This window comes from Emydura macquarii, unplaced genomic scaffold, assembly GCF_026122565.2.
Source record: "Emydura macquarii macquarii isolate MOO-44397 ecotype Brisbane River unplaced genomic scaffold, CSIRO-AGI_Emac_v2 contig_2365, whole genome shotgun sequence".
Lineage (NCBI taxonomy): Eukaryota > Metazoa > Chordata > Testudines > Chelidae > Emydura > Emydura macquarii.
In genome coordinates, this window is record NW_027132502.1 from 1049589 (window position 1) to 1121101 (window position 71513).

Below are 71513 nucleotides of genomic sequence, written 5' to 3' on the forward strand. Positions count from 1 at the left end.
CGAGGCATGTAATGATGCTCACTCGGAAGGAAACCTAACTCAGGCCGTGTCTATACGCACAGCACTGCAGAAGCGTGTCTGGTGAAGACGCTCTCTCCCATCGGCATAAAAAACCCCGCCTCTGCGAGTGGCATAAGCAGGATAACCTCTCCTTCCGACAGCGCTGTGCATACGACACTTACGTTGGTGTAACTTATGTCACTCGGGGGTGGAATATTCACACCCCTGGGCAATGTAAGTTTTGCTGAAATAGCATAGACAGAGCCTCAGGCTCAAACGACCAGCCCTGAACGAAAGGGGGTCAGGGATTCTTACTGAAAACACAGCTCCTCTCTCTGCAAACCAAAAGATGATTGTCATTGTTCCCAGCTGAAACCGGGAGTAATGTCAATCCAGGAGCACCCAGGCAATTGATCATTTACCTGTATGCCCATATTTGGAAAGGAAATGAGCTCATTAGGGGAATTAAGAGGCTCATTCTATCAGGTATTAATGCTAGGGGCACTTTGCTTGATGGTTTGGTATTCACACTCAGGGCAGGTGCGTGAGAAGAGCGGCTACCATTAACCCAACTCCGTGTTAATGGAGCATTTCAGTGAGACCCACTCAGAGGGTGAAGACAAGGTTAAAAAGCCATTCGTTACTTAGAATGAATCCAACTCTGTGAAAAAATGAACAGCGAGTCACAATATGATCATGATTCAGTCCGTAGATTTAGGTGCTTTCCTGTGAACAGCTAGATTCTCAGCTGGTCTCCTCAGTGTCTTTAACTTTTCCAGCTCCTGTCAAATTCAAACCATCTCCCACTAGAGGAAGGGGAAAAAAAAGCTGCCAATGACTTCAGATCTCTCACATCTGCCTGCAGTCATTTGAAAAAGGGCTAAAATAATAGACTGGAAATCCCGAGCCAAATCTCGAGTTGGTGAAAGTGGATTACATCAGTTTACACCCACTCGGGATCTGTCCTTAAATGTATATGAGCTTAATACTTAGACACGCTGAACGCAATCATTGTGCTTCTTTCTACAGCATATATATCTATGAGCACCAATCACCAGAGTATCTAGGCCTTCAGACTATTGGGATTTGTCTTGTTGGGGGGAAACCATCTTTCCCCTGTTGTTATTGTGACCCTTTCACTGTTCTGTGTGTGCCCTAACATCATGCTTATTGCTGTGGCATCTGAATGCCAGGTTCTGATCTCTGCGTCAGCAATGCCAATCCAGGGTAACCCCTCTGATTCCATACCTTAGTAAGGAGGTGGTAACTAGAAAAACTCAGGCCTGGGAGTGAATTTCACCCTGATGTAGAAAGCACAGACTTTTCTAGAGAACCCCCTTTTTTTTTAACTGCAGCTCTTCTACCTTTAAATATACAGAAGGGTTTGCCCATTCTGTGGGTTTCAAAGGCAGCAATAATACAGACTTGAGGCGCCATGTACTTGTGAAAGTGATGACTGTTTGGGGGCTAGGGAACTGTTTGAGGACGCTATGGTGGGGAGGGTTGGAGGGGGTCAGTCTGCTGCGACGTACTTTTGTTGCTGTTTTTCTAGAATGCTAATCTATGTAAATGTCAAAGGGGAGATTTCTGTCTCAGAACTAAAAGCCAATCTCTAGATTCCCCCTGAAGTTCTGCTCACCCCATAGATGCATCTCATCAGGAAGCCGTGCATATCAGAGGTACACACTCTGGAATCTTTATTCTAGAGTGTGATTGTAGAATTCACAAAGCGAGCAGAAAACAACCAATCCAGGGTATCCATGTAAACTGGAAATGTAGGGCCGAATTGTGCTCTCAGCTGTGTTGATGCAAATCTAGAGTAATGTTGTTAAACCAATGGCACCATTCTGAATTTACACCACGGACACTGAAAGCAGGATCTGGGCTGCAAACTTTGTCCCAGGAAGCGATTAGCTAGAGCAAATCCATGCTCAAAAGTCATTAGCTGCTGTTCACCCAAGATAATAGGGGAGAAGCATAATCCAACAGAACAATGACGCTAGCAGTAGCTATCAGGGAGCTAATGCCTGGGCTCTCTCCATTTTCTTGGCAGGCCCAGTCTATAGGATCCCTGAGCAACCTGGCCGCTTGTTTTCGCACAGATGGGGAAAAGGAAAAATCAGACTACAGTGGCTTTACGCTGAGCTGAGCTTACAGCTGGAGCACTGAACTAATTCCAGACTTTCCCTATGGATGGAGTTTCCCTATAGCAGCATTGTTTCTGAGCGGGTTGTGCTGTATCCCCATTACCCCGGTGGGTGTTTTAGCCTCCTAAAGGCCGATATGCTGGGCTCTCATGACATGGCATTTAGTTGCTTGTTCCCCAGAAGCACGAACGTCCCCTTTCGTTTCCAAAGGAACATTCACGTTGGCTGCCCTCATCTTGACCTTACCTCTAGTGAGTCGTCGGCGTTCACCATCCAGCAGTCTGTCCAGGTGGCTACTATCAAAAACCCAGCAGAAAAGAAGGCGAAGAAACACGCGACATATTGGAGAAGATACCTCATCCCCACAAGTCTTCAGCACATCCAGGGGGGGCATAAAGGACGGGACCTCCCGGGGAGCCTCCAGGCCTCCGCTCACTGCCCCTGTCTTTCAATGGCCATTAAGTGAGCGAAGTTCCCTTTCCTTTTGCAAACGCTAATGATCAACTGTACAAATCTTAATGTTGCTGCAAGAACAATACACACCAGCTGCAACCGAAGGAGGAGGGTCTGAGTGGTCATCCAAAGCAACCGAGCTCTTGCAGCCAATCAGATTTGATCAGTTAAAGCTCTCCGTGGCTGGGCGAAAGCAACTCAAGTTATGCAGAAAGTGCATACAGGCAATGAAAGAGTCCGAAACTTCCTTTGAATGGCCAGGGTTGGCACAATTTGCAGCTTCTCCGTGAGCGAGGGAAGTGGTAGAAGAGGAATCAGAACTCAAGCTACAGGATAGAAGATTTTGAATTGCTAGAGATCAGGAAAGAATTCTCTCTTCTCTGTCCATGTCAGAGCACTAGGTAGGTGCCCTTACAAAACAGATTATTTTACCTTCCCTTGAATTATCAGCTAAGCCCTGGTTCTCTGCTGGAGGCAGAATGCTAGACTAGAAGCATTGGTGATCTGATTCAGTATGGAAATCTCTATTACCTTTAGAAGGAAGGAAATGTTTAGGAGATAAAGGCCCAGGCAACCCAACACACACCCTCTCTGTGAACAGACACCCCTGCATGGTGGTGTTTGAAATCTCAGATCTGGAGCGGACATTGCAAATGAGCCAAATCAAAGCATGGGATCCAAGTACCATGAGCTCTAGGCTGGTCACAATCTGAATTCAGATCCATATGATGGAAGGGCTAAATTCTTCTAAAAGCATTTTTGTCTGCTCAGTCTCTGCATTTGAAATTCAGGTCCTATCCACCTTGTTTTACCCAAAGGACTCTACATATGAGTAGACAAGCTGGTATGATCTGGATAGGAGAGAGAGCATGTAATTAAACCTGATTCTTTGCGAAAGGAAGCGATTTGTAGTCAGGCTGTTTAAAGCTCTTTGTCTTCTTTTTAAGGGTTGTCTACATGGTGGCGCAGTCCGGACAATGGACTGTGAACTGCAGCGGACACTAATTCTAACTGCCCCATGTACACCATGCTGGTGTGAACTCATAGGTACTGAGCTCATGTTTATGTAATTCAGTTTCAAACGAGACTCTGTTATGCTCAGGAGGTACCTTTTAGTTCACGTCAGCCGGGCGTGTTAGAGTGCTTCACATTAGCCCATTGTACAATTCACACCCCTGTAGTCCACACTGTGCTGCGGTGTAGACAATCACTTTTTAAACTCACACGCTTGAAATTGAGAGAAGAGATCTGCTTGTTCGAGCTCCATCACTCGCCACCACATAACGCAAGGGCTGAGAACACTCAGAATAAGGAAATGCTTTTCTCATCCTGTGAGGAATTATTGAGGTTCCAAAATTTTCCCATCCTGAATCGGGACAAAAGATCAAAATCTTGATAATTTGCACGATCTGGGGAAAAAAATCAGTTTGGGTCAATTGAAAAGTTTTGTTTCAATAATTTCAAAATGCTTCTTTTTGATTTCTGACCTATTTTTGGTAGAAATTAAACACCACTTCAAAAGAATCAAAAACCTGAAATGTTTCATTTTGAACATGTCGAAATGGGAGGTTTCAGCACTTTTCAGAACTTTTGTTTCCAACATTTTTTCAAGTCAGAAAATTCTTCAGAAGTGACCCTTCTCAGTAGTTTCTGTTTCGATGAAACGGCATTTTTCAGCTAAAAGGTTTTGTCAAAAATTTCTCAACCAGCTCCACCCACAATCCTCATCAGAGACTTCCAATGAGTCCTCCAGCAAAAGCAAGGAAGTTCAAGATAAGAATTCCTGATATTTCAAAGGTCCGAACAAGCAGAAAACACCACTTCTCTGTCATTTTTATTTTGGGGGGGTGAGGAGATATAAGCGGGAGGGAAATCCTTGACTCTTTGAAGATTTGCCCATCACTACAGAGTTTCCTGTTAGATTAAACACATGACTGGGAGCCTGGAACTCCTTAACTCTAATTCCAGCTCTGATACTGACTCTCTGTGTGTGACTTGGGCAAGTCACTTAACCTGTCCGTGCCCCAATTCTCTCATATATCAGAAGGCGATAATGATTCTTTCCTGTCTCACAGGATGGTTGCAAAGGCTATTAGCCAATGTTAATGAACCACCCTGGAAATAGAAAGTGCTTTATAGCGCCTAGATCCAGCAGTAATGGGTGTGCTAGTATTGCCACAGACAGATGGCCTGATTTTAAATCAGGCTTCCATTCACTGCATGCACAACCAGTGATGTCATGTAGATGTGTAAGTGCCTGATTGTGCCTACAAATCTGGTAGTTAGATGTGCAAGCGACAATGCAGCCATTAATGATTACAGATGCAAAACGGCAAACACAATTTCTCCAAGCGCTTAGGTGGCCTTCATCATTGTAGTCCCCCAGTGTACTCACTAGGCATAAAAATGGAGACCAGCTTTTAAAAATTAGGCCCATCGGGCTTAAGCAGAACCATTATTACAAAGTAACACTTGCTTATCTATGGAAAGTGAGACTTGCGTTACCAGTACCACTGGCTCTCCTAGGAACTCTGTGGCTTCCAGCTGGTACTTTAAATGTCGTCTCTTTAGGTCAGCACGGTGCTCCCCAGACCCAGTCGCTGTGGAACCCTGGGCAGCCAGGACTGCAGAAGCAGCACGAATAGCCCAAAAGCTGAGTATAAAGGAGTGGGATGCATTGTGGCACCCAAAGTGCAATATTAATGGGTTCTTGTCTTGTCCAGGCATCCATAGCTTGATGGCTGTGACTCCTTGCTTGAGGGGGGAAGTGTGTGTGTGTGTGTGTGTGTGTGTGTGTGTGTATGCACAGCTGGGGAAATGTGAACATCACCTGGTCTTTAACAGGCGATGGGACGTAGAGAACTCTGGGGATACACAGAAAAACCAGTGATCTGCGGTATTGCTAACCCTAAACATTCAAAGATCACGAACCAGGCTGCCCAAAATCATGAGACTGGCTCACAAATCATGAGATTCAAAAATTTACTGATGGTGGTGGGGGGGGAGGTCTTTATATTTACTTTCAGGTGCTGCAGCATTTTGGGATCATGTTTTCAAGCTCTTCTCCACAACCAGGAGGACTAGAAAGTTACTTTTTCTTTTAAAGGAAAGCTGAGATTCTCCTGGAATTGTCTGGTTCCAGCAGCTCAGGCTTCAGGGGAAAATACCAGCTCTCACGGCAAAATCACAGGAGCTGGCGATGCTGGATCTGCAGCTCTTTTAAACATCAGCGACCCTCATGCACTAAACCAACGGGTTTCGTTAGAAATCACAGGGCACGAGAATCGACCTCCTAAAGGACCCCCCACCAGCCACACCCTTAGCATCATAACACGCTGCCACCACAATCCACAGCCTTGCCGGCCGCTCACAGGGGATAGGATTTAAACCCAGCATATAGTTTAAATACCTGAGTGAGGGAAAAGACCCAGGAGGCCAACCCGATTATTCCCCTTAGTACGGTCTTCAGCGACTTTCTCCAGTGTTTTAAATCTCCCAGGACGTGGGCTTTGTACCACTCCCCTTCTGAGCCTGTTCCCGCCTGTCATCTAAAACTCTAACCGGAAGGTGGCAGCAGTTCTGTACTATTTACAAGAGAAAAGGCTACGCCATGACACAGAAAAGCCCCTCTGGCAAATGTGGTTGATTTTTCCCTGCAAACACCTTTCATTCCATTCACCGTCCCCCAGGAAGAAACTGCCTCCCCAAAGCAGAGCCAGCAGAGAGAACTGACGGGCGCTAGGTCTGGGACATCCGAGGGTCTCACCCAACCTCCAGAGCAGATGATTCTGCTGGTGGGAGTCGTGTCTGAGCTGTGATCGTGGAGACGTGCTTAGGTGGCAGCGCCAGGAAGGCCCCGGTGTGTCAGAGGCTATCGTGTGTCTCACCGTGTCTGACCCTGGCTCTCAGGATGCTCCTGACTGGGGCCCAGTTTATCTTGTCCCGTGCCCTACATTGCGGGCTTACGTGTGTCAGAGTCCCTGCTCCCCCTGCTCGCTCTGCTGGGACTTGCAGGCAAGCGACCTTCCCTAGAGGCAAATGTCCGTGCTTCCCCAGCCTTGAGTCACTGCCAGGAAGTGGCCACAGCTGGCCCGCTGCCCTAGGGCTCCGAGACATCCTGGAGCTGGCAACGCGACTGGTCCCTCCGGAGCCTGCAGCTGCCGGCCGATTGCGGCGTCTGGGGGCACTCAGACCGATGCCCCAGGCAGGCTGGTGTGCCGTCTGCTGCTGCCCTTAGCCCAGCCGTCGGAAGATGATATGAAGAGTTCCTTTCACGTGTACAGGCCGACTGGGCCATAGCCCACAGAGCTGGCAAACGGAGGGGGAAATTAGACCCGCCGTGTCAGCTGGCATCTCCCTGTAGGAGAGAGAGCTGGTTTCTGCTGTCACCTTCCCTGGGATTTGCCACCAGCCCCTTTGGATTGCACCACGGGAATCGTAGCAGCCACTGATGAAAAGGGCTAAATGTGCCCAGCCAGGCCTCTTGCCCTGCCCGCCCCACACCTAGGGCTGCCCATCAGAAGGGGGCCTCCCTCCTCGGGCCAGCTTTCCGCTGCTGAGAATCTGTCAGGAGGACAGTAGCCTCTGAATCGGCAGCATCAAGCTGGTGCGTGCCGGCTTGCAGAGCTGGTGCTTTGGTTTTGGTCCGAGAGCTCATGCCAGTGGGCAGCTGAAGAGCTGCGACGTCTGCTTTTCTGCTCGTCTCTCTTCGTTGTGTGATCTCCTCTGCCCACACCCTCCTGTCGTGTGACGTGTCAAGCCTGACACGCAGCTTGGGAGCTCTGTGGGGCAGGGATTGTCTCCTTTGGTACTTGTCTGTACAGTGCCCAGCACAACGAGGCCCCGATTCCTGACTGCTGTAATACGAATACAAAATAATAACAGTGCATCTCAACCCTTTGCAGGACAGAGACGGTGTCCGACTAAAACCAGCCCAGCCGGCTAAATGCCAGAGACTCAGCGTTCACAGTTACTGGACGCTTGAACAAAGAGGTGTCTTGCAATACATTGTAAACGTGGCCGGGGTCAGGCAGACACACATTTTTGGAATGAGTGAATTCTAGAGTGAGAAAACCCTGCCCTGGAGACAGACATCTGAAGCGCTGCAGAAGAGATGAATCCGAGAGAGACCGGGAGTTGCTTGGCCTTTGTTCACTTACGGCTGTGCAGAGAGCAAGCAGCACCTCGGGTATCTCCCAGAAGAGAACCTGGCAGCGTGTGGCAGGGTGGGGAGCCCACGTGGGGTACAATCTTGCTAGCCTACCCTGCTTTAAAGGTGGAGTGATGGTCCTGAACACTAACCAAAGTGAATGGCTTCTGAATGGCTACCAAGATCCAAATAAAGCCCAGCACAGGTAATAACGATGCAGACGGTCATGGTGAGGTCTGATCTGCACACAGTTTTGTTAGCGATTTACCTCCTGCGGTTGGGGAGATGATTTTATAACCATGCTGATATAACTGCATCCACACAAGACTTGTACCTCTAATTGTCCTGCTTTCTAACCCCATATCCTTAAAGTGGCCCAAAAACTGTGTGTAGACAGAGGGAGGGGCCCTGTGCCTTGGCCAGCTGCAGAGAACAGAAGGCATTTTTAGTTACTGATGCAAAGTAAAAGCCCAGGAACAGTGGATCTAGGTTCCTAGGATTGTGGACAAAAGATATTTTTGGAACGTGTAAATTTATTATTATTGTTATTTACTTCTTGTATTGCACCTAGGAGCCTCAGTCACGGACCAGAACACCATTGTGCTAGGTGCTGTACAAACACAGACCAAAAAGATGGCACCTGCCCCAAGGAGCTTACAATCCAAGCAGTGTACGATCTGAATATGCTACTTCATTAGCACGTTCTAAGCCGCACATGCTAAAACTCCAGTGTAGACAAGGCAAGTGGCGCATTGGTACCTGCCAGTTGCTCTAGCTGAATAAGCATATTCGTAAGCATATTGCTAGCACTCTCTCCTGTACTGACTCACAAACTCCCCAGGAGTTTCTCACAGAAGCACATTGCTGGCACGCTCACCTGTATTGACTCACAAGCTTCCCAGGGGTTTCTCACAGAAACTGTACAAGTGGAACAAGAGGACTGAGTTTTGCTGGAGCTCAGACAGTCACAATGGTCCCTTCTGGCTTTGTAATCTATGGATTCCACATCCAGAGAGCCTGGGGAAAGGAGAGAAGCCCCCCAACCATCACCTCCCTCTGAAATGAGCAGACTCCCTCCCCCACTCGAAGTCTGCTTCTCTTCCAAACCTGGCAGCTGCATCAACAGCCCGTCATGGGCAACAGCATGGAAAGCTGCAGTAAGTTCTAATACCATCAGCAACCAGAGATCATCACCCACCTAGATTAACGCCGTGCTACGGCATAGCTAAATTTTACACTTGGCTGGCTAGGATTCAAGGACTCAGGATATCGATGCTGCTGGAGCTGCTTCATCACCCACGTGCTGGAACTGAACATCTGGGTTGTGGACGTGACCGTCACAGCTCAATTGTATTTGTGTTTTCGGTATGGATCCGCCAACAGGGGTCTGTCTGCAGCCTTTCGAATTTCCTAGCTCCGGTGCTTTACCTGGAAAGAAAAATTATCCCCGTAGGAACACACACACACACACACCCAGATGCACATGTCAGCATGCTTATACAGGCATGTAAGCAGGCTCACACATGCATACCGGATAGCCAGGCCTGTTTTGAGCATGTGACCTTCAGGGATAATTTGTTAATGGTAAAGCGAAGCAAACAAAGCACAGAGAGGCCTGCATTTCATTAACAGGGCCCCTGGGACATCTCCAGAGGGGTAAAAGATAACAGAGAGAAGGAGGAAAAGAGGCACATTTTAAACAGAGGATCACTTTAAAAAGGTGGTAAATTGTAAGGATGTCTAGTGTGTGTGTGTAGGAATATATTCCCTGCATTATGTATATTCTTTTAGGGTAGATTTTTTTCAGCTGATGAGAGGAGTAATACTAAATGCAGTAAGAATATGAATTTCTAAATCTAAAGGCTGCAAACTCTTACTGACATGCATTTTTTTAAACTGAATTAAGTCCCACACCTGTGAGGCAGGTAACCCCACAAAAGTCTCTTTATCCTTATATTACAGATGGGGAAACTGAGGCACTGCCTGCACATCAACTATGCACTAAAGCTGGGACTCAAACCCACGGGTCCTGACTTGCAGTCCCCTTGCTGTAACCCCAGGAGAGCACTCCCTGTCTGGGAGTGGTATAAAATCATGACATACAAGGGATGTGTGACATCTCCCTGGAAGAAGTCACCAAGTGTGCACGCTGCCGTCCATACATGTCTGGCTAGTTGTGTGGGAGCCAGTAGCTGAGTTAACCACACCCTGCTATGGCATCTCCTCAGTTAAGTGACGCCTCCCCTTGCACCGAAGACCTGGGAATTGTTGACATACTAACGTGTTCCAACACAGCACCTCCTGCTCCAAGTTTATTTGCTTCTCACCCTGGCCCAGAACCACTCTGAATATGATTGAAAGAAGAGAAAAACGTAAGAGACATTCAGGGAGGTTGTTTCTTTAGCCAGCTGAAATCTGACCTCTTGGATGGCTCTTATTACAAGGAGGGACAGGAAACCAGCTGATGCTGTGATTCATGGGGCAAAAGGGGTGCTAGAAGGGCAAGCTAGCAAGCTAGGCAGTGGACCTAGATTTGGATCCAAATCCCAATCCGGAATAAAACCCAGGAGTGCTGTGTCTCAGTGCCTTGCTGTGGCCACTAGTTCACACAGCTTCCGACCACGTCTGGGTGAAGAAACTGAAATCCACTTGCACCCCAATAGAATCATAGAAGATGAGGGTTGGAAGGGACCTCAGGAGGTATCTAGTCCATCCCCCTGCTCAAAGCAGGACCAACCCCAACTAAATCATCCCAGCCAGGGCTTTGGCAAGCCGCACCTTAAAAACCTAGCCATGGTAAATATCATGCAGCAAAGAGGAGCTGCGCCTCAGGAAGGAGCTTGTGGAGTTAAAGGGAACACAATTGATGTGGGATGTGCAAGGAATGGCCCGCAGGGCATATTGGCAGGGACGGGCCAGTGTGGACTCAGTTGCCTGAGATGATCAGTTTCTTGCAGTTGTAGAGGCAGCAAGAGATGAGTGGAGGCTGGTCTCTGCTCCCCTTCTAATACCCAGCGATCCAAGCACCACCCTCTGATACTCAGTTATTGTGACTCATCTGCAGGCAGGACTTTGGACCCCCTGCAAAAAAACCCCTTATAGGCATGGGCGCTGCTAACCACGGCTCTGCGCCCACCATCTCCAGCGAGAAAACCAAACAAACTGCAGAGTGCTCAGGCAAACGCCCCTCGTGTTGGCTCAGTAAAGGAAGCCCCACGTCTGAGCAATCTGTTAATCATTACAGTCCCATGAGGTCCTCTGTGGAGCTCCCGTTTTGACTCTCCCCTGGAGGAATTATAGCTGGGCTGTGTCTGAGTCAGAACACCTTGTACCTGCCTCAGGTTTCACCCACCCACACCTTTACTTGTTCGGGGGGGGGGGGGAGAATGCATTTGGCCTCACAGTCATGCTGACAAGTTTTGACAGAGGCCAGGTGGCTTGGCTGCTCCCCCATCCTTGCAAAAAAAAAAAAATGTCCTTTGGGGCTTCACGGCTGAATCAACCATCTCCAGAGACAGGAACCGCCCGGGGCGGAGGTGGGAGCTGAAAAGGGGAATGTCCAAAACAAAATGACCCTTGACCGAAGCTCTCTTGCCACAAAACAGGTGCAGCACAGACAACGCAAGCCTCCTGCAATCACGTCAGCACCGAGCTGAAAGACTGAGCTGGGGGGCGGAGGAGAATCCTGACTTCATCACCCAGGCAGTCCAGGGCGTGGCTACCCCAGAGAGCCTATTAATGTTAATTGTGAGGTCAGCACCTATCTTATTTTAGATGGTCCAGGGGCTAGGGTACTAATTTAGGACCGGGGAGACTTGGATTCAGTTCCCTGCTTTGCCACAGATTTCCTGTGATACCTTGGGAAACTCACTTCAGGCCCAGAGTTTTCAAGGCATTTAGACATTCAGCGTACCACGCCTACCTGATTTAGGAGCCTATGTCTCTTTTTCAAAGGAGATTTAGGCCCTTAGGAGACAAAATCCCACTGACTGTCCATGGGATTTTGTCTCTTAAGAGTCTAAATACCTTTTGAAAATGAGACGTAGGCTCTTCAGCCTCTCAGTTCCCCATCTGTGTGATGGGGAGGCTAGCACTGCTCTGCCGCCAGGGGGGCTGGGAGGACAAATACTTATTACAAGACTGTGCCGTGCTTTGAGATCTACTCATGAAAAGTGCTAGAGGAGAGCCAGGTTATTATTAGGGGACTCGCTGCTGGTTCTGATGTCCTCCTCCTCCTCCGTAGCATCTGAGTGCCTCGCATGAAGTGACATGGCAAACCTCTGCCCCGTGTGGATCGATGTCTCCCATCCTCTCGCCTGGGGGAGAACTGTGCGCGCAGTGGAGTGTTGTGTATCTCTAGGGGTATTTTTGTGAATGTCCATGCTGTTCCTTAGCCAAACCATGTACTCTCCCCGCTGGGCCCCTGGAAGGGATTCAGACTGAGCCAGTCGACATTTCTCTGGCGCCGCTGTCGTGGGGAGGCCTTTCCCACCCCGCTCCGTGAATCTGCCTGGGCCCTGGTGCATTAACTGCTCCTCTAGTGACTCTTCTAAGGGCTTTCCTTCTAGTTCAGAAAAGCACCTGTTAGAGCACGCCACCCAGATCCCTCCCCTGTCAGTGGTGGGTGGCTGTGTTTGCACTGAGGAGATAAAATTCTTGTTGATAGGTGAGCAGTGAGCAGCCCGGCCCATGGTCTCCATCTTGCCTTGCAAAACGCAGTCCCTCCTGCAGACAATACGCCACAGAGGAGGGAGCTCCCTGCCTGCACACCGCTGACCCCAGCAATGTCTCTGCTCTGCCTGGCGTTCCCAGTTCATCCAAAGCCCTGCCCTGTCACACACCAGGGGCTGAGACGCGTGCTTCGAGTGAACGGCTGAGTCAAATGAAGATGGGAGGGAAACACCTGTGGGATCCGGGCCCCTGCCCGGATAACTAACAACGTCAGCAGCTGGGCTTTTCAGCGGGCCTCTGAGCAACAAAATACGTGCGACGTTGCCCGTGCACTCTCACAGCCATTGCGATTAAGGGTGTGTAAAGAAGGCCGGGAAAGCACATCTCTGTACTCCCCCCACCGCGCGCACACACACACAGAGCCCCAGCTATGCCTTGTTCTTAGAGCCAGACTTTCCAAAGGCCTCGGCACACTTGGGTCTTGAGGAAATCCAGCCATGAATGGTGCCATGGGAGCTGCTGAGCAATCGGCTCCTCTACTGATTGTGGGCGCTGAGCACTTGGAAATCTGGCCCTGGGCTCTGTTGAAAATCGATTTTTAGAGCGCCTCTCATCTCTTTGATCCAGCACTTTGCTCGGAGGGTTGGTGCTGCAGATAAGGGCAGCAAGGCAGGTAGGATGCACGTCTTTGCGATGCTTCACTTTCGCGATTATCTAGTCATCTGTCTGGCCTATCGCAGGGTTTCCTGTCGTCCGGTCCCCACGGTATCTAACCACTCCCCAGGAAAATTAGGTTTGATGAGGTCCCGAGCGGGCTTCATGAGTTGTCAGTTCTCTTCCTTTCCCTATCTGCTTGCTGGTTGCTTTCCCTCATCCCATTGTCCCTCCCCCATCCATCCGGCTTGCGGCGGAAAAACTTGCTCAAAGAGGAACGTTGGGTCACATGCCCTTTAGGCGACCAGGCTTTTCACCTGGCATCTCCAGGATGCTCATTCCACAGCTGAACCATCTTGACCAAGCCGGAGCCGTGGTGAACCACATTGTCCCAGGGAGCTGAGTAGGTGAGTCACAGGTGGAGACGTGATCCCTGACGTAACTGAATCCCAGATCACTTATGGCCTTGCAGATCAGGACCAAGGCCGTGCAATGGCAAGAGAAGCTGTTTTAAAGCCAGCAGAGGGGCGGAGGGCCAGCATTTAGGTGTTTGTGGAGGCCATCCCACGGAGTAGGTGGGCAGCTGCTTTCTGCAGGAGGGCGCCTTATAGATTTATATTTGCAACGGATAAATTACATCTGCACAGTACATGGTGATGTGGCTGAAGGACCCAGTGACCTAGCCCCCTGAAGTCAGCCATTGTTCCATGGAGAATTAGACCCAATATAGCTTCTCCCTTTGTCACCTAGCTGTGGCCTAGGGAATTCATTTGTTGGATGGTGCCTGGTGTTGTGTTTTCTACCCGGTCTCCTGTCTGGAAGATTTTATTGTCAGGATAAAATCTCAAGGGTATAAATCATCATTTAAAAAAAAATCAAAGTAAAATAAGGTCTGGCTGTCGGAGTGAAATGCTGTCCCACGGAAGTTCTTCCATTTGCTAAAATGGAACAAGGGTTCTGCCCTACAGAATCGCGTCAGAATTTCTAGTACGTTGAGCATCCGCTTGGAAAAAGTCTCATGACTTGCCAACCCTCCCCACCCCCGCACTTTGTTACTACACGGCACTTTGGTGCTTTGCACAAACAGGCCCCTTAGTCTGCAGATCATAGCAGACATGATGCCGCTCTGCACATGCCAAACCACGTGTGTGTGGACAAGAATGAACGCAGCATTTGGGGGCTTTCTGAGGAAGTCTGTGATATCAGCAGCCTCAAGGTAATGTGTGATCTGCTGGTGCAGAGATCAAGGACAACGTTAGCAGGTGAGAGCTGAGAAGTGGGGATGGAGAAGCAATCATCTCAACGGCATGCAACGGAAAGCACTCGGCAGATGGAGAATCCAGACCAACATCACTCGTAGAGCAACTCCATTAGTTATGGTCATCACTAACCCATGATGAAGAACCCATCTTAAAATCCTAATGAAGATAAGGCAGTTGCAGTTTTAATTAGAGTTGGACAGGAGAAATATCTGAGACACTAAGAAAAATTCAGTTCTAAATTCGGATGAAAAGTGAAAATCTCAGCAACAAAATAATTGTGAATCAAATATTCAAAAAATGACTCAGTTTGGATCTATCAAACTGCTTCCTTCTGATAATTTCAAAACATTTCATTTCGATTCTGACCTTTTCTTTTTTGAACCTTTTTTTAGTCTACTAACATTTACTAATATCTACTAACATTTCTAACCGAAGAGTCAAAAATCAAAACTCTCCTGCTCAAAAATGTTGAAATGGGACATTTTGCCAGTCTCAAAACATGGTTTCCCAAAATCTTTTCAAGTCAGAACATTCACCCCACACAATCCTGTTTCATGGACAGTTACAGTTTTGACAAATGGCGATTTTTTAGTGAATAAAGAAAACATTCAGCAGAAAATTCCCAACCAGCTCTAGTTTTACTCGAAATCACCTGGCCCTATGCTCCCTCTGGGGTTTATTTTGACCCATTAGCATGGGGTACAACTACTACTGCCTTGCCTTGCCTTGCCTAGGAGTTTATTACAAGTTAATTTAACATGGGTCAAAAATTCACCTTTCTCCTTGGGAGTCTAAGTAGAAAGACAGCAAGGATGAATTTGACCCTTAGAAACTAGAGAAGGAATAGTTTTGGTGTAAGGGCAGGGGGCTGGACTAGATACCTCCTGAGGTCCCTTCCAACTCTAATATTCTAGGATTCTAAGTCATCCAGCCCAATGATCCTGGTAGTCCTGGCAGTATATTCCCTATATCCAGTCCAGAATTGAAAGATTCAAACCAAGTCCCTTAACAAAGAGGCCCTGCTTCAAACATAAATTCTTACAGGAATTCTTCTAAATTTTCCTCGGGAAGTAGAGAATTCATTCTCTGTGTGTGCAGGGAAATCCCCCAGCCCTGGCCTCAGAAAGAATCATTTCATGGCCTTCTAAGCAGCAAATAAAGAATCACGCTGCACTCTGAACAGAACTTTCCCAAGATCCCATTTTAAAGAATTGCACAGGGTTGGTGTGCATTGAATGCTCTCCCGTTGGTAAAGAGTTAAATTTTGAGCTGCTGTGCTTTTCAGAAAGAAGGCATGAGAGCTCTGTTCTACAGGGCCCACTTGTCCTAGGACCTAACACAACCTCCGCACTCCGGTCTAGTCCCTTCTCACTCTCATTTAACCCCAGAATGGCTGTATGCTCAGACTAGCCCTTCCTCACCCCCAGAGAAGATTTGCAGGGACTCTGGGCCCTCCCTCCTACATCTCATAACAGCTGGCTAAGGACAAACAGCTGCATCATCCCCAGAATGATACTCAGGTCCTAAAAAAAAACAGAGCAAAGATCTAGGGATGATTTTCCTGAATGAGCAGCAGGGGGAGAATGAAACAGCTGCCTGCAGGGCAGTAGGAATGTTATTCTGAGCACTGACTAGGCAATGTGAACAATGAGCTTAATTATCGTTGCAGAGACCCCGCAATTGCAACATTGAATCCAAACCACCAACAGCGAGCACCTTGGAAGAGTCCAGGTCCCAATTGGGATCTGATTCTTTGCTCTGTTACCACAGGTTAATACTGGTGTAACACCATTGTACACTGGTGTACAGCAGATATAATGAATCGGAGAATCAGACCGCTGGCTCCTCCCAGGAATGCTGATCTCTGTAGCTCCCAACCCTTCCTCTTTCTTTCCACAGCACCTGCTAATAGCTTGGCTCTAACCCAGGGAACTGGTCTGCTCTTCAAAGGTACGTCTACACTGCAGTCAAAGACCCATGGTGTGGCCACAGGTGGTGTGGATCCGCTGACTCGAGTTGGCAGGACTCAGGCTGTAAAATTGCAGTGGAGATGTTCCGGCTCAGCCTGGATCCCGGCCCCTGGGACTCTCCCCCCTTCACAGGGTCCCAGAGCCTGCACCCAAATGTCTACATTGCAAAAAAACCAGCCCCAGCCAGAGGGAGCCCTGTGAGTCCGAGTCCGGGCTCTGAGCGTCAGTGCTGCAGGTCTTTGATCTCAATGTAGACATGCCCAAAGTGTTCAATAAATAGAAAGTATAAGTGAAAAGTCTCTGTAAAAACTACCTTTTCTGGGCTTATTATATACTTTCCCTCATTGATCTGCCAATCTTGCTCAGTGTTTCAAGTTGAAAGATGCAAACAGCCAGGGCCACATATTCAACCTCGGGTCTGGAAATCCAAGTGGTGTGCACGGAATAAAAATACATATAGAGCGATATCAAATCAAATGTCCTTTCTGCCTCTTTTCACCAAAAGTAAAGATCGACTCAGGTAAGTATAGGCAATCAACCTGACATCAATTCAGCGAAAAATAATGGAATGGCTGACATGGGATTTAATAAAGAATTAAGGGAGGGAGGGTAATATAATTAATGCCAATCAGCATGGGTTTGTGGAAAATAGATCCTGCCAAACTACCTTGAGATCTTTTTTTGATGAGATTACAAATGTGGTTGATGAAGGTAATAGTGGTGATGTAATAGACTTCTGTAAGGCATTTAACTTTGTACCACGTCATTTTGATTAAGAAACTAGGATGATATAAAATTAGCATGGCCCACTTTAAAAGCACTAAAAACTGGCTAACTGATAGGTCTCAAAATATAATTGTAAAGGGGGAATCATCATCGATGACTGTGTTTCTTGTGGGGTCCCACAGGGCTTGGTTCTTGGTCCTATGCTATTTAACAGTTTTGTCAATGATCTGGAATAAAACATATAATCATCACTGATTTATTTTGAAGCAGACACAAAGACTGGGAGAGTAGTAAAAAAGGAAGAGGGCAAGTATCTGACTCAGTGATCTGGATTGCTTGGTTAAACTGGGTACAAACAAAATATATGCATTTTAATAAGGCCAAATGTAAATATATGCATCTAGGAACAAAGAATGCAGACCATACTTACAGGATGAGGGACTTTATCCTGGGAAGCAGTGACTCAGAGAACGATTGGATGTGGGGGTGGAAAATTATCTGGATATGAGATCACAGCGTGATGCTGTGGCCAAAGGCGATTCTTGGATGTAGAGAAAGGGGAATTTTGAATAGGAGCAGAGACGTTATTTTACCTCTGTATCTGACAGTGGGGAACTGCCACTGGAATCCTGTGTCCAGGTCTGGTGACCACAGTTAAGGCGGGTGTTGATACACTGGTGCGGTTCAGAGCAGGCCCACAAGAATGACTAAAAGAATTAGAAAACATGCGTCACAACAAAAAACTCAAGGAGCTCAGTCTATTCAGTGTATCAAAGAGGAGGATTAGGGTGACGTGATCCGGTCTATAAGTACCTACATGAGGAACAGAAGTTTGACAACAGATGGCTCTTCAATCTAGCAGACAAAGGTCTAACAGGATCCAGTGGCTGGAAGGTGAAGCTAGACAAACTCAGACTCAAAAGAAGGCCAACATTTAACACTAGGGTTGTTGTCCATTGGAACAGTTTTGCCAAGGTTTGTGGTGGATTCTACTGCAATTTTTAATCACGATTGCAGTTTCTAGAAGATCTGTTCTAATTCAAACAGGAATTAATTCAGGGAAGGTCTCGGGCTCGTGTTAGACAGGAGGGCAGATCAGATGATCACAATGGCCTTATAATCTATCAGTCTGTTAACTCTGCACTGAGACCTTTGTTAACAAATGCACGTGGCAGAAAAGAATCCAGTCTGCTCTCCCACAAGCCCAAACAGGAGAAATATCTTGTGTTTATCAGTACAGTAAGCAGGTATGGCTTAACAACCCGCAGAGAGCAGATCTGTTGAGTCAAAAGTTATCTGAATATAATCACTCCTCTGAACATAACTACACTCGAAGGAGCTACGTGACCATGATATTACACAACTGCTCAGCACAGGCGTACTTAACGGAGATTATGACACATCTGGAAAACCCAGTAGTGTGATACTCGACACTGGAGAGAGAAATAGATGAAACCTTTGAGAGTTCTGGGTTTTGGAAAAGTTGCTGAAGGTGTAGGATTTTTTTTTAAATACTGTGATTCCCTCTTTATCTAGCTCTATTTTGGGGAACAGCCATATTTTCTCTCAGACACACACAGGGCTTTCTCACTGAGAATCTCTTACATTTGTTTACACTGTCCTGGTTTGTTTGTACACAAATCCCAGGGGTTGGGATGGCTCCCATGTCCCTCTGTATTAGATGCTGACTGTTTTAGATGGTGGATTCCTCCATGTTCTAATCCCATATAATCCATCACACAATCAAGAAGAATAAGGACTGAAATAGTCATAAACTAAAACTCAGATTGATGCACTATGCACACCCAGCAACAGGGGGCTAAAACCTGGAGTAGGGACACATCAGTTAACGTGAATCATAGAGTTCAGGGTGACCAAGGACAACCAGACCATCTGGTTTGACCTCTTGTATCGCACAGGCCACCAAAACCACCCACTACCCGCACACTAAACCCAACAACCAAAATTAGACCAGAGTGTTACAGCCCAGGGGAGACTAGAATATTACATGCCACAGACAGAGATTAGGGAGGACGGAGGTGCACCTGCGCCTGAGGCCCTGCAATGGCAGGGAAATGATTAAAGGGGAGACACCCCAGTAATCCCGGCAAGTGACCTACATCCACAACTTGGAGAGACTCGCTCTCTGGATACACACTGCGGTCTTCTCCCAGAGTCGCACACCAGTGACTTCTGCAGGAGTGCACTGCTGGCCTACTCCTTGGGGAGAGGTTCCCTCCTGGCCTGAGCGCTGGGGAGTCCTTGCCTCCTTTCCTTAAGGCTTACTAGGAAGTCCAAGTTCTTCCCACACACAATAGCCCGTTGCCCTGTCAAAGCTCAGAAGCACACCCTCTCTGCTCAGGCAAATATCCAAATGAGCCAAGCCTGTAAAAGACGCCTTCGGAGCTTGCATTCCTCAAACCGAATTCACAGCCAGGGTAACTCTGCTGGAGCCAATGGAGGGGTGCTGGCTTGTGCCAGTGGTGAATTTTGGGGCCTGAGACCAAGGGTGACCCAGCTAAGTGCTTCCAGCCACACAGCTGACATCCAAACTCCACTGCAACCATGGAGTGTAGAATCAGTGCAACTGGTGAACCGTCAAGGGTCAAAATCCCTCCCACTCCACTGCAGCCTGGGTGTTTGCAATGTGCATTGGGGACCTCTGCACCAGGCAGGGAAGACTTCCTCCCACCAGATCAAGGAGCAACAGCAGCATCCCCTATCCATGGAAGGGAGTGGCTGATGGATCTGTATAGTGATGCATCTACTAATCCCACCCTGCTTCCTGGACAATTTGGCCCTGCCCCATCCTCCCAAATCTCCTGTAATCTGGAGCACATGCTTCCCCGGTTAGCACCCCCTCACCACCACCATAGAGCACATTTCCATGGTTGCAGACCATGTGTAGAGTTTCTGGTTCCTTTGCACTTTATTTAAAAAGAAACAAATTTATTCCAGGCCCTGTCTTGATCAGTTTACTATGTCCCTTAAGCCACACCCTAAAGATGTTTTGCTTATTTTTGTAACAGAAACTTCTGGACCAACAGTGGCAGATGTTTTGTCTACCGATCCAGACTTGCTTTATCTTTGCCCACTTGTTTTCCCCCCTTTAAATCTCCCTTGTAATTATGCAATGCTGGCCAGGTAAATCACACGTTTGTTTGAGGGTTTTTTTTTGCAAACATCTCTGAGAAGCCCAGGTGAAATCCTGCCAGTCATCAGAATGTCAGAACAAGGCTACTGGACTCCGGGCTCACACAGCGTCTTTAGCAGCTCTTATCGCTTGTTTATCTCAGAGCTGCAGAATTACACTAGATAGTGTCTGATCACCACCGACCTCGGTCTGGCTGGTGGTGGATTAAGGCAGCTTCAGCCAGAACATTCAAAACACTCCCATGAGTCCGGGAGGACTAAACATTTTTTTTTTCACATTCTCACAGTGATCAGGTGGTTTGACCAAGTCTGATGTTTAGGTTTAACCCATCTTTGAGTCCAAATCAGCAGCAGGGGGCATATTCTGGTCAAGTGGCTAAACAGAGTCAGGTGTCAGGAAACATAGGTTCTGCCCCTGACTTAAGTGACCAATTTGCAAGTCATTTAAACCTCTTTGTCCTATGAGAGGCTAGAAACAACTATTCCTCTTCTCTTTTGTGATGGGTCTGAGATCCACTGGGTGGAAAGTGCTGCTCCTGATAGCTCAAGGCTAGCTGTTTCCTTGAGCGATCCAGCTCCAGGGAGATTTTCCAGGCCACAAGCCCCATATACCCCCATGAGGCCCACAGAATTTCCAGGCAATCCCAGTCACCGCGCGGATTTTAGAGCGCTCAGAACAGCCTGCCGAGCTGACTCTGGCCACTGCACGTTCTTTATTAAAGGCTGAGTTCAAAGCGTAGAATCCACAGACTTGGGTTCTTTGTGTTGTGCTGGCTTGCCTGTTTGGACGACTTTTTTGCAGATGGATCTCTGGTTTTATTCTCATGCCAGACTGTTTCCAAATGTATCTCACATGCAACCCCGCCTCCGGTGCCTCATTACGACATTGCTTGGGGAGTGTGGGGGCTGCGCTGGCGTTGAGGGAGCAGCGCTGCCCTGCCCTGCACGTGCTCTGGCCTTCCCTACGTCCCTGAGATGGTGACTGTCCCGTTGGAGGCCGCCCGGTGTTGGCTGAGGTGGGTGAGGGACACAAAGGGTGGTCTCGGCCTGGAAGGGCTGGATGGGTTGCATGGTGATGAGGCAAAACACCCACAGGAACAGGCGAGACAAGTGAAACCGCCCCTGCTCTGATTGCAGCTTTTCTGCTCATCTTCACTTGCCGCTCTCCCTGTTCCCAGAGGCTGCGCCTTCACTAGGGGAAAAGGTGGGGTCTCACCCTGAGTCAGAAACATGGGACACCAGGTAAACTCCTAGGAAAGGGGGCGCAGTTCTGGTTTAAGCAGAAGTTGGCTGGTCCAGGTACAAACTATGGCGGAGAAATGCTCCGCGGTTCTCAAACTTTTGAAATGGAGCCCCCACCCATGGACTTTTGTCTAACAATTGCACCCCCCCCCCCGAACACCCCTCCCCACTTTCAGGAAAAAAACAGGCCTACATGTCATAGGCAGAGTTTGACGCTGAATCTGGGGGGGCAAAGGAGTAGCAGCAGCAGCTCCCCCGCAGCTCCAATGGCCCGACGTGCCAGGGAAAATGATGGCGGCGGTGGCAGCGAGGAATCGCATTTCGTCATCGGGATTGTCCTCGGGCAGCAGCGCGGACGCAGCCACCACCTCCGGGAGCCTCCCCGGGGTCCCCCAACACCTGCCCGGGGCTGCCCCTGGGAGGCGCCGGGGTCCCCACCACCTCCCGGCCCCGCTCTCAGCAGGGAGAGACGGCTCCATCATCCTAAGTTTGGGGGGGCATTGCCCCCCGTGCCTCCCCAAACTCTGCCCATGGCACCCCCCCTACAATCCGTTTCATGCCCCCTTAGGGGGGCCGGCTCCCCAATTTCAGAACCGCTGCAATGCCCCACGTCCAGCCCCACTCGGCCAGCCGAGAAAGGAAGGAGGCACAACATATGTGGAAGAAACAGGTAAGGAACAGCTTGGTTTGAACAAAAAAGGGATACAAGGGCCGTCAGGGAAAGCAAGAAACTTAGGACCGAGAGCAGAGGTCCCCAGACTGTGGGGCCTGCCCCCGGAGAGGGGCGCAGAGGAACATTCGGGGGGATGCGGCAGGGCCTGGGCCAGCCCCCACTGGGGACAGGGAGGGAGTGCCACCCAGTCCCGCTCTGCTGCCGGCTCAGCCGCAGCCTCGGCGCCCAGCCTCTGCCTTGGTGCCTGGCCCATGGTGCCTAGCTCCCAGCCGCAGCCTCAGCCTCCGGGGCCCAGAGAGGTTCCGTGGGAGCCCTGCATAGCTTCTGATACCTCAATGCCCAGGGCTGACCATAGTCAGCGCTGAGCTTTCCTGCCCGGAAAGCCACAAGTGTGGCTAACCATACCTGCCCCACAGGGGCGTGTGCGTTAACCGATTGCAAAGCGCTTTGAGATCCGCCGATGGAAGGAGCTGTACCGTAGCAGCTCCCGGTATCACCCTGAGATCACGCAGCCGCTCTGTTGCTTTGGGCAGCATTAGTCATCCCCTCAACTGCCGCTGCTGCGGTGTCCTCAAACCCCAGGTGCGAAGCAAACCGGGTGGGGTGCGAAACAGTTGCACCCATCGGCTCGTGAGCGGTATCAATAAATGCATATTAACTGAGCCGATCTACCAAGGGAGCAAGGTGCTGGGAGGGGTGGGGGTAGGAATCACCTATTTTCCCACTGAAATAAGTAATAGAACTAAGTCATGGCGTGTTTACGTGATAGGAAAGGAAGGGACACCACGCCTGAGTTCTGAATCATTTCAGAGGAATCAGTCTCCTGGGACTCGGGGGGGGGGGGGGGGTGCAGGTGAAACCGCTAGGGGGCGCCCCGAGACCTGTCCTTTAAATGGAGACCAGAGGAGCCCTGCCCCCTTCATTCAGGTGCTTTCTCAGCCAGCACCACTGGTGCAGCTGCTCCTGGATTATAAAAGAACGGGAAGGGAAGCGAGCCTGTTTGTAGGTTAACACTGCTGCTACTCTTACTAGCTGAGAGGCAGGCAGGTCAGCTGCAGCATTAAGGGTCCAGGGCAGCTTCATTGAATATCTAGAGACCAGGGAGTCCTCCCCGCAGACTTTGAAGCAGTTTGCAAGCGCCAGTTTTGTAGGGCAGAGATGGCCAGTGGAGGTCTGCAGCTGCTGGGATTCGTGCTGGCTTTCATAGGCTGGATCGGTATCATCATCAGCGCCGCCCTGCCCCAGTGGAAGATGTCCTCTTATGCTGGGGACAACATTGTGACAGCTCAAGCGATCTACGAGGGGCTGTGGATGTCCTGTGTCATGCAGAGCACGGGGCAGATGCAATGCAAGGTGTATGACTCCCTGCTGAAACTGGAGGGTAAGTAGCTGATCCAGGCTGAGACTCTCCCGGTCATTCCTGGGGTGCGTGGGACACCTGCTGGTTCTATGTTTTCAAACTGGCCAGGGGAAGTTTTTATCTTTTGTTTTCATTGAGGTAGTTAAAATTGGGCTGATGCAGCTAAAGGTCTTTCCCTTTCACATAGGTCTTTCCTGACACAATTTTATGTCTCAGTGAGTCTAATTCTCTTCTCACACCATGCTAAACCCAGTCCGCTTCGCAGTGTTACTCCAGGGGGAGGCCTTGTCTACGTGAGAAAGCTTTTTCAGTATAACTACTTGTTTTTTGAGCTGGTTTTTTGGCATAAATTGCCTGGCCTCCAAACATGAATGTTCTTTTTTCAATTTGCCAGACATCTTAGCCTGCTTTAACTAACCCACTTTGGAAGACCGGGGGAAGTGAGGGGAGTTTCAACCTTTCCTTTTCCTATTTGGATTTTAATTTTCATATTTTGGGTTAGTTGCCTGAGGATCGATCCGTGAAAGAAACAAATATTGTTTTTTTCATAGCAGCTATCTAATATTAATCTGTAAGGAGCGCAGAGTTGCTGGTTCCTTACTCTTATGGGTAATCCCAGTTTTGATTCGGTTCTGAGGGGCAAACAAGCCCATTTCTGCAGGTTCTACAGGACACCTGGCTTGCTACTATGACTGTGAGCGACCCTTTTGAAGTCTAAGCATTTGCAGAGCTCAGGAGAGAGTGCTGGTGGGTCTGGGCCTGTCTGTGGCCAGGATTCTGACAAGAAGTCAGAAATTGGAGGTGGAAAAGCAAAAATTAATGAATGAGGTCTGGGAGCCAGCAACAGGGAGATCAGCACTTTTGTGAAACAGCTGCTTCATGGGGAAAGTCCAGAAAAATTCAGCAAGATGGAATTAGTGATGAGCCAAGATGGGGGAGGAAGGAATTTGAAGCTCTGGAGGAATCTGCCCAAGGTTTCCTGCTGTTTATAGTGTTCTTCACACAGGGAGTGTCCTATTTATAGCAGTCTAGGAAAAGGAGCTTTAAAAACTCCATTCAGCTCCGAATACTATCAGTTCCCTAAGCAGCTAAGATAACGTGCTAGGAGACACGCCAAAGGCTGAAGTCTGCAGAGGTGTAAATGGGGAGCAGCCCCCCTCACTCTGGATTTACACCAGTGTAGCTGGAAATCAAAATCTGACCCTGAAGTTAACAGAACGTTCTCTGCCAGTTAAAAATGTCTCGAGGTAATCAGCCTGAGCTCATGTGATGGCAGAGAAGGGTGTGATCTCCTGGGAATGTTCAAATGAAGGCAATCTCTGAATCCTTTCAGATGCAAACACTAGCGGTCACGTCCGTGTGTCTGTCTTTACCATTCCACTGGGGCCTGTCGGTATAGCTAACACCAGCTCCCCAAACAAGGCCAGCTCCACCGATGGAAACATTCCTCTGGTGACATAGCTGTGTCTACACTGGGAGGTAGGTCAGCACAGCTATGTCGGTCGGGGTGTGGTTTTTCACACCCCCTGACTGGCATAGCTAAGTTGACCTAACTTTTAAGTGTAGACAAGCCAGCGAAAACCATAGCAATGGAAAAGGCCTTTCTTTACGGTTGGAACTCTGCCTCCCTGAGCTGCGTCTACACCAGGGCTTAGGTCAACAGAGCTACGGACCTCAAGGGTGTGGATTTTTCATACCCCCGAGTGATCTCAATTTGTAGTGTAAACAAGGTCTTAGGAGTTCCACTTCCCTAAGGCCCGAGAGCCTGCAGAGTGAGATTTGTTTGGAAAAGAAGGTGAAATGCAGCAGTCTCACCCTCCCTCCCCATTTCGGTTCTAACCAGCCTCTTTGATTAGCTGGAGGTGAGTGGGTCTTTGTTTATATAATCAGCTGACAAACGGCCTCATTTTGTTTTGTTAAAAGATGATTCTTTCCAACGTTTCACTCTCTATGCAAAATGTTTCCAGCCTAATCTTTACCAGGGGAGGGAGGCAGGGAGGAACCGCAGTAATTTGAGCACATCTGTAAGATCCCACAACGCCTACAGAACACTCTTCTGTGGGTTGGAGACAAAACGTAGCCAAGTCATTGATCAGGTGTGATTATTTTATGTTCAGAAAACATTCTTTTAGGACCATATCCTGCTCCTTATAAGGTCAAGAGAAAAACTCCAGTTGTGAGCAAGATCAGGTCATTGGATTGTATAAGCAGAGTTTTGTTTGGGTCTTCTACAGCACCAAAGCACACCACTGGTGCTTAAAAAACAACCCATTTACATATCCTCCGTATGAGTGAGTACCTGTTCCTTTTAACACTTAACTACATAAGAACGGCCACACTGGGTCAGACCAATGGTCTGACTAGCCCAGTATCCTGTTTTCCAACAATGGCCAATGCCAGGTGCTTCAGAGGGAATGCTCCACAGGGAATTTCAGAACAGGTAACCATCAAGTGATCCATCCCGTCAGCCGTTCCCAACTACTATGACCTTGATCCTGCAAAACACGTACCTCGGTGTGTAGTTTTACACCCACTGCATGCTTCTTCACTAGCGAGCTCTTAACTCGAGTTAGCTAAAACGAGGCAAAATCCTTGTGAAGACCAGGGTGGCTCGTAGTTTTCACAGGCGGTAGCAGGCCAAGTCAAACACCCAGAGAGCCTAGGATTTACCTTGACCAGCCCACACGGGATAACTACAATCTTCTTCTCTGATGCCCCGCTGGGTCTAGCTGCACTGCAAGAAGAGGAGTGATTGCTGAGAAAGCGTGAATAGAGTCGTTCACTCTGTGAATTGTGGGTGTAAGCGGCTCTCCGTCTGGTCTGCAAAGCCAGGTCTGAAAGCTTCCCTGGGAGCGGGGCTGTAGAGAACCAGGGCGGGGCGGCGCACAAAACCTTCGCCAACATCTGTTTTCAAATCCGTTTAGGTTTGGTTTTGTGCAGAGAGGAGGAGGCCTCAGACCCTTTATCTTTAGCTCCCTGGGGCCAGGAGATGCTGGTAAGGGTTAGGGATTCTACAGACGTCCAGAAAGATTAGATTTCCCTAAAAGAATTGGCCGTGATTTAGCCCATTGATCAATTTAGAATGGACAGGTGTTGCTTGAATAATGACTCCTTAAAAGCTGAGTAAGGACCTCAGGATCTGGCCCCGTTTATTTTTAACTAACCGATGATTACTGCTCTGCAAACGAAGCTTCTTCTGTGACAGGGGCGAGTGCCAAGAAGCGTTGTAGTGTCAGAGACCAGGGCTGAACCCTCAGTGTCCTTTGATCTCAGGGAAACTCCTATTGACATTCCTTCCCCCCCAAAAAAGTCCTTTAAATTATAGGGATTATCTCCTGTATAAGGACAGCAGGCTCATGCCAGGAAGTCCTTTCCAGCTGTTTAGTGCATGCTGTGAGTTCACTCTCTGGTGCAGAACCGCCACTTTGTCCATTTCTGCCCTCTGCCGAGTTAGGCAGGCAAGCCTTTGGCTGAAGATGAGCTTGGCATTGAGGCAGGGTCTCCTGAACGTAGCTGGGCAGCCCCTGAGCTGTTGCAGCCTGTGCCCCAGGTGAGTCGCCAGGCAGCGGTGTCAGAGAGATAGGACGTGCTCATCTGCTGCGAAGATGTCACTGTAGAATTCAAGGGCCTGAGCCTCTTTTGCCTTCAGCGGTTTTATTCTCAAGGAGCTCTGTTGCCTTGAGCAGGGGGTGATGGCTGGGAGAATCAGCCCAGCGTGTCGCTGAAGTGAGACACCTGGCACCATCGCCTGCCAGTTCTCGGCCCCACCTACGCACTTCCCCATTCACTCCAAGCAGGGCTCCTTCTCCTGGCTCTTGTTGGGATTGATTCAGGCCAAGACATTCATCACCCTTTGGGGTGTTGCTGCTGGGAAAGGCGATGCGCTTCAGACAAGTGGAGACTCAGCCGCAGCTTAATCTTCGAAGCCGGGTGGATTCTCCGGTGTGCCTCCCCGCCCCATCCCAGGAAACAAACAAGGGCTCAGATGCTGTCTGGGGCCAACAGTGTTACTCGTGTGCAAAATCCTGCCTTTCCTGCATCCCCGGTGTCCTAGCTGGTGGGAAGGGGGGGAAAGGTTTTCACCATCAGGTCACAAGTGCTGCACCATCCATGATGCTTGACTGAGGGAGCTGTAGGACTAGTAGTTCTAATCCTAACTCTGCCACTCACATACTAGATGGAGATAGACAAGTCCCTCACCTCTCTGATATCCTCAGATCTGGAATAAGCAGGCGCAGCTCAATGGGATTTGTGCCTTCCTGTCACTAGGGCTTAATTTGCTCCTGTGTGTTTCATTTTCCCCCTTTACTCCCCCCTGCCCCCCCAGGTAAAATGAGATAATGTGGTGGTTGTGGGGACTGGTTAATGTTTGCACGGTGCTTTGAGAAGACGAGGAGCCATCCCGAACATCACTGAGACTGCCGATGGCAGGTGCTGCTGCTGCTGCAGGGGGGTCTGAAATCCCCGTCCTGATGCACTGGCTGGACAGCCGTCCCTGCCACAGGAACCGCCTCCTAAGTGACCACAGAGGTTACATGCGCAGCGTTATTAAGCCTGCTAGTGAAGAAGAGTTTCCAGGTGTTATGGAGGAAATGTCTTTTCTGAATGGCCACCAGCCTGGCTTGTGTTTGGCCTCAGAAAAGGGGCACCCTGGATGGGCTGTTTGAGGAGGCAGGCTTTCTTTGATGCTGGCACTGTGTGATGGCAGAAGGATGTCCGACCAAGGAGCACGCGTTGATCACTGTACTGGTCTCTGTCTGTGTTGACGCCCACAATCGCCAGCCAACTGGAATTGCCAGCCGTCATGTTTCAGTTACCAACTAGCCCCCTGCCCGGAAGATCTCCGCACCCTTTTCTAGAGGGCTTTTACTAGCACAATGTCACGTTTAAGAAAGGGCTTTCCAGGGGTTGGAGAGGTGGCTGGCTCCGGGGACGGGTGATGGGCTTGTGTAGCCTTTCATTTCTGGCTCACTTGCTCCGTTCTGGCCCAGGTCGGTCTGAGCAGATGTCACTGTCAGGCATCTCTTCACCTGGCGATCTGCCGTGGTTGCTAGCGGACAGGTGTCTGCATCACATTTCCTCAGGGTCTCTTGGATAAGATAAAGTGTAGCGTCGCAAGGATCACCCTCATGAATCATTCCTTTTGTTGGCTGCTTCAGCAAGGGGAGTGCAGAACTAAATGAACCCTGGCTATTTAAAGACAGTGAGAGTCCTGTAGCACCTTAAAGACTAACACATTTCTGCGGGCATAAGCTTTCGTGGGCTGCAACCCACTTCGTCAGATGCATGAAACATGGCCATTTAAGTTCCTCATCGTTCCTAAAGGTGGTAACCTCCTGACTGGCGTGCACCTGCGTCCTGTGGGGCAGCATGGGCAAGGCACCCACTTCTGCCACCAAAAGTTTGTATGATCTGAGACAGAGAACTTCACCCAGAGTTGCCGGTCTGTCACCTTTATCACAGACCCTTTTGATTGGAGTTCAGCACCCACCGCTTTTACCTGGGTGAATCATTCTTAGTTGTTTGTGGCATGCTAGATGTTTATTCTGCATAAGATAAAATCCCCTCCCCCCCGTTTTTTTTTTTTAAAACCTGCTTGCCTGTGAGGATCCTCACTTTAGAACTGATCTTATCCGCTTTTGTCTAACCTTAAAGCTAGCCTGGGGGCTGGGGGGGGATTTTCCTAAGCACCCCGTGAAAGGCAATAATAAAAGGGAAGAAGAAAGTTCATCAGCAGCGGCACTGGTACAATTGCACAACAGCTCACTGAGTGAATCATTCTTGAAGGTGGGGCACAGGTGGGTAGCTGTGGCTTGCGTAGAACCCCAGTGGGAAGTGAATGCTCCTGACTGAGCTGCTTGGAACAGCTTGAGTCACATGTTCCCCGCACTTTATGGGGTGCTGTGATTCATGGTTCGTTACCGCTCTCACTAGAACAGGGAGTAGCCCAGCACTTGTCAGTTTCACCTGCACACCGCCAGCCCTTGGTGCATAAGCCTGGCATGGCCTTGTGACAGAGACATTTCCAGTTATTGTGAGAAAAATATTCGAGCTAAAAACATGCAGACCTTCATCCTTAGAGGTTTTTAAGGTGCAGCTTGACAAAGCCCTGGCTGGGGTGGTTTAGTTGGGGTTTGGTCCTGCTTTGAGCAGGGGGTGGGACAAGTTGACCTCCTGAGGTCCCTTCCAACCCTCATCTGCTATGATTCTATGCAGACACATCAGGGACTGGATCTGCCTGTATAGGGAGCCAGCACAATGTAAATGCATGTGCTGCTCGCACACAGAGCCGCTAAAGGACATTTGCTTTAGAAGTGCAGTGGTTACAAAAAAAGTGCCAGTAAACTTTTATGAAACTTTTATTTAACACGTGGCATAAACAAAATACAGGCTGAAATGTGAAGATATAAAAGAAATCCCACACTTACTCCAGTAAAACCCTTCTGCTAGCATACAATTTCCTATGATTATTTCTATGCCAGACACTGATCGCCATGGAAAAATCTTGTCTAGGTCTCCGATGAAACTGTGCATCATGTAGGTCATGTGTCCAAATCTACCACTATCGACACAATCCGATTTCACAAAGGAGAGAGTTAGCGTACTTTATAAAGGATGTTGCTTCTCACATTTTAAACCCAGTGAGTGCTCCTCTAGGGTTAGCACACTGTCACAGTATTTTAAAGGTAACCGTTTCCAGCAGCAGTCTTAAGACCTGGTCCTGCCAATTCTTACTACCGCCCATCGCTAGGAAATGTTTGCAGAGCTGGTCCATTGTTACTAAATGACAACAGGAGCCCTTCACTTCTGAGTAAATAGTAGATGATACTCCTGATCAAATACTGGTGTCACCAGGGCTGTTGTTTGGTGTCAATCCACTTCTTGGTGGACAGCGGGGGAAAGCCAACGGTTTCAAACAGGGGTGTCTAAGGTTAGCCTCCTAAATCCTTAGTTAGGCTCTTAAATAAAAGTGGCCTGTTTTTCACAGGTTCTGAGCACTTGCTGCCCTCCTTGACTTTAATGGCACTATTTGCGTGAGCAAGGGATGGAGAAGTAATCCCTTATTTCTCTAGCAAACAGAACGTTTGTCCTAAAAGATCAATCATCATGGCTTGTCCCTGGCCTCCGTTCTCTAACCCTTAGGTGAATGCAGATTTAGATAATCCTGTGTTGAATCATCACCTTGATTACACTGGGCAACTGGCACACTTGTCATTTCAGCATTCAGAATGCTGGAGTGATTCCGAATGACAGAACTGATTCCAAAATAATCTCTTCTCAGCACCTCTGTGTGTGGTAAGTAACCACTATCAGTGTATTCTGCAAAAAGGGAGGGAGGCACGATCACAGAGAGCAAGGTAAACAGACAGGAGCGGACTTTAAGGCGGGTTTGAACAGCAAGTGACTGGCCTCACAATTAGACCAGGTTTCTTGCAGCTGTTACTGCTGCCCAGGTTATTTCCTCCCATCGAGTACCTGTGTTTGAATTCTCTTCCCCCGTGTGGATCATTGAACTTTTTTTCAACTGAAATATCATGTTGTTGTTTTCTTCTCATGCTTCTAACCTAAGTCCCTTGGTGATATTTTTCCATCATCACCAGCATTAGCAACTCCTTCTAGTTTAGTATCATCTGGAAGTTTAATTAATAATATACTACTCCCTCTTCCAGATCATGAAGATGTTAAATAAGGCCAGCACAAACACTGATCCATCTGGTACCCAACTAATTAACTCCCTCCAACATCATATATTGCTGTATATTGTTGTCCTTTGCCATATTCAAGGTGATTTTGGATTTTTTTTTCAAGGTTTGGGGAGTTTCAGTACAATATACTTTATTAAGCTACAAATAAATGCAATCTGTATGAACAGGCTGTGATACCATATCAGCCCATGTGAGTAAGTACTTTGCCAATCTAGAGATGCTAGATAATTGCCTAGGTCACCACTAGGAAGATGGTCCATGAAGAGTCAATTTTGAATCTCAGCTAAGGTTAGCAGATTTTGCAGAGAAGGAGATGGGGAACATATTGTTTAACCATTTCAAGTCAGTTGAGCAAAATGAAACAAACTGAGTGTATACCTGAGAAATTCTCCCTGGAAAGAACTGGAGACAATGGCTTGAATGTCTTTCTCTGTGGTTAAGTTTATGTCCATTTTAGTGGGGGCAGCATTGAAATAGAAGGGAAAACCCTTTCCTGGGCAGATGAGACAGAACACTATGAAATAACCTCAGGACACTTTGGCAGGAGGGATCTAAGGTGAGGAGAATAGATGGAGGAGAACAGATCCCTATAGTATTGATATTCAGAGGCAAACAAATGAACAAAAAAACCCAACCCTCTCTCTCTCTCTCACACACTTCATTAAGATGGATCTAGAATTGTGAATGCTGTTTAGAAAAAAATAATTTAAAGCCAAGAAATAGAAAGATTTTAGTTCACAAACCCTAAATGCTGAAAAGTAAAACACATTAAAGGTTCCAACATGAACCTTAACTCTGACCCCTACCAGCAGCTTTTCCTATGGAGCTCTGTCAGATTCATGGGTAAGTGTCGTTATCAAATGTGATCTTTATTTACAGACCAAGTAAAAGCACCGGGCTCCTTTTTTAATTGATTAGGTAATTGATGAGAGAGAGAAAACTCTTGAGAAAAATGAAAGGGTCCGTTCAGCCAAACAATCCTGAGCTTTGTCCCAGCAGTCGCCAGCATCCTTTTCTTCTGCTAAGCTGTGGGGACTGTGTGGTCTAGAGGAATGAACAGCTGACTAGACAGAGGATGCACCTGTTACTGCCTCCTTGTGTGGCCTTGGAAAATCTTGTGATTTCTCAGTTTTCCCCATCTGTGAAATTTGGATGGTGATCCTTGTTTACCAGTCTGGCAGGGATCTCATGAGGGTGATCAGCTAAGGTTTGCAGAAGTGAATGCTATCTATGTGGTTAGGACTAAAATTACCTTCAGTGTCTTCCGAAGTCATTTAAACTCCTCTCTATCAAATGCCTTCCCCTGTAACTTATTTACTATACTTAATATCCCTCGTGTCCAGTAACTGGGCTTTCACTCCGAGTTGCCTAATGTTTAGATTCTGTCCCGCAGTTCTGAATCTCTTGCAAAACTCTTTCATCACTTTTAAAACGGCTCTCCCTTTGGGGTCATCTCTTTTGCAATCTCTTTCGCAACCAGAATGAGCCTAAATTTTGCACGGTAGACCTGACATATGGTATGTGACATGTGGTCGCAGTACCTTTTCTCCTGTACAAAGCAAACCACAGTATACACTCAGCTACTGGCCATTGCAAAACTGCTGACATGTTGCAAAATTTAGCATGCAGTACATGTGTGGCCTTGGTTATACAGTTGCCGAGTCAGTATCCTAAAGCAAGCTGATTTTTGTGTCAGAAAGTCTTTTCCAAGCTATATTCCACGGACAAAACTAGTTTTAAAAAATCATTCAATGTAACTTGACCAATAGAAAGAAGTGACCAACAGAAACAGCTTTTGCAAAGTATTTTTTTGGTTTGAAATCACCCATGCTTGATCACTGAACCTGATGATGAATTTTTCTGCGTGTTTAGTAGTATAATAATACACATTTAAAGCCTGGTTCTGATCTCATTTGCTCCCATGAAACTCTATTGATGTAATTGAAGTGACCCTGGATTTACACGGCTGTAAACAAGGAGTCTCACATCCTTAGCTTGGAGGCTGTGACCAAGGGTGACACAATGGAAACTCAGTGAAAAACACCTGTGTTGCTTTGATGGGTATTTTCCCTTTTAAGGGAAGTCAGGGAAACAAGCCAGTCAAGCCCCACCACTCTGAAAGTGGAAAGCCCCCAAGAGAGCAGAGATTCTTTTCTTGGGCAGGGCTCGTCAGTTCCCACTGATCTGGATCTCAATTTGTTTTTTCACTGCACAGCACAAGCTACTCCTACATCATTAAGAATTTGAACATTTACATAGAGGCTGGTCCTGACTTGCCTTAAAATATTGGTGCCTTCTTATCCTCAGGCAACAATAATGAGCCCTTGTTTCTGATGGACTACTCAGGGCCAGGCCATCTTACCTTTTAAGAGAGGAGTCTTCCAGAGACTCTGCAAAATGACAAAGGGCAAGAAAGACCCCAAATGTCTGGAAAAGGCTCAGTGTAATGATGATTAAAGGGCAGCTGGAATCAGAAAATAAACTCAGTCAAAATAGCACCTTATTCCTCAGGATATCTGCTCCCTGTGTGTCTTTAACTGCTCCAGCTGCAGACTAAGGGCTTCATGGTGGGAAACTCCATCAGCCAGATTCAGACATTTGCCCTATGGGGGCAATAATGTGCCAGGAAGAATCCTCCTGGTGCGGGAGCTGCATGAAGCTATGGAGTATTTGGATATTACAGTGAAGAGTATGGTTTGAGGACCTATACAGAGTAGATGTGGGTTTGCTGCCATCTTGGCCAATGCCATAGTTTGAGCCAGGGACCTAATAGCATGAACGTCTACAGCTGAGATGAAGAGCCAGGATCTGTAGCTGGGTGTGTAACAGACTCCGAACCTCAGCGGATCTGGCCCAGGAGTGAGTGCATCACACACTGCCCAGTGGGTTATGTAAGCAGCCCTATTCTGTTTCCCCTCATGGGTCTCAGCAGAGCGGGTGGCTTTTATTCAGCTTCTAAACGTTACATCTCATTATGCCTTGAGCCATCCACTCTCAGAAATCTCTTTTCCATGGAACTACTTGTAGACCATGATCAAGTCACTGCTCATCCTTCTCTTGGCTAAACCAAATAGACTGAGCTCCGTACATCTCACAGGTAGGCAGGTTTTCCAGACCTCAAACCGTTCTCGTAGCTCTTTTTGGAATCCTTTCCGATTTTTCAACATCCTTTTCCAAGTGTAGACACCAGAGCTGGACATGGTATTCCAAAACAACCCCACTAATGCTGAACACAGAAGTAATATCACCTCCCTGCACCTACTTGATATCCCCCTGCTTATGCACCCAAGAATCTTGTTTGGGCTCTTAGCTACGGAATAACACTGGGAGCCCTTGTTCATTCTACCCTTAAGTTCTTCTCTGTGTCGTGGTAGCACCCCCCATCTTGTGTGACCTATATTCTTTGTTCCTAAACCTTGCACTTGGCTGTATTAACACGTATGTGGTTCAAATGAGCCCCTTACTGAGTGATCCAGATAGATCTGCACACCTGATCTGTCCCTCTCACTATTTACCACTCCACGAATTTTTGTCATCTTCAGCTTTAATAGAAATGACTTTATATTTTTATAGCCATTTTTCTTACTAAAGCAACTCAGATACCATGGTTGTGAGTGCAGATCAAAACCTAGCTGATTAGCTAGACACACATCTTAGATGTTCTAATGTAGAAGGCCAGGTGCCTTTGCATTTTGAAAGATGTTATCAGAGATTCCTGTAATATTTGCATTATTACATAATATGGGATAACAATGCAGCAGAGCAGCTGTTGCGTACACAGCAACTATAAATGAACAGACTAGATAAGAACATACAATTTCAGAGATCCCCAGACATGCTTTCTCTGGTTCCTGAATCATAGGTGACTTAATTAACAATCTACTATATCCCTCCCTGCAAATAGCTTTTTTTTCTTGTGATGATTTTAATTCTTCTTTTCATTTTAAGAAAATCCAGCTACCAGCGATGTAGACATATGCACAAAGTCAAAATGGCAAAGTCACTAATAGAAAAGGAAATTGCATGAAAAAGATTTGCTCAGTTTTGGTGGATCTGGAACAGAGGAGCAGCAGACTTAGATACAGAGACATAAGATTTGACCCTGCAGCCATCGACTGCAGTGGTGTAGAATCAGGCACAGAGATGGTGTGCGTGTGCATGTATGTAAACGTATGTCTAATCAGATATTATCAAAATGTGCGGTATAACCCAATTGTTAAAAAATAGTTCATCCTGTGTTAGCAAGAACTCAGGCAAGTGTGATTTTTTTCTATAAGGCAGGCATCATCCGATATTTGAATAACAGCATTTTCTTGATTTCTGGAGATCAAAGACATTGCATTATAAATAGAGTTGGTTGGAAAACAGAGCTTCTGTCCTGCGACACATTTTGAGATTTTAATTCTTTTCATTCTGAATTGGCATGAAAAGCCAAAATTTCAAGATTTTTCATAAAGTAAAATTCTGGGGGGGGGAATTGTTTTGGCTCAACCTAGACATTTAATTGAAAAATTCAGTTTTGACCCTTTTATTAAATATAAACTAAAATAAATTTCTAAATGAAATATCTAAACCTTTCATTCCAAAAATGTCAAGATGTCAATTTTTTTCCAAGCAAAGTGTTGTTGAAACCAATACAGTTTTGTGAAAAATTTTGGTTTTGTTGAAACAGCATTTTCCAATGGTATAACTGTTTTGACAAGGCTGAATTTTCAGACCAGCTGTAATTAAAAGGGCATTTTGACATCATTGGAGTCTAAGAAGAGCTACAGTACAGGAATAAGTTACAGAATGGAACTTTTAGCATGTGCCAAGGGCGTCTACATGGGCCAGTCAGTGCCCTGCACACTGGTGCGTATTAGAATTCATACACCCACCGGTCCGTGCACATGGCCACACCACGTAGACAAGTCCTGAGACACCTAAATCAGTGGTCTGATTTTTTCAAAAGTGCTGAACACTAAGGCTATGTCTTCACTGACAGCAGCAAATTCGCCGCCGTCAGATCGACTTCTCTGGATCGGCTGAGCGGTCAGTCAAGACCCGCTCAGTCAATCCAGAAATTGACGTACTAAGACCACCTTCTCAAGTGGCGTAGCGCTGTGTCGATGGGAACGCGGTTCCCGTCGGCACAGTGCAGTGACGGCGGCGCACAGAGCAGAAGCAGAGAAGTTGACGGGAGTTACGCAAGTTTTTTGCATAGCTTGCGTAACTCTGGTCGACTGCCGCGAATTGCTGAGGAAAGTGAAGAGAAGCCCTAAATAGTTTCCACTGATCACAGTGGAACTAATCACATGCTTGAAGTTAAACACGTGTGAAGGCTTTGCCAGATTGGAGTCCCAAACTGAATATACTTCCGTTGATAACTAGCACATTTATTCTGTTTAATCGGAATTAAAATTGGTAAGGAACAAAAGTTGTTGAAGACGAAATCCTGCAAGGAGCTGAGCACTCTTAACTGCCATTGACTTCAGAAGAAGTTGTGTGTGTCCATCATTTTATCTGATGAGCTGATGCATGAGAGCTCTTCATAGAATGTTAAGGCCAGAAAGTACCATTAAATCTTCTGACCTCTTGCATAGCGTAGGCCATAGAACTTCACTCTTACCTCTGTATTAAACCCAGTAACTTGTGTTTCAACTTGTGCCTTGGGTTCTTTTCAACACTCTGATCACCTCATAGTAACTCTAACCCAATACAATGTCCTTGTAGGCAGCCTGCAGGCTACCCGGGCACTGATGGTGGCTGGCATACTCTTGGGACTCATTGCTATATTTGTGGCTGTGACGGGCATGAAATGCATGAAATGCATGGAGGATGACGAGGTGAAGAAGATGAGGATGGCTGTCTTTGGTGGCGTGATCTTCCTGATTGCAGGTTGGTAATATTTCTAAGACCAAACGCACCTATAGATGCCCATTTTTGAATGGGTTTTAGCTTGCAATCAGGTATTTTGGGTGAGAGGAGGGTATAACATGCTTTTACCTGTTAGTTGTCTTGGAACATCTGGAAATAATTGTTACCTTCATTTATTAACCCTTTGGAAACTGCAGACACACATTGCATGTCTGAGGGCCAATCATGCGTTTGGCTGGCCTTCTCCAAAATTGCTGCTGTTCAAAGGATTACACTAACAAGCTGGACTGGCCCTGTTCTCTAACGTCCTGACATGGCTGCATGGGTGAAGTGAGTTTGATTCCTGGCATGCCGTGACACGGGTTGGAAAGTCTCAAGAGAGCTGAGATGCCAGGTTTTTGCCACCAAAGGGACCAGATTGCAGTGGTCCCCAGTGCAAGGATGGGGGAGTCTCCAAAGGGGGCACCACCCCTTCCAGGCTAACCAGTAGAGCTGTGTTCACACAGGAAGGAACACACATTGCCTGTGTAAAAGGCTGTTTGAGCTCCTTCTTTGGCATATGCTCCTTAGGGTCCCCTGAATTAGCCAGAGAACCTCCATGGCACCTGCTCCTCACCCATGTGTCAACCCAGTGCTGGCCTGTGGCTTCAAGCCACAATTTGACCTCAAGTTATGAGTGCTCAGCATCTCTCCGAAATCCAGTTCCTTGACGTACTAACCTTTGCTGGGACCATGTCACCTCTTTGATGTCTTCCCTGCTGACTAACCGGCCATTTTAATTGTCTGAATTCACTGGCAGGTTTTGCTGTCTTGGTGGCCACATCCTGGTACGGACACCGAGTGGCTCGGGACTTCTACAACCCTTTCACCCCGGTCAACACCAGGTAACGTTCAGCCTTGCATAACAATACCGTGCCATCAGGCAAACGAGTCCAAATGCCGGGCCTGACCCGTCTCAGTCAATGGGAATTTTGCTGATTTCAGTGGAAGCATGAGTCAGCCTGCCAGGATTATTTGTGCCCTGACAGGATTTGCTGAAAGGAGTCTCCCAGCCTCCGTAGCGCTTGGACGATTGTCCTATGACTAATCTGCAGAGAGGAAGAGATTTGATAGCAGCCTTCAACTACCTAATAGGGGGGTTTCAAAGAGGATGGAGCCAGGCTGTTCTCAGTGGTGGCAGGTGATAGAACTAGGAGCAATGGTCTCAAGTTGCAGTGGGGGAGGTCAGGGTTGGATATTAGGAAAATCTTTTTCCCTAGGAGGGTGGTGAAGCACTGGAATGGGTTACCTAGGGAGGTGGTGGAATCTCCATCCTTAGAGGTTTTTAAGGCCCGGCTTGACAAAGCCCTGGCTGGGATGATTTAGTTGGGGTTGGTCCTGCTTTGAGCAGGGGGTTGGACTAGACACCTCCTGAGGTCCCTGCCAACCCTCATCTTCTATGATTCTCTGACTAGTGTTAGAAGGGTTAAATTGGGCTAATTTTCCTATCCTGCAACCGGAGCTGCATAACTGGATCCTACCGCCCATGCAACCCTCTGGCAAGACCAGGGCTGAGAGATGCATGTCGGCACTAGCCCTAATTTCTGTGACTCATAGAGTTTTCTCATAAAAGGTCCCGGGGCCCAGCTCCAGCTCCCCACTGCCTTGCACTTTGACACCTGTGCAAAGTGAGGGGAAAATGCTCCCAGACTGGAATGGTAGCGCTGTTCACAGGCTCTGCGCAGCGATCCAGGCCGACACACGGGTCAACGGCAAACCAAGCCCTTGGTCTCTGTCACTCCAACCAGCGTTCTGCTAAGCAAGCCTCCTCCAGGAGTGTGTGTTTGGCTCCGTCTGAAGTACAGCTTTTTAAGTTGTTTGAACCCACTGGTTCTCATCTCTTGCTATCCCACAGCCTCCTTTTTCCGGGCCAGGATTGCCTTAGGACCCTTCTCTCACCTAGCTGGGATCTAGCCAGAAGCCATTTAACAGCATGGGAAAGCCAGTTTGTGAACAAGTAGTGAAATAGCATTAAATGATTAAGGTGCAGCGTGACAAAGCCCGGGCTGGGATGGTTTAGTTGGGGTTGGTCCTGTTTTGAGCAGGAGGTTGGACTAGATGCCGTCCTGTGGTCCCTTCCAACCCAAATCTTCTATGATTCAAAACCATTTGCTTGTGTAAAATTAGCAGTATTGATTTCACTTTTCTCTCAATTTCCCATAACAAACAACTTTAATGGAGATTAAAATGGCGTGTCCCTTGATATTAAGCTAAGATTATGGGGGTTTTTTTGCAATTTTTGCCATGAAAGAAATATATTCAGTGTAGACCTTCATGGGGCTTTTTGGCCGTAGATCATAGCGTGCTTTATGAAGCGGAGTCAGTCTCATTACACCTTTTTACATATGGGGAAACTGAAGCAAAGAACAGTGATGTGCCCACATTTGCACAGCAGGTCCGTGGCACAGCCCGCACTAGCATCTCAGCGTCTAGCACAGAAGCTGTAAACATCAGGACAATGAGTAGCAAGAGCGACTCTTTCAGCGTTCCAACAATGCCACACTGAAGCTTTTCGCCTTTGATGTGCATTTCTGTGATGTTTATAACCTCACTGCTGCCAATTATTTCTAACGAGCGTCCATAGTTTTTGCAAAAGGATGTTTTAAGCTACTTTGCTGTACACAGTATTTTCTGAGCATAAAGGAGGTGATCTGGATTCTGTTTTTCTGTGCCAAACCAATGTCCAGAACTGAGTGATGAACTGGAAGAGGCAAGAGTGGTGATTTGTAGTTAATGTAACTCAGAAATGTAACTCATTCACAAAGTCTTTTGTGATAAATTGCACTTTGAAATCATACTACAGGATTAATATAATGTTTATATTTTTGCCACAAAACCCCCTCTCCATGCTGGCAATTTTACTTTTTTAACTCTACTTTGAGGTGGTTTGCAGTTGAAAAAAAGAGCGTCAGATACAGATTTTCCCATTGGGTCAAATACACTACTGGTGTAAATAGTGCCATGCCAGTTGCACCACTGGGAATGCAGAGGTAAAAGTGAAGGAAGAATTTAAGCCAGTGTCATTACACTGTCTTCTTTACTTTTATCTTTTGGTTGAGCCTTGCAGAATTGGACTGTGTTGCATTCATGTGAGTTCTCTATGACAATTGATTATCATTGTTTATATTATCACAGTGCCTAGAAGCCCTAGTCATGGACAATTAATGCTTGTAATTCAGAGGGATTTCTGGTTTCCTGTGTGATCTGGAGCAAGGCTTTTATCCTTGCTCTGTGCCCCAGTTTGCCCATCTGTAAAATGGGAAAAAATAATCCAGTGTGTAGTTGCGAAGTTTAAAGAATGAATGTTTGGGAAACGCTTTGAGATCCGCAGAAGAAAGGCACTAAGGAAGAGAAACATACTTATTACTCTACCCATGGTGTCAATTATAAGCCATTATATAAAGATACTGCTTTTATATTTGGAGGGTGCCTCTCACCGCTCCCATACCAACGGCATCTTTGTTTCCAGAGGAGTCGGTAGGAGTTCATTGGAAAATTTTCAGCAACAAAAAAATCCATGAAAAACAGAAACAAAATTCCTCATGATTCCTTCCCTCCCCCTCCAATTTTTCAACCAGCTTTAGAATTAATATAACTCAAAGAGGGGAAAATCAGAGGGAGACTAAATAAACAACACTCTCTGACCCCCAAACTAAGTCAATCAAATATTGGGCATAGATAAATTATGGGATGGTTTGGGGTGATATAAAGATTTTTAAGCACTTGTTTGGAAGACCTTAATATATCATCTCTTATTAAAGAAAGTGCTACAGTATAATGGTCCCTGTTGTAAGCAGAACTGTTCTGAGCCAATTCTATGACACACCCTAGTATTCTGTCCGTAAGGCGTGGTTCTGCTACTGGTGGCTCGTTAAGTTTTGTTGCTAACTTACACCTGCTGTGTTCTTTCCTTTATTTTATTCTATTTAAATTCCAATTTAGCACACGCCATCCTATAATCCCTTCTTGCTCTCAACTTTAAATAGAACACAGCCCCATGAATAGTTCTACCTGAATTGCCCTTAGGTAGCAAAAGGGCATCCCTAGAATATCGAGTGTGAATGACGGCTGGAGCCCTGAAGTCTGAAACCACTGCAGTTTGACTTTCACAGACGTTCTAGTCATGGGGGGAAACCCATAAACCCAATAGGGAGCTATGGACTCAGAATTAGTTAATAGAACAGCCAACTCTCATGGTTTCAAGTCTCCTGATAGTTGGTGCTTTTCTTAAAGCCTGAGCTACTGGAGGCATGTGATTAGGTGAGGATCTGAGCTTTCACTTTCTTTTAAAAAAGAGTAAGTTTTTAGTTCTCACGGGAACACAGAAAGGCTTGAAACTGTGACTTGCAGGCTCAGAAACTGTAAGGCAAAGAAAAAGACCCCAACATGTTTTCTGTTTTTAAATGACATGATTTTTCAGCCAGTCTTATGATTCTGGGGGGCCTCACTCCTTATTTTTAAGATTGGCAATGGTGCTCTCATGAACAAGGATTGTGCTGCTTGTTGGTTGGCTCCCTGCTCAGCGTTTGTCCGAGTCTTTTCGCCTCTGCTCCGAGGATTTTTTGACATTTATTACTATTTATTATTTCTCCCCAGATTTGAATTTGGACAGGCGCTCTTCATTGGATGGGCAGCTGCTTCTCTCACCATTCTGGGAGGCGCCTTCCTCTGCTGCTCCTGTCCACGAAGAGAAACCTCCTACCCACCCACCCCAGCCTACCCAAAGAGTGCCCCCTCAGGAGGAAAGGATTATGTATAATCAAGACCGGGAAGGAGCCACCCATGTTGGCGACGAAGCTCAGTAAAGAGAGGACGCAGCGATCAGATCGGAGCAGAGTTCGGACCTCTTGCATGCTGCCTTCCTTTTATTAGAGCAAATGTGTATATATTTTTATAATCCTCTTCATTACTGGACATGAATCCTCCTTTGTCTCCCGTCCCAAAAAGGAAGACTAACCTTGTTCATAGATATTCTCATTGGAAAGGTGCAGCCTCCACGCTTGTGTTAAGCTTGATCCTGCCGCTCACTGGGAGAAAAAGGGAAAGTGATACTTCTTTTTTCAGACAAATATTTGTGTTTATTAAAAAAAAAACAACCCAATGGGAGGGTAACAATTCAGTCCCTTGATCCCATTAAGCTGAAGTCCATAGTGTGGTGTCTATGTTTTTTCTATACAGTCATAGAAGAAGTTGAGCTAGAAGAAATATCCTAATCTAGGGGAAAGACCTGACCTGTTCTAAGACGGTCTAATAAGGTCTTATGGTTTTGCTATGGCTTCCTATTTTATCTCTTTCTTGTATGTACAGAGCAGCAAACCAAAGACTGTAGAACTACAATCACAGCAATTAGAAAACCCCAGAAGTGTACTGCGGATTTTTGCGGATATTATTTACCCTAAATCTGACTTTGCTCAGTTTTACCCTTTACTATTCATTATGCTACACACAAACACAATTGTGCATGCATGTATGTGTGTGTGTGTGTGCACACACAACCATGGACACCACCTTAAACAATTCCGCTACTCCTCGAAGTTTGCTTCTTTCAAATATTAGTTACTAGTTACTATATCCGCCATCCACATCCTTAGTCATCACGTAGCTGAGCTGTACATAGGCCAGTTCTTTCCTCAAAATCCATTAGCTTTTTTGTCATTTTCTTCTGTAAATGTCCCCATCTCCACACTGTCAACTTCTTTCTGGGAGTGAGGTGGCAAGACCTAGTCACTGTATTCCAGGTACATGCTCTACAGTGTTGCATAAAGAGATTAGCACCTCAGCGATTGATGACGTGATTCCTCAGCAGACGCAGCACACTCTGGTGCTGATTTGTATTTCACTACCAGCTTGCAAATGCCAATCCAAGCTGCCGTCTCCTATCACCTGTCGGCTTCTCTCAGCATCACTGCTTTCTAAGTCATCTTCTTTCTGTTTCCTTATCTGCCCACTATTCCCCAGATGGATTAACTTGCAAATTTCTAGGTTGGTTAATTAATATTTAAAGTCTTGTGCTTACCCCTAACTGCTCTGGGTTGCTTTCTGTTACTTCTCTGCCCTCACTGCTGTTTGCAGCTCTTCCTGACTTAGCATCCTCTGTGAATGAATTACATATGCTTTGCCTCTTCTTCCAAGTCATTGATAAATATGTTGAACCAAACTGAGCCCAGGGCCAGTCCCTGAGATGTTCCCCTGGGATACCTCACACAAACACACACTGCCGTATTACCCTGGATTTTTTTCCTCCAGACAGATTCAGCCCACATCCCAACGTTTTCTCTCCAAGCTCACCAAAGAGTTAGAGATCCAGAAGCCTGATGTCAAGGCAGGCAGCACAAGCAGGCAGAGCTGAGGAAAGCAACTCGTGAAAAGTTTCATGCACCTTCTCTGAAGCAGCTGGTGCTGGCCACTGTCAGAGCCGTGATGCTGGACTAGGTGGACCTGTTCTGATCCAGCCTGGCAATTCCCGTGTTCCTAAGAAGATCCAGGCAGTTCAGTCTGAAACACACACTCAGTCTGAAAGGAAGGAAGCTGGTGGCTTGTATATAGGCTGGGAATTTGGCATAGGTTCAGAGGCATTCAAATTGCTTGACATCCTAGTGCGGAGAGGGGCAGCCCCTGGGGTTGAACTAGGTCGTTGTTAAAGAGGTGTTGGTGCATTGTTTGGTCGTTGTGAACGAGGGTTGATCCGACAGCCCCCTGTGCAATGAGACTCGCAGGAACCCGATCTCGGGCCCAATCCTGCAGCTCTCCCCCACCCACCACTTCCATGGGAGTCGTATGTGCGCAATGACTGCCTGAGACGTCTTTGGTTTGAAACAGGGGAACAGACTTTTCCATGGGCAACTTGTATAAAGTGCTAAACAGTGTTTGCAATAAATGGATTTTTTTTTTTAAAGAAAACCAAGTTGCAGCATTCCTTTTTGCCACAGAGCAGTAACCAAGGGGGTGGGTGCATGGAAGAGAGAGGCAGGGATCCGGCCTGCGGGATTTGGGCTGACTGTACAAAGCCTGTTGTACTTCAGTGTGTCACTGAGGCCTGATGAATGAGGCAGGCAGACGGAGAGTGCCAGGGACGCTCACTGCTGGTGCAGTTTCCTTGGGTATGTCTACATTGCATTGCATTGCATTGCATACTGGGTTCTCACTCTGCTTTGAACTCAAGCCCACTTTCCAACCACACCCAGATCAGTCAGACGCAGGTCAGCGAGCACTTAGGTTCTGGGTCCTAGGGCCCTGTTCAGGGGTGGGTCAGCTGAGCCCGAGTCCTGCTCTCACTCCGGTCCAAGGCCTGTCATTCTGCAGCGTGGGTGCGTGTCAACTTGCAGAGCCAAGCCGGATGGTCCGTGTATTGCACTGTGGATGCGTTAGCACAGCTGGGAGACCCAGGCCCAGCACTTGTTAGTCCAGGATTACAATGCAGCTGAAGCACGGGCTTGGAAACACCGAGTCCAGAAGTCCGGGTCCCAGAGGCCGTGGTCTACAACGCAGTGTCGACGCGCCCTGTAAAGGCCAGGTGCAATTGCAGTCAGAAGAGCACAATGGCTGCTCCTCCGTTAGTGGCCTGGAGACACAGTGCGCTGCGGAGGGGGCAGGAAGGGTTGGGAAGGGGGCACTTCAATGGGTCCCAGTCCCCCTGCACACTGGCACATGGGCCGTGACCAGCAGGAAGGGGGTGGCACCGGGCACAGCACTCCTCCCCGGTGGGGAGCTCCAAGAGGCAGCCCATGTTTCCGCTCTGCGCTGCCTTCACCCCAGGGCTGCAAGAGCCGGTCGCAGTGCAAGCGCTCTGCACGAGAGGCACAGCCGAGCTCAGCGGAGCTAGAGCCCGTCCAGCCCGATTCCTCCTTACTAATGGCCCAGCACCCGAGCTCTCAGCACGCACTGAGCGACGGGCGGGCTGGCTTGGACTTCGCCTGAAGCATCTGGCGCTGGCCACGGTTGGGCCAAGCGAGTGGGACAGTTGGTCTCTTCTGTTGTTGTGGCCTTGGATTGCGGGATCCCCTGGAGGCCAGGGCGCCGCTGTGCTAGGAGCTGCACGGCTCCGGGAGTATTTCCCATTCTCTCTAGTTGGAGAGCTTGTTGGCCGGTCGGGCTCTAAACTTTCCGGCGTGGAGCCCGTAGTCAGCAGCCTGGCTGTGTGTGGTTATTGTGTTAATCTGCCTCTCCTGCAAGGGCAGAGCTGCTGGGCTCGGTCTCCGGTGGCACTGTCTCTGGTGCAGGAAAGTCCATCAGCGGCTGAGATCGCAGTGAAGGAAAATGGCTGCAGATTGGTCTCCTGGGAGGGGAGGGCCCCGAACGAAGGACTCAGCAGGCTCCCAGCTCCCCTACTCTGTCAGACACCTCCCCTCCCGCAGAGGCAGCCGCGTGAACCCTTTCTGCTCCTGCTCAAGGCCGGTGCAGGTGCTCTGGCTGCATCATCAACCCTAATGAATCTGTCCTGTTGCTTTTCTAGCCATAATAGGCTGTGAAAACTAAGAGGCTCCAGGAGAAGCTAAACTTATTTAATTTGCTTTGTGGGTTTTTTTTATCCCCTTTCCTTTTCCAGGAATACATAATGGGAGGCAAAACTTTGCGCTCCGTGTTTCATTCCTTGCTGTCAGCAGAGAAGCTGTCTCCCGCACTCCCTTGCTGCTCAATGACTACTCACTGAGCGCAGGAAACAAAGGGCGTAAAGCTAATTAGGGATGTGCAAAGCTGGCAAAGCAAACCAGCCAGGCATGCTGTTGGCTGAACTAGTTTGAGCTGCATGGAGCAGACTGTTTCCTTGGCACCGTTTGGGGGGCTGGGGTTATCCTCATTTCAACCTGTCAATTTTTTGAGAGCGATTCATTTTTTCCCATGTTCTCCCCCTCCTTTTCAAGCTCTGCTGAAGTTTCCTGTGGAGACAAGAGCCTCTCCAGGTTCTCAGCAAATCGGCAAACAAATCTCCCATCTACAAAGCCGGCTGAACTTGCTGATGCTTGCACAAAGGGCCGGGCAGGGATGTGTGCTTCCAGCGAGATGACTGATTGTGTTGCAGGAGCGGAGAGGAGGGAATCCGGCCATGACCTCTTTGCTTGCTATGACTTCACATGATCAAACGGTTCTACCAAACCTGCAGCTCTAAGGTCTCCCAGGTTCCCCAGCTGGGAGAGATTGTAAAGTTTCAGGTGATGTTTGCTGCTCAGGCTGATACCTACCTGGAGTGCAGCATGAGCTTCTTACTCAGGACCACGGTATGGTCTCACAGCAGGGTAAATTGCCGCAAAAACCAGTAGAATTATACTGCTGTGGCAGACCTGGGAGTGAGATCCCTGGGAAATCAGGTTATCTTTTCCTTTCTCATGATCCTAGCGAGGGCATATCTCACATTCCTCCTCTCCTTCGATGTAAAAGGAAACCTCCACCCACTGCTCCCATAATTTCCTCCACGAACACACAAGCACGGTCACATCAAAAGAAGCAATACCCTGTGATTTATATGGCCTGTTGCATAGAACTGAGTGAATTATAAGGGATGCATCCTGGAAACAATGATCCTGAAGAATAGTTAACTAGCTGCCGATAGCCCGAAATTATTTTCTGTAACACATTCATTAACTCATACTGAACCATGAGCACGTCAGTACAAATCACAGGCTGTTCAGAGGCAATTCACCAACAGAAAATGGGGCTACCTTTGTCTCATACACTGTTCACTGGGATACCTTCGCCCAACTCCACTGCAATTTCAGAGTTCAGTGAAAAGAAATGACACATTTTTGTGAACATTTGTGTTATTTCTCCCCATTTTGACCAGCTCCGTTAATTATCTTTCATCAATGTTTGCATGGCACCCATGTCGGATCTTTTTCAATTGGATTCCACAAAGCACTGGCATGCAACTATCTTTTATTTCAGCAGGAGCTGTGCACAGGCAACTGCTGGGGTGGTCAGGCCTGGGTTTTCTGAACTGCCCCTGCACCTAGTTCTGACTGTAGCACAAACCACACTTCCAAAGATCTACCTACAATCCAGTTATTATTTCTTTTATTTCTTAATTCCTCCAGCCTGCGCTTTCAGGCCCTCCAGCTGAACAGAGCTAGAACATGAAAGCTGCTAGCAGCTTCTCTGCCTGCAAAATGTTGCCTTCCACCTTGCCCATAATTCCCGTAGAAGATCTGAGGGTCGTGACTGCACAATGCTACCTTCATTTCTCAGCATCCTCAGATATGTGCCACGAATACCCTCTGCCTTTCCCTATGTCCTCCCTCAGGAACAATTCCTCAGGAATCCTTGGATCATCAGGTTGATCTGCTTGCATCCAATACAGTTCCTTCTGACCCAAATGATTCAATACTTCGCCTGCATTCCAGTGGTGGGTAAACTATTCCAGTATATACATCCAGGTCAGGAGCTTTGCCTGGTAAAGGACTGAGGACAAGACGGCCGGTTTTGGCCCATCGTTTGCAGAGGGGTCTAGCATACTTTGAGCGGAAAGGTGTTGTGTGTATGTCAAATGTTATCGCATGAGGGCCACGCCGTAAAGAACATTGCCCAGGCTACCGTCAGTCACTCTGCTCTCCTGCAGGCAGCCGGATGGATGCAGCTTTGGTGACGTGACCTGTTCAAGAGGCTGCTGTGCATTACGTGATTTCGGGGCACGCGCCGGGTACTGCTGCGTTGCTGCTACTGCTCCACTCATTGACTTGTGTCTCTTTTTCCCAAATCAAACCGCACGGCACCTCCGCGTGATACAGAACTGGCTTTTGTCGGGGACAGCAAGGGAGAGAGGGAAACAATGCCACGGGTATCATACAGGAGCACTGTTCCCCCGCCAGAACTGAAAACGAACCCATCACCGCTGGCCCTGATGGGTCCCTCTGTGGGCCATCCAAGGACAGAACGGGCAGTGAGGTCTCTTTCCCTTTCCCTAGGGCACACTGGACAGGCTGCAGGCTGCTCCTGCTCTGTAGATGATGTCCAGGGACATCAAGTGCAGACTTTTCACCGGCGCTGAACTGGGAGGCAGTGTGGACTAGTGGATAGGGCACAGAACTAGCAGTCAGGAGACGCTGGGTTACTCTCCCTGCTCCAGCTCCCTGGGCAATCTTGGCAAGTCAATTCATCTCCTGGTGCCTCTGTTTACCCATCTGTTAAAGGTGCATCTCAGTGCTTTCCGGTCTAAAGCCAGAAGGGACCATTGTAATCAGCTAAGCTGCCCTGCTGTGTAACACAGACCTTTACACGGTCTCCTGAGTTCTCTGGGTGGAAACACTGGAATGAAGAGCTAAGCGCTGTTATTATTCCAAGGAAAGAAAAGTGACCATCTGCACCATTCCTTCCTGGCCAGCGCCCGCTCCCTGCTGCTGTCACCACCTGCTCATTTCCAGGGGACTAGGCACAGAGCAGCGTTGATCCTGCTGCACACCCATCCTCTGAGCTCCTGGCCCCCAATTTCTCCTTCCCACTGCTCCGGAGGGTGGGGCACTTGGGGTAGCCAGTGATAAGAGCCTCACTAACAAGCTGTTCCCTCTGGCCTGTCTGGTGGGGTCATCTGTGGAGGGAAAGTTTCTAAAGGGTTTTGTGTTTAATCTGTGGTCCCCTCCAGCAGCCTGGGGAAGAGGGAGGAAGGCGTGAACTCTCAGCCTGATGGTAGCTGCCGCACTGTTCTCCTAGCCAGCTCCCACCGGGGAGCAAGTGAAAACACACTCAGCCAAAGGAAAAATGAAGCATTAAATAACATCCTTATTACACGGGAAGCTGCATTAGCCATCTTTGGGGGATAGAAGTGCTACCTTGGGTGAGCCACTTCTCTTAACCACATGTCCTGGAAGGGAAGGTGGAATGGCCCCCGTTGGCCTGGCTCACCGAACCACAGCCGCAAATGATCATTTGCTGCTTCCGATTTTCCTCCTTCAAGCAGTTCCCAGTGAGGGAGGCCAGGCGTATGCTCGGCGTTCCTGTCGGTGGAGCTGCACTGGTGATGAATGGGGACCAGTGAGTCATAAAGAGGGAGTCATTAGTTCCAGGGTGCTTCTGCCATCAAAGCCCCCAGCAAGAGGCTGGGGAGGGGGCTGTTTACACTGCATTTGTTTTTCCAGTGAAAGGAGCCGGATTCCTCATTTTTAATTGTTGCCTTTTCCCCACACTTGGCAGCTCTTCTAAACAAGCAGTGGCTGACCAGTTAAAACCGGGCCATCAAAACATGTCTGAAAGAGAAGTAGGGCTGCCTGTTTACCCTGCTTCATGAGGATCTCAAAGCAGGAGCCCTGGGTTCAGATTATTATTATCCCCATTTTACTGAAGTGGAAATAAAGGCACAGAAAGGGAAGTGACCTGTGCAAGGGAACTGACAGAGAGTCAGTGTCAGACCCACTAAATCCAGGCACCCTGTATACAATTCCCTACTTTAACCACTAGACAACAGCCCCTACCAGAGCTGGGAATAGACTCCAAGAGTCCCAGCTCCCACATCTTCTAGCCTCTACACCATGCGAACACCCAGAGCTGGAATAGAATCCAAGAGTCCTGGCTTCCAGGCCCTCTTACTACTAGTTCACATTCCTGCTTATAGCTAGAAATAGAACCGAGGAGACCTGGTTGCTGGCCCCCTACTCTAACCATTAGCCCATACTCCCTTATATTCTAAAAGCAAACAAAAAAAATCCCTCCTTTTGTTTTTGTTTCTTGCTGATACAATAGAAATATCTGTTAGAATGCATGCATAATCCATGCATTTACTACAATTGGAGAGCAGAGGGACCTGAGTGTGTCCTCAGAATCAATCACTTTATTTCCCTTGTGACTATTTGTGCTAGTAAAAATCAAAGAATGGATGGACCTAGGCACACTTCCTGCTGCCCTCCCTTCTGAGCTAGAAGCTGTATCATGGACACAAAAGCACACCTGTCCCCATGGAAGGGTGTCTATGCAAGTGCTGGAGAAGATGGCAACAGTGAAAGAGACCTCCCAGCTGGTACTTTGCAAGGGAGTGAACTAGTTCAGACTCAGCGGTTAAATTCCGGCACTCTGTAATTTTCTGGTGCTGTAATGTGTTTAGTATGGGAAAAGGGCTCTGTTGATGTTAAACTATTAGTTCACCTCGGAGCTGCGGTATGTTCAGCCAAGATGAAAAACAACAGCAAAGCAGGTTGCAGTTAGGTCATCCTTTAAAAATAATGGGTCAGAGTCTCAGCTGATTGTCCTAGCTCCATGCAGCTCAGTGAATCCACAGACTTCGACGGAGGAATGACATTACACCAGTTAAGAATCTACCTTGCTAACTCCAGATACTTTTTAAAAGAATTGTCAGGTGTATTTTGACCCAAAACTTTGTTTGGTGCAAACGAACTTTTCTAGAATGCGGCTGTAAGATTTTTTAATTTTTTTTTAAATCCATTGAAAATGGGTAAAACAAAACCTTTCCTTGTAGTGTTTGCAATCCAGACATCACAGCCGTGTGTTAGTGCATGAGAACATAAAGGAAAGTCAGTGGTATGGTGACACTTAGAAGAAATTCAGACATGTTAAGGTAAAAAATGCAGTTAAGGCACCAAACAACTTTCAGTCTGCCCTGAAGGGATGAGACAAGGGGGAAAATATGAAAAATGTCTACTGTGTCTTTAAAATCTATTTAATGGAACCTGGGACCACAAATACTAAAATGCCTTGTTCATGAGTGTATGGCTGATGCATAACATCACTGAAGGGCAGAGTTAAGGTTGTTAAACAGAGATAATAACATTTCATATGAACTTCACACCAGGATGCGGTCAGGCTCCATTAACATTTCATTTGCTACAAGGATATTCAAGTCACTCATTACCACATTCTTCAACTCACCCCTTCCTGTGTCAGTAGAGGCAGGGCTGACATTCCATGCTGACCTTCTACTTCTCTTGGCCACACCAGAGAGAAAAATCTGGTGCCAAACCCCCCAGCAGCTTAATCAACGTTTTTCTCTTTCTATAACTGGGAATTAGGAAGTGAGGGCTGGAGGAGCTTCTGCTTGTTGTTAAAATTCACATTCCTGTGTCTTTGACAGATTCACAATGAAGTCTTGGGGCTGGCAAACTTTAGGTTCCTAGGCCACTTCCACGCCTACCAGCGTTCGTGGGGCTTTTTGATTGTGTCACAAAGAGGCTCCTTTTTTCCCTCAAAGAGTAACTGCAAACGGGTGGCAGTCAGCACGTCCGTCGAAGACCGGACCTTTGCTGTTTGCACCAGAGTCATTAGCAGCAGCCGTTGTTATTATTACTAGACGTGCTTCTTTACAGCAGTACCCGCTGTGTGCTAGGCACTTGCCAGACATTCCAGAAGGGATGTTCCCTTCCCTGAGAAGTTCATAATCTAGAGACGGACTTAGTGACATAGGAATTGCACACTGCCTCTGATCAATGGGGCACCTTGTTCAGTCTCTTGTCACTAACAGGGGCTGGCCTCCGATGCGTCAGGGGAAAATGCAAGAAACCCTGCAGCGGACAGTGATGAAATAACCTGCCCCTTGGGAATTGTTTCCTCCTGACCCCCATTAATCAGAAGCTGGCTCATGCACTGAAGCATGATGGTTTAACTAAATTCTTCTTGTTTTAACCCCTTCTGTTGTAACGACAGATATTCTAATTTTCCAAATAAATGTCTACTCAGTTTTTTAACCTTGCTCAGTTATTGGCCTCAATTATATCAAGTAGCAATGAATTCCATCGGTTAATTGTGCATCATACAGAAAAGCATTTCCTTCCCAGACAAGAAGGCAGAGGTTTGGGGAAGGGAAACAGCAATAGGCAATTTCAATGCGAGATCACTCCATTTGTGCAGGTAGCAAGACAGAAGTAGGTCTTCAAGAGGGATTTGAGTGTGGACAGGGAAGGGGCCTGGTAGATGAGCTCAGGGAGGTTATATCAAGCACAGGGGACCATGTGGAAGAAGGCACAGAGCTGATTGTGCAAGTGGCTGACAAACAGCTGGATAAAGTTGGGAACATGGGCAGAGTGGGGTGCGTAGGGAGGTAATGCAAACCTCAGCAAGGAAGGATAAGCATAGTGATGACTTTGGAAAGCTTCCTTTGAGAGCTGGGCTGAGAGGAAAGGAAAGAACAGCTAATATTGGGGAGCGTTTAGCACCATCTTGAACTGTGGTTGGTTAAACCAGTCACAGGCTGAAAGATTCAGAGATTCACAGAGTTTAAAGTGAGATGGGACCGTGAGGGCATCTAGTCTCATCTCCTATATATCACAGGCCATTCAATTTCTCCCAGTCACCCCTGTGCTAAGCCCTGTTATTGGTGTTTGGCTAAAACATCTCTGACCAAAAGGCCTCCAGTCTGGATTTGAAGACCTCAAGAGGGAGCATCTGCCACTTCCCATGGGAGTTTATTCCAACAGTTAATCACCCTCCCTGTTAAAAATGGGAGATTTACTTCTCAGTTGGATCTGTCTGGCTTCAGCTTCCCATCAATGGTTCTTGTTCTGCCTTTTCCCGCTCGACTGAGCTTTTTAAGTCTCTCACTGTCAGGCATTTTCTCCAGCCCTGGGATCATTTTTGTGGCCCTTCTTTGAACCGTCTCTAATTTGTCAACATCCTTTTCAAAATATGGACACCAGAACTGGATGCAGAATGTCAGTGTCGCTCTCCCACGTGGCAGATACAAAGGTAAAGTCGCCTCCCCTCCTCCTCTCCACTGCTCCGCTGGTTTATAAATCCAAGGATTGCATTCATGTGCCATACCATGGCACTGGGAGCTCATGCTGAGTTGCCCTAGACTCTTTCCAGAGTCGCTGCTTTCCTGGAGACCGTCCCCGCTTCTGCAGGGCTGGCCTGCATGTCTTGTTCTGAGAGGTATAACTTTGCATTTGGTTGTATCAGCAGTCGAGATTACTCTATGACTGCCCAGTCCTCGTCAATATTTACCACTCCGCCACTTTTGTCAGCAGTGATTTTATATTTATGTCCAGATCACTGAGGAAAAGTGTTTGTCCTTGGACTAATCCCTGAGGAACCCCCACTAGAAACACCCCCATTCCATGGTGATTCCCTATTGACAACTACTTTTTGGTACCATGTGATATTATTATTTTATTTGTATTGTGGGAGCCCTGTTCAAGGCTATTCAGGGCTATTCAGGAGATCCCGCTGTGCTAGGTGCTGTACAAACACAGATTAAAAGACAGTCCCTGCCTCAAAGAGTTGACACTTGGGAGCTAAATGTTCTTGCCTCATGGTATGGGACTACTTTAATATGCAACATCCTCCCAGTAATAAACACACCTCTCAATTCGCCTAACAAATTTGCCATTAATAGTTACTGATTATGTTTACATAGCGCCTGAGCCAATGGACTGCTCCAGGAAGTCTGCCATACTTTTGGCAGTAAGTGTTGGCAGGACTAACCTCTATATACACACACCGAAATCACCTCACTGATGTGCAACATCATCTAGCTAAGATACTTACCTGGCCCCCATCACCATAGTTCTGAGCACCTCACAATCCTTAATGGATTTCTTCTCCCTACACCCCTGTGAGGCCTGGCAGTGCTGTTATCCCATTGTACAGAGAGAGAAAGTGACTGGCCCAGCGTCACAGAGAATATCCGTGGGAGAGTAGGAGCTAATCTGCATTTCCCACAGCCCAGGTGAGAGTGCTCACCACTGGACCTCAGCTTTTCTTTTTTTCCTCTCAGCTTTTGCACGTCCTCAGCAATACGACACACACTTCTGTTCAGAGACGGAAGGGGGAAATCAGGCACATCGAGAGGAGTTACGTGGGCGGCCATTTGGCTGGGATAGCAAGGCTCACTCTCTACTCGTTCGAAAGTGTCACAGGTGCCTCAGTGAACAGGTGGTCAAGACCATGTCTTTGTATTTTATCGGAAAGATGACATCTCCAGCAGCAGCGACTGACACCCACCCACCCACTTCTGGCCTAGTGAATTCTCAGCACAGCTTCCTGCACTCACAGGGATTTCTTTGGCGGCCACTAATCCAAGCACTGGCCAATTTGGCGATCTGGCAAGTTCCCAGCCCAAGTCAGTAGCAGGTTAAAGCAGTTGCAGGTAGAAGCCAGGCATTGCACAAGTTGCATGAATCATTTGGGATGGAATTAAAACCATTCACTGAAAGGACTTTACGAGTAGGTAGGTTCAAGTTGTGACAGCCCCCGTCTAACTTGTTTATTATTGTAGCTCTTGGCCTTCACATTCCAAACATGTGTTTCTGATCCCAATCAATTCCTGCAGCCCTGAGTAATTAAATAAATGACGGGCGGACTTCTGGCAGCTCCCAACACAAACAAAGCCGAGCCATTCAGGCAGGCTTTGAAAAGGGCTCACCGGGGAGCGCAGCTCGGTTGGTATGGGACCTACAAAAATGAAAGCTTTCATTGGTGGTTATGACAACGCCCCGGTAATCACTCAAAGGAAGGCGCAGCCACCAATTAAGTGGATGTTGGCAGTTGTGGCTCACAACAATCGATTTGGGTGGTTAAAAGCTACAAAAATAAACCATTTTCTAAAAAAAATGTTTAGATTGAGATTTTGGCCAAGGTTCAAGCTGATTCTTAGAATATTTTATCCAGTCCGGCTCACCCTCTCCTATTGCAGACCTTGTTTATCAGTGTATTGCCTTTCTAGCTTTCCGAGGTTAGCCTTCCTTTTGCTGCTCTTATCCAATTGGAGAGTTAAACGAACATTGCTCTGCAGCATCTATAACTCTCAGAGGACGGCTGTACACTCTTGCCCTTCTGTAATGCTTTCCATCACAGGATCTCCAAGCAGATTACAAACACTTTCTTTTCAGTGTTCTTTAGATGATGTCACACCGGTGGTTCAGTCATGCTTGGTGCTGTTCAAAGATAGGTATAAGCACAATCCACACCCAGTATTTAAGAAGGCCAGCAATGTGCAAGGGCTGGAAGCCACTAGATACAATTTAATACATGAAATAGAGTTCACATATTCATGAATTAAACCTCACAATACCTTTTCTCAGCGAGGTGGTACCTCAGCTACATCAAAGACCTGGATTATGATCTCTGAAGCACCACGACAGCTGTGCTCACTGGGATGGTGCAGATCTCAGGGCCCAGGAGACAGCGTGTGAGAGCTGCAGACAGAGTGCTCTCTATCCAGCAACTTCCAGAGCAGATCAAGAGAATCCAGAGTCTGTCACCCTCTTTAGAAGCTGTTTGAAACCCTTCCTCTCTGAAAAAGCTTTTCCACTGTAAGAATGATACTCACACTCTCTTCTACCTCTAAACTTCCACCAACCATAAAAAAGAGGAAATTAATAAAATCTAAAAAACCAACCCAAAACCACTACTCAAATAGAGGTTTGACCGTGAAAAGGGAGAATTGACAGGGACTCCATGAAGTCCAGGAAGGACTTCACTGTTGCTATTGATTTTACAGGGAAAGCGCACAGTGATAGGGCAACACTATAAAACCCTAAGGCAGATAGTTAGATTTTTACAGATGGGGAAACTAAGGCAGAAAGTGATTAAGTGACATGCCCAAGGTCTCTCAGGTGAGTTGGGACTAGTACCACGACCTCCTGAGACCCAGTTCCATGCCTTAACCAAAAGACCATCTTTCCTTGCTCGATGAAGTGTTCCTTTTGGAATGGTCACAAATCAAAGATTAGGTGAAGCAGCATCTGATCTCATCTAATTTTGAACGGGAGGTGATGTCCAAGAGAAGGATCAGCACAGCTCATCAGAATTCTGTCAAAATGTTTTTTCATGAAAAATAAAAAATTTTGAAGAAAAAATATAGTTTATGACATTTTTTTCCAAAAATGTGGAAACCAAAACCGGATAATCATCACTCAAACCCAACCTTTTTTAAAGCAACAATTTACAAAAACTGAAAACATTTCAACTTTTTTGTTCAAAAATGTAAAACCATTCCATGGGAAATGCTGATGAAAACTACGGCCTTGTGCACACTGGCTCTTATTCCAGCAAAACTTTTGTCGCTCAGGAGTGTGGAAAAAACACACCCCTGAGTGACATACATTTTGCCAGTATAAGCACTTGTGTGGACAGCGCTATGTCAGTGGGAGACGCTCTCCCACCGCCAGAGCTACGGCCACGCCTTTAGGTGGTTTTATTATGTCGGCGGGAGAGCTGTCTCCCGTCGACACACTGCGGCTACACAAGTACTCTTACAGCTGTGCCGATACAGCTGTGCCACGGTAAGTTTTAAGTGTACACTAGCCCTAAATAAACACAATATTTTCAAAATTTCCTCTGCAAAATAATAGGCATTTTAACTAGCTCTGTGAAGGGATCCTTCACACAAATGGACATTTTCCCCTTAAGAGCATTTAAGATGATAAAATACTAAAAGCTCTTTGCTGCTCAGTCTCTATGGCCTTGTTTTTCTTCTCAGAATGGGTGGCCATGTATGTTTACTCAGCCCACCGGTGCGTTTCCTAATGAACATGCACAAAGGCTCTTGTGGGAATTGTAGAATTCAGCCATCCTTTGGGGTGAGGTGAGCAGCCCTGTTTCTGAAGGTTAGGAGCAAGGCAGAAGAGAAACCGGCTGGGAATACGATTCAGCCTCCAAGGTCAACAGCGACGCTCTTCCCAAACTGCTCGGTGGTGTCCTGTCAGTAGCACAATCTCATTCTATAATTCGCGTTCGGATGCAGAGCTCATTTTCCTCTCTTAATATTTTTCCTGTGAATTGAATGGAGGCAAAAGCGATGGATTAACATTCACAGAGTCCAAGAAACCATCTGTTTATGCACAGAACAAAGAGAACAAGGAAAGTGGCCATGCAGCCTTGCCCCTTGCTGGCTTATCTAAGTGTTGACCAGGAGAGACGCTTTGTGGTCCGTTCAATCCCGAATCTCTCTGCTAAGACTTCAAAGAACCGTTACTGACATCAGTGTTATTCATGATGTAGATACGTCCTCTGTGTGTGTGTGTGTGTGTGTCTGTGTACTGTGCGCACACAGACTCACAAGTTTACCCACATCCGTATGTAGATAGGCATATTATACTTTATATATACAAAGTACTAAAACATTTGCTAGTAATGGCCAAAGCACCCCAGTTTGTCTTTGTGCTGCTGCAATGTATTGGGTAGTCTTTGCGGAATCCCCTATTATTTTTATTTGGATGTAGGCCACCCCTTTGGAAGTGGACCAACCGTACCTATTTGTGGTCAAAGCACATACATCCGATAGTGAGGGCTTGCTGTCACTTTAGACTGGACCGGATTTAAACAGGCGATGGGTACAAATGAGAACCCAAATGCAACCCACTTCTCCTTCCCCACACATTTTGAGAGACTGGGAAGAAGGGGGTGGATTTGAATTCCTGGAACCAAAGGTACCCTGTTTGATTGCACTAATAACCAAAACCAGAAGCTGTCTATTTTTCAATTCAAGCTAGTAGAAATCCCACAAGAATGGCTGACCTAATGAGATCTCGTCAGTTTTGAGCTGAAATCTTGCAAGTTCAGCAGCTGAGATTTTGGCACCATCATATCTGAACCCTGTTCTAACCCAGGCTGCCTAAACCAGAGGCAGACCCAGACAAGGCCTCTGCAGTCTGTTACTACTTTAAACTTCCATCGCAACGTTCAGATTTGAAAGGTCCATGAGGTATCCCCCCACCCCACACCAGGGATTCTTTGGACAGACCTTATGTAGAAGGTTCCTACGGCTAAATAAACAAGCTGGTTCTAGGATTCTTATCCAGAGAGGCACATTCACTCTTGAAAAAAAACAAACCTAATTTTCTGAGCTCTAAACCAAATGTTCCCCAAGATAAAATTCAATCCTCGAAGTCATCTGAGACCCAGCAAATATGGGGCAGCAGGGCGGACAAACATCCCATAATAAGGACCTTCAGAAAGAGTGTCACTAGGTCTGATTCTGACCTCACTGACTGGTGTATGTCAGGAGTAACTTCACTGAAACCAACATACTTACAGCACTGGCTATGAAATCTGGATTAGGCCCATTACATTTAAAAGAGGTCAGACTAACAGCATAAATAGCATTGTCTGGAAGCCTTTTTTTCCCCTTCATGATTCCTTTCTGATGCAAATGTCTTAGCGTAATAAAAATGAGATGCCGCCAGGTGTGGGAAGGAAAACCATACAAAATCTGGGTCACAAATGAGGGACACTCAGAAGCGATGACAGCATCACCTAGTTTTAGAAAGAGTTTAATCTCTCTCAGTTACAAGTGTGGTATTTTCACTGGCTTCCTATGCTCAGACAAACTCCTGTTGTTCTGTCGGGGTTTCTCCTTCCCTGGAACCTGATGTCCGGAATGCCTATTTCACCACCCCTTCACGTTCAGGCATGTCTTCAAGAGTCTTGCAAATCTGATGAAGCTGTACAACTCTCTGTTCCTTTCATAAACTTTTGTGTAGCCAAGCAGATAAAAAATTCACCGCACTGTTAGCCTCCAAGAGACCCTCACCTTGACAATGCAATGTACTGTAGCAACACTGGGTAATTGAAACTGTCATTTGGATGCTGATAACTAGAACTGCTCAAAAAAATATCATTTTCCATGCACATTTCCTCCCCCATCTCCTTTTCGGAGGGAAGGGTTGACATTTGAAAACTTTTGACCAGCTCACTGAAAAATGGGGAAGGGTTAATGACAATTATTATAAAACTGTGACATTTTCTTTACCAGAATCTCTCGTTCTTTTGATCAAGGTACAGTAGAAATCAGATCAAACTGAAACAAACCCCTGAACATTGGGGATATTCAAAATCCAAACTCAGGTCAGAATTTTGCAGAGGGGCACTGTCTTCATGGTGGGGGGGTTGAACCATAACCCCAGATCCAAACAACTTTACCCACTTTGGGGAGTTCAAAATCTGGGTCTTGGTCTGAATTTTGTATCCTGTAATTAGTGTAATGTACTCACCCAATTGGTGATCTTAACTCATAGAATGCTAACCACTGTGATTCCCAGATCCAGTATGTGCACTGACTGGTTGACTACCCATTTTCCTAGACTTTTACTATCTAATCTAATCTAATCTAATCTACTGCTAACACGCTCATCATTGTGGTATCTGAACTCCCAATATGTTGCTGGAGCGCACTGTGCTGGATAGATGGGGTGCTGATGGCAGGGAAGTAGGGATGGAGGAGGGTGAAGAAGCTCTGATCTGTTCCACCTCCCAGTCCTCTCAAGGTGACCTACCTTCCTGGCTTGCTGAACCAGGACCCCTGAATCCAGGAACCAACAACCAGGGAAACTGGCCCCATCGGACTGATCAAGCAAAAAGTTTTGAAGCACCAGTGTGGAGTGGGCAGTGCGCCAGTGCAGAGAGACAAGGCTGGTGGCACCAGAGGAAGACGGGGCAGTCGGAGGGCACGGACTACAGCAGGGATGGTCGTCTTCCAGCCTGTGGGATGGGGCTGTGGTGAGGACAGAGAGGGAAGGCCTGGAGATGGTGTTCCTGTGGTGGGGAAGGGCTGGTGATGAACTTAGCCATCTCCGGCTCCTCACTACAGATGGCAGTGATGTGATGTGAAGTCAGTATATAGCGTGGAGGAGATCTACAGCCCTGGACCTCACACCACAGGTGAATTGGACTCTCAGAAATGAGTGCTCTGAAAACCAAGCCGATCCATTAACAGTACATTTCCCCGATCGACCAGTGGTGAAGACACGGAGAGCTTATGGTCTTTGAGCTTCTTCTTCAACCAGCCAGCGACCAAATGTCTGGCCTCCGGCCGAGACCAGCCTCGCTCCAATCCTATTGGCTCACTCCGTGGAGGACTCACCGTGGCCTGACCTGCCAGAACTTCTTTCCGCTCTGGGTACGGTCCGTGGCACGGTTCTGGATTCAAGCTATGTAGACACTGGATGTAGGACTCCAGCTATGGACTCAGTTATGGCCTTAGCCACTGGCCCAGTGTGGGGTCAGTTCAGAGCTGCCCAGCCCCTGGGGCAACACAACACCAAAAACCTAACGCAACATGACACTCCAGGGTTTGTCTTTGGCTTCATTCCTGCTCCGGGCAGGGGCAGCTCAGCCACTCTGCAGCAGCCCCTCATTCATGCAGGACCGGGATACCAGGGACTCCCGATGATGCTCACCACCTTTACCTGGGGCTTCTCCACACAGCGCTACCTATCTGTGCCAGGTAGGATTGAGCCCAGAGTGAAGCAACAGCCCTGAGAAACGTGTGAGTTTCCCCTGAGAGACAAGGTGGGTGAGGTAATACCTGGTATTGGACCAACTTGAAGAAGAGCTCCGTGTAAGCGTGCGAGCTTGTCTCTCTCACCAACAAAAGTCGGTCCAGTCAAAGATATTACCTGCCCCACCTTGTCTCTCTAATATCCTGGGACCGACACCGCTACAGCTTCCCCTGTCTGTCTCAGAAGGCTCTGAAACCGAGTGACATCTTTTCCCATCTCAATGGTGTTTGCAGCTGTGCTGTGTAAGACTCAAGCCCTCCAATGACCCCTTGGACCAAATGTATTGGTGGAGTTGTTTTATTGAAGCCAGGGGAGTGAGGGTAGGTATAGACGTGGCCTCTAATTTTCAGCTGTTCTGCATTAGCTCCTCCTGTACGTTGTGGGAGCAGATTCGCACTTTCGAAGCTCCTCATTAAATGTTTTCGCGTTTCAATACTTAGAGACTCATTCTTAAAGAGCCAGACTCAGTTACGTTGTTGTTTTTTAAAGAAAGTCCATTGAGCCTAACGATATCGATTGCCCCACTGCCGTTGTGAGAGCCCATTGATGGAGGGCTTAGTCATTTGGTAAATGTTTGTCAGCTCCAGCATCAAGACACATTCCCGTTTGCAGTTTGAAACCTAGACAGGCTCTAACACGAAATAACAATGGGCCGGGCCTTTCTTCACTAATAAACAGGTCTGCTAATAGCCGCCAAACAAGTAGGACAGGACTGTGGAAGCAAATTATGGCAGGGGAGACAAAAGGATCAGCAGTGTAAGGGGGTAATTATATTCAGCCTAAGCAATGCCATAGACACAAGGAGCCAAACTGCACCCTGGCATAATTCCCAATGGTTCCAGTGATGTTACACCAGGGGGAAAATGGGCCCAAGGTACCATCATGTTCACAGGTTTTCATTTTAAAACTGTAATCCACTTAGATGATTATGCAACAACAACTTCCAAAGACCTTCATTTGCCCCCCCCACTAAAGGATAATGACTGTACTCTACTGGCATGCTGCAGATGCTTCCTTTGCTGATAGCGATTGCACAGGTTTTGATGCCATCCTCTGCAAAAGGCTATTTTTAACTGGGTTTGTGTCCTATTTTGCTTCTTTACAAAGGTCCAAAGACGTATATTTCTTGGAGGGGGCTAAAGCAATGGGGGAGACAGGGAAACTGTATTTGTTTCATCTGGCTTTACCGTAGAAATATGTGAATGTCGTCTGTTTTTTCCTACTTTTCCTGGAGAACTCCTTGGGTGCCTCAGCAGATGTGTATTGCTAATTGTCACATCTCAGTTGAAGGGGGGGGGGGGGGGGGGCCGGGACCTGAGGCTTTAACAAAGACAGCTGTTCTCCTGAATAGTCTTTAGACATTGGAGTTAAATAGATGATAGCACAAACAAAGAACAAAGAGAGCTAAACAGTCTAGTCAGTTTACACAAGACTTGCTTTTCGAATGTAAGAAAGGGAAAGGAAAGAACAAAAGTAAGCGGATAACAATAGAAACAAAACTACAATCTTTCAGGCTTTCTTTATCCATCATAAGGAAGCAAAGGCAAAGCATAATTGTTGCTCCTAGCAGGTCACCTTTAAGGGCTCGATTCTGTTCCCATACAAATCACGGGGAGTTTTGCAGCTGAGCTCAAGGAGAGTGGAAGCAAGTTTCACAGTGGGTTTAATCCCACATACATACGTGTATGAACTGGATTTAAGAGCACATGTGAAGTGCAGTGACATTGTCACAGGGTCGATGGCTTATGTCAGTAGTGTCTATAGATTCACAAAAATATGCATATACATCGGACAGCGATACGGAGCTGCTTAGTCTCACAGCAGAGAATCATTCAGGATTTATCCTAGCTGTGCCATTCCAAACCCAGAGCCTTGAGAGATTCCATCTCAGAGACCTGTGATTTGCCAGAACAGGACAATGGAACTTACTTGCAACCTTTCTGAAAAGAACCCAGGGACACTCCAAATTAGTGTGCAAAGACGCTAGAAGGATCAGGAACGAGAATCTTAGCATGTCAGACCCAGCACCTGGACACCTAACTGTAGCGTAGCAGATACAGTGACGGCCTTGGTAGCTGAAAAAAGAGAGACATAGACCTTGGAAATGGACAAGGCAGCTCTGACCAGAGTATGAGGAATACATAAGGGTAAAGATCTGATCGATATGATTCTGGAAGTTACGTCCAGACATACAGGATCTGTGCTCGGCAGTTCCTAATCGCGCACCAGTTTCAGCTATTTTCAATATGCCATGCACCGAACAACCACTGTAGCATAGCACGTTTATGTCAAAGAAGAGTTCTGGAAACATACAATATTTCTTGGTGTTGTCTAGTGTGATCCTTCAGAAGAACAAGAATCCTGTATTGTCACTGGACAGATGGGCTGGCAGTTGAAGAAGTGTGTCTTGGAAGCCCTTAGCTTGTTAGTTACGTTAACTGGAGGTAACTGTGGCACGTATTTGACTATAACACTCCCAAGGATAATATTATTGAGCCACAAAAAGCAAGTGGAGCCTTGTTAGTTGCCGGTAGTTACGTGCTAAAGTGAGGAAAAGTCATTTGACAATGGCCTGGTCTTAGAAGGCTGATGAGTTTATCCTGATTCTGGTTCTGGTTCCTCAAACTGTGGACTTCCTTAGCGTCACTGGGTGGCAACTTTGCAGGGTTGCCAACCTTGCATTTTAGTTTTTACTGACATGAAGATCTGAAGTTGGTTTTTTTTTACTGACACAATAAACTTTTTACTGACACCACTAAAAATACCATGAACAATACAATAATGTCACAAAAGTGTGTACTCGCTCGCCATATTCTGTACACAGGAATTCGGAATTATGCGGTTGTTTTAGCTGCAGTGAATTGATCAATCGGATTCTTTGGGCGTGTGTAATAATAGAAAACAGGAAATTGATAAAGTCATGGTCAGTGTAGTTTTCTGATACAAGCAGTGATTCTGAATGACGACAATCCATGTCAAAATACAATATGTTTTATTTCTACCTAATTTTATGGACATTTTCATTTATTTACGGATTTACTGACAGTGTTAAAATCGTACATTTTTTTACTGACTGTCCATAAATTTACGGATGGTTGGCAACCCTGGTGACAAGCTACGAAATTCAGCTATTAAAACTTGCTAAACTAAAAGGCTGGAAGTGTCTCCCTAAACCATCCCGTCCTCCTCCTGAGTCTGTACATTTGGGCAGCGAATCCCCACTGAATGGGATCTCTCATGGTATTTTGGCTCTTTCTAACGTACCTAATAATGACCACTCGGCCTGATGGCCCCGACCCTGTACCGTGATGTGCCTGGAACCCCACTGACGTCAGCCGCTATCTGCACAGATCCAGGCCTAATTTGTAACAAGCTCAGCTTAGAATTGCCATTCTGGATACTCTGAGCCAACTACTGCATCCTGCTGCTGGCACCGGCCAGGACCTGATGCATTAATGAAAGTAACAACCCGTCATTCCCACCCGATTTGCACACGGCCATTGTGCAATACTCGCTTTATGCCCGAGAGCAGCAGTGAGCCTTCCTTAGTCTTATCATCATCATCTTAGTTTTGTGTTTAATTTCTCTGGGAGAACTCCCACTGTCAGGCCTGCCGCTAAAGGCAGATCTGAGAGCTGCACCCGGAAACGGTCATTATTCCAACGATTGAGTTTTGTCGTTAATAACGGTAAAGGTTGCGGCAACGATCAGCAATCATTCATCCAACCCGGTGGGTTTACAAGATGCCTACCACACACGGAATGAGGCAAATTCCATGCTTCAGAGACAGCCCCAGTCCCAGAATGAGGCAGGACACAACCCAGGCAAGATAAGACACAAGATAAGACTAGTTCAGGAGAGGGTGGGGCAGAGAGGGTTGTTCATGAAGGGAAGACGGGTGGAGGGGTGGCCTGAGGAGGGAAGCGATTAGAGAAGGTTTCAAAGGGAAGAGAGAGGTGGAAGGCATGTAGCTGAGAATGGGTGAAGGAAATACAGGGAACAGCCCGTGAGAGGCCTGGGGAGAGTGGAGGGGCTGACAGGGAGATGGGGGGAGCAGAGATATAGGAGAGCGAGGCTACGAAAGGCTATGCAGGAGAGAGCTGACTAATAAGCAGTAAGAATTAGATGCCAGGGGAAGGATTCAGAGAGTTGGTAACATTAACAGCAGCATTTTGCAAAGACAAGGAGAGTTCGGTGGCACTTTAAAGACTAACAACATTTCATATTTTCAGGCATAAGCTTTCGAGAGGCATCTTATAGATATCCAGGTGCATTGAGAACTATGGGGGAGGTGGAGTCTTAAGACCTAATGAGGACCATTGAGTAGGAGGTGAGAATGGGTGAGCAAAGTAATTTACCTCCGGTAGTGAGAGAGCCACTCCAAGTCTCTGTTTAAACCCAGTTTGATTGTGTCAAGTTTGCAGATCATTTCTAACTCAGCAGTTTCTCTTTGAAGTCTGTTTTTGGAGTTTTTTTGGAGAAGTGCAGCAACTTTCAGGTCAGAGACAGAATGCCCTGGGGAATTAAAGTGTTCTCCCACTGGTTTATGGATGTAGTTATTTTTTATGTCTGATTTGTGTCCATTTATCCTTGTGCGTAGTGATAGTCCAGTCTGGCCAATGTACATGGCAGAGGGGCATTGCTGGCACATGATGGCATATATAACATTAGTGGATATGCAGATGAATGAGTCCCTTATGGTGTGATTGATGTGGTTAGGACCAGTGATGGTGTCATTAAAGACAGTGTGGGCAGAGCTGACAACGGGGTTTGTTGCAGGGATAGGTTCCTGGGTAGGATTTTTTGTAGGGTGTATGGTTGCTGATGAGTATTTGCTTTAGGTTGGGGGGCTGTCTGTAAGCCAGGATGGGTCTGCCGCCCACTGCCTGAGCGAGAGATGCAGCATTGTGTACGGTCTGGGAGAAGGGAGAGGCTGCCGTGTCAGAAATGGAGTCAAAGGGCTTGTCCTGTCCACACAGCTATTTTCGGAGTGCTAGCCCGAGTCCGGCCAGCCCCAGTCTGGTGTCCCGGGCTGGGTGGCTCATTTCCACAGGCTGTGTAGACAAACTCTTAGGGTACAACTACACTGCAAAAAAAAAAAAAAAAAAAGGCATGTTCTTAACTCGGCTTCGCTAACTCAGGCTAAAATAACAGTGAAGACGCAGCAACGTGGCTTCCCCCGAGGCTTTAATTTGAGCTGCTAACCTGAGTTGAAGCCAGGTTGCTGTGTCCTCTCTGCGGTTTTAGCCCGAGTTAGCTAATTTGGGATAGCTACACTGAGTTGAGAGCAAGCCTTTTTCTTTTGTATTATTCTTTTTTTTTTCTTTTTGCGGTGCAGACACAGCCTGAGCTGAGTTCCCAGCTCCAGTCAGCCCTTCTCTGGATCAGCTCATGCTCCGGAGATGGGTTTGCACCAGGCTGGCATCACGTCCATGCTGGGTGCCGACCCGTCAGAATCAGCTCTGTTCTGCGTGGGTGAGATGCAGCCCCGTTCCGCCCCAGAAGAACCATGTTCATTAAATAACTGAGTCTCAGGATTCACCGTAGGACCCTGGCCAGTGCTGAGATGCTTTGTACATTCAGGATGAGCCGGTTTGCAGAGAGAAGGGAGCCTTGTCCAGGAGGTGCTGCGGTGAAGGAGAGGGCGGGTCTGTGGCAGCTATGGGGAGGGCCTAGGATGGGATGCCTGGGCAGAGCCACCCTGACACACCCTACGTCCCTTGTCCAGCCTCAGTGCAACATCCTGCTCTCCTCAGCCTCCCCTTGCTACTGTAGCCCACCTCCAGCCTTGTAGTGTGAGGCAGCATCCGGGCAGCTGGGCCTGTGGGCTGAGACCTCTTGACACAGGACCCAGAAGTGGATTTGTCTTGACAAGATGGCGGGGTCAGGGTCGGGAGGGAGAAGGCTCCTTGCCAGGGGCAGTGAGGCTCACCAAAGGCTGGTGCATACGTTCTGCGTGGCTGGCCCTCATCACAACACCGAGCAGCCACCTCCCATGCCCCCTCAGCAAATGCTCTGTCCCAGCCAGTCTGGTCCCCTGCTAAACAAAAGAAAAAATAATCCAGCTGGGAAACATTCCTCAGGGGTTCTCCCGTCCGGCTGCTTCCAACCCCTGGAGGGGATCCGTCCACAACTTTCTAGAGCTGCCACGGTGATTCTTCAGTTCACGGGCCCAGTTCTGAGACATCAGAGAAGAACAAAAAAATAACCCCATTTCCAGTCAAATAAAATGTGTGGGTTTAAAAAAAATGTTAAAGGATAAAATGGAGGGAACTTTCACATTGAAAAAATCGTTTTGAATGGAAAAATCAAAAGGTTTCCACGTTGAAAGGTTGAAATGAAACATTTCCACTTCTTCAGATAGCTTAACTTGGTTTCGGACCAGACCGATTTGGCGAATGGGACACAAATGAGTGAAGTGTTTGGCAGTTGGCCTGAATGTCCATTTTTTTGGCCAGAACCAGGTTTGCCTGAAACATTCTGCCCAGCTCTGTTCACTGCAGATCGACTCTGCTGTAGCTGAGAGCAGCATCTGGGCCCCCGTCGTCCTGATTAATTTGCTTGCACTTTCCCTGCCCAGAAATCAGTGGCCTGCTGTTTCGGGGTTGCGTTCATATAGAATTCCCCATCGAATGTGCCTCCTTCCAAAGCAGAGGTTAGAGCGTAGCCATGTGAGCACGTAGAGAACTGCACCGTAGCACGACAAAGACTGGCCCAGCACTGCGCGGAGTGGACAGATAGACACGGGCTGTTAACAAATCCCCAGGGGCTCAGTGTCTGGAGAAGCAGGCGCTGATTAAGGAAAGGGTCCTCTTGGAGGCTTGGCGTCTGAGCCTGGTGAGGCAGCGAGAAAGAAACACCCAAATTGGCTCCCTAGCTTCTGCTGCACGACTGCCCTGAATTCAGTGGGTTTGTGCCTGCTTCTCCCAGGCCTGCTTATGTTTGAACAGGCAAGTGGGAAGTGGCTGTGTGTGAGCTGGGGGTCTGTTATGAGGAGAAGGTCAGCGACAGGAGAAGACGGTTGCACAGGGCGTAGAGAACCCCAGTGTTTCAGTGAGTCTGTATCTGAAATTCCCAGCTCAGGCTCAGTTCTACAGCATGCAGCACATCTGTCTTATCACCCCCCACCCTTCCTTTCCCCACACAAGCCGTTAGAGTGCGGACATGACCAGCGCTTTCATCCCTGCTGCAGCTACGGGCTGGGTGACTCTGCCGAGGGAACGGTGTTGTCACAGCCTCACCTGCAGGCAGAGAGCTCTGATTCCAGTGCCTTGCACAAGTGAAGCAGCCAGCAGCGCTGGAGGCCGGAGACCCCGTCCCGCACTTTTCAGAGGAGGTTCTTCTGGCCAGGTAGAGCCCAGCTCAGCAGCGATTTCACTGGCCGATTCACAGTTCAAACCAAGCATCCGCAGTGTCAAGGCATTTCCCACATCTGCCCGTCCCTGGCAGCCACCCCCTTGTCGGCCCACTTCGCTCATAACCACCATGGCTTTCACCGGCTGGTATGGAGCGCCTCTGAGAACTGGTCTGTAAGGCTCCTGTCCTGCCCGCCTTCAAATCTCCCCTCAAGGCCCAGCTCTGTTAGGATGCGTGTGAGAAATAAACTGGCTAATTAGCTGAGAAGAGAGGAAGGGTTGCCCAATGGTTAGGGCACTAGCCAAGGAGTTGGGAGTCCTGGGTTCCCATCCCTGCTCTGCCACAAACTTTGTGTGTGACTTTGGACATGTCAGTTAGTCGCTCTGTGCCTCAGTTTCCCATCTGTACCAAGGGGATGATAGCATTGCCTGCCTCCATCGGGGAGTTGTGAGAATGAATATGTTAAAGACTGTGAGGTGCTCACATACCTGACAATGGGGCCAGCTAAGTATCTGCCATGGGTTGCTTCTATTTATTCAAAAATTAAACCCTTTGATTTTATGTTTTATGGCTTTTCCTCTTCCTCCCTTGTTTCATCTGAGTGAGAGTTCCCTGGGGCAGGAATGTGTCTGCCTGTGGGTGAATCACACACAGCACGTTGTGGGCATGACAAATCACAACGACTGGATGGAGCTTTCGGAATCTGTTCTGGCCAGTTCTGGTTGTAAACTAAGAAACCTTAAGCCTTTTCCCCAAGCGTGTATTGCTCGGAGCTTTATTTCTCGACTTCATGTTTTCCTTCCCGGGAGTCATATAAATATTTCTGGACCGAGCCACTAACTGCGTATGTTAACAACTGACAGCACGTTAGTCCAGAATGAGATTCAAGCCAGCCCTGGCAGCTCCCACCACCGTCTCTGTTAGGTATTAATAAAGTGTCTATCACCTTGATACCCAAGCGCCAGCCCTGGGATGTATTTTATCAAGCCCCAGGTGATCTCCCATCCTGCAGCGTGGCTCAGGAGAATGGCCACATGTTTCACCAGCAGCACTCTGCTAACGGCCCTGGTCTGTTCCAGGTTATTGGGATCTTCTCGAAACAAGGCACTGAGGCTCAATATCAATGGACACGTACCTGTGAGCGTGGCTGGTTGAGTATTCCCACAGCTCTGACTAAACTCCCGAAGACTTCTCCCAGCATGCTCCGGGCTCACTGTAAAAGAACAACTGCTGGCCTGAAACAATCCCACCTGGTTAGCAGGTGAAGATGCAGCAGGGAAAGGGTTAAGTGGGATACGGTGGTTCACAGAGACAGACGGCTTATTCCTCCACCTGGGTAAGAGAGAAATGGGCGTGTCTCTCTGGAAAGATGGGACCTAGGGTGTGGGCTGATTAGCCCTGGGGAAGGAACCGTTAGCAGCATGTGTTGGCCCTTTAAGAAAGTGAAGGATCCAGTGAAGGATACCCTACATGCTGGGAGGGGAGCTCCTTTCCCACCTCATCCCAGGGAAAGAGTGGGAAGGGCTGTGGGGCTCTCCTGGGAAGGAGCCTGACACGTGGATAAGGATGGGGCCTCAGAGAGGAGGAAGGGATATTTCTGGGCCATTGACACAGATCTGCAGAGGGGAGAGGAGGAGTGTGAACTGAACTATTTATCTGGAGTTAGCTACAAGGGAGAACCTCTGACCCCAGAGAGCATGCAGTGAGTGGAAGGAGCCTTCAGGGTCTCAGAGGTGGCTGGCTTAGTCCCAGGGGACAATTCAGTATCTAGAGGAGGGATGGGTTAGTTTGGGTAGAGAGTCGGCCATGGACCAGCCAAGAGACAGTGGAAATCCCCCTGGGCTGAGACGGAAACAAAGGACCCTAGGAGCAGCCAAGCCTGAGCCGGAGGTTTGTGCCGATCTTATGTTATTGGCCCTGCCTTTGCTATTAGTAAAAGCAAAGTTCAGGGTGGGGGATGTGTTTGGACTTTGGATCCTGCATGGGATATATTTGTGTGGGGGGTGAAGCTCCTGCTCCCACAGCTGGGTTGGATTCTCTGGGGGCAGCCTCTCCTCGGGCTGCTCCTAAGTCCTGCAGAGATGTACAGAGGTGATACCCCTCCCCCCGGATATAGCAGACCCGTGCAGACCATACTGAGAGCTGCGCTGGGCTCTGGAAAGACTGCGCAGCAAGCACAGGAGACCTGCCCAGAGCGCTGGTCCCTCCCAGACAGAATCGACGCAGTGTGTGTGGGAAAAGCATGCGCCAGCGCTGCTCGTGCTGTACTTGTTCTGTACACATGAATACACAGGGCGCTGCCGTCTCCTAGCTTTCCAGCCTGGCACCTTGCACCAGTTCTGAATGTACCGGGGGCAGGGGGAAAACCCTAAAACACAAAGCGGCACAGAACAGCCACCAAGAGTCAGAGTTTGCTGGACTTGTGAACTTCTTTAAAACTGGTCTCACTAGTCACTTCGTATAGGAGGTGTGCACTGCTCCTATTACCCTTGCGACTGGAATGTAACATACTCCTGAGTGCCAGCCAGAGAAGCACTTGAAGAGGAAGTGTGTATCTATCTCCCCACACAAGGAATCCGCACGGACTATTGAACTGGACGCAGGACTAGAAGTTAGGATCTCCGAGCCCTAATTCCAGCCTTGGCCCTGACTCACTGTGTGACTTTGGATAAGCCCCATCACCTTTCTCTCTCAATTTCCTGCCTGTATAAAATGAGGATGATAATACTTCTTTAGCCACCTCTTGGGGATGTGAGGGGGATTAACCAGTTAGGGTGCGGAAGGTGCTACAGAAACGTGAAAGACGTTGTTAATATATTATTACTGTTCCCCAACAGCGAACGACGTCAATTCACATCAAGAACTGAAATACAGACTAGTCTCAGTTAAGGCTCTTCCAGGAGCTGTTGCTCCCTCTTGCGTTGAGTGTATGTTAATTGTAGGGACAGGGGAACCAATCTGTGCAAAATTAACATTGACACAGCTCTTTGCACAGCAGAACAGAACCAAACGCTCTCTTCAGGCTTGTGACCACTTCTCTTAGCACCTTTCCTAACATTTGGGTGCTGGGATCAGCTGCAGATCTTTTTAAGGGGTTTCTCGATAGCACCTCAGACACACAGCACAGGAAACACAGGAGCAAAAATGCTTTCACTTCCGGGGCTTTGTGGTAGAACTGCTAGACTGTTATAAGTAGGGATCAGATAGTACAGCTTGTTAAGTTCAAATTCTGAATGTGTTTCTCCTGGATCTACCCATTCTTTAGGAGGCTGGTTCTCCAAACTTTTCACACTTTGCCTTGCCACAGGTGGTGGGACGAGTCCAATTTTGCAAGCAGTTGATATTTTCCTTTGCGTCAGTCAGAAGAACTGGCAAGAGGCTAATGCATGGAACTCCTCACGCCTGCAGCTGAGCTGGCCTCTTGTGGATTTAAGCTATTATTGACCGGGACTTGTTTGAATGATTGAGACATTTCTATGCAGACTCGACATGTTGTCGATCAATAGATAAACTCCATCAATCCTCACCGGTGCACAGTGACAGAAGAATACGGCACATCCTAGAGCCGCGATTCTCAACCTAGGGGTTGTGTCGCTACCAACTGGCTGGGGAGAAGAGGAGGGTGTTGGGATCTTGTTCCTACTCCCTGTCTCCAATGTTCTGCCAAACTACATGGGAGAGCCTTATACAACCAATGCACCGACTTCCCCGCTGTCCTCCTCAAAGGATTATGCAATGCATCCAGAGAGGGCCTGCCACACAAGACTGAATAAGGGACCCTGCTCTGAAAGCAGTTGGACAAGAAGCAAGAGAGAAATGTTAGTTGGTTTTTTTCTGATTGCCATAGAGAAAGCCACTAGATGTCAGTATAAGCGTAGCGCCTGCATACGGAAAGGCTGGGCGTATTGGATGGGATGCAGGGATGCAGGGGGGGCATGAATAACTGTGC

At 47.6% G+C, this 71513-nt stretch overlaps 2 protein-coding genes across 2 annotated transcripts in view; one reads left to right on the forward strand and one right to left on the reverse strand.

The window, feature by feature from the left end:
* CLDN16 (claudin 16) overlaps positions 1-2656 on the reverse strand; it is a 13789-nt gene extending 11133 nt beyond the window's left edge. Inside the window, exon 1 of the mRNA XM_067561019.1 lies at positions 2394-2656. Within this exon, the coding sequence (XP_067417120.1) occupies positions 2394-2507 (114 nt within the window). The 5' untranslated portion in view covers positions 2508-2656. The remainder of the gene's footprint in view (positions 1-2393) is intronic.
* A 20429-nt stretch (positions 2657-23085) lies between these two features.
* CLDN1 (claudin 1) lies at positions 23086-42157 on the forward strand. The gene is made up of 4 exons (XM_067561020.1): positions 23086-23481; positions 36879-37043; positions 37822-37906; positions 41658-42157. The coding sequence occupies exons 1-4, from the start codon at positions 23259-23261 to the stop codon at positions 41818-41820; spliced, it is 636 nt and encodes a 211-aa protein (XP_067417121.1). The 5' UTR covers positions 23086-23258; the 3' UTR covers positions 41821-42157.
* Positions 42158-71513: the final 29356 nt, after the last annotated feature.

What these genes read in the sequence shown, in the direction of transcription:
- CLDN1 (XM_067561020.1), top strand. Translation starts at nt 23,259, where the DNA reads ATGGCCAGTGGAGGTCTGCAGCTGCTGGGATTCGTGCTGGCTTTCATA. An exon ending in CTCCCTGCTGAAACTGGAGG is followed by an intron (nt 23,482 to 36,878) that starts GTAAGTAGCTGA and finishes ATGTCCTTGTAG; the next exon opens with GCAGCCTGCAGGCTACCCGG. An exon ending in CGTGATCTTCCTGATTGCAG is followed by an intron (nt 37,044 to 37,821) that starts GTTGGTAATATT and finishes ATTCACTGGCAG; the next exon opens with GTTTTGCTGTCTTGGTGGCC.